Source organism: Trifolium pratense, linkage group LG2 (assembly GCF_020283565.1).
Source record: "Trifolium pratense cultivar HEN17-A07 linkage group LG2, ARS_RC_1.1, whole genome shotgun sequence".
In the NCBI taxonomy this organism is placed as follows: domain Eukaryota; kingdom Viridiplantae; phylum Streptophyta; class Magnoliopsida; order Fabales; family Fabaceae; genus Trifolium; species Trifolium pratense.
This window is the reverse complement of record NC_060060.1, coordinates 55,826,263-55,879,896: the sequence shown is the minus strand read 5'-3', so window position 1 is coordinate 55,879,896 and position 53,634 is coordinate 55,826,263. Positions and strand designations below refer to the sequence as shown.

The 53,634-nt window shown below is 35.0% G+C and overlaps 5 protein-coding genes and 1 pseudogene across 5 annotated transcripts; 1 reads left to right on the top strand and 5 right to left on the bottom strand.

Annotated features, from left to right (window-relative positions):
* Positions 1-291: 291 nt before the first annotated feature.
* Positions 292-3,127, bottom strand: LOC123906958 (amino acid permease 3-like). Its single transcript, XM_045956990.1, has 6 exons — positions 2,439-3,127; positions 2,113-2,346; positions 1,910-2,003; positions 1,583-1,797; positions 1,297-1,430; positions 292-1,102 (listed from the first exon to the last, which is right to left on the bottom strand). Exons 1-6 carry the CDS (start codon positions 2,545-2,547, stop codon positions 446-448), a joined length of 1,443 nt encoding a protein of 480 aa, XP_045812946.1. The 5' UTR covers positions 2,548-3,127; the 3' UTR covers positions 292-445.
* A 6,279-nt stretch (positions 3,128-9,406) lies between these two features.
* On the bottom strand, positions 9,407-14,338 carry LOC123905598 (chloroplast processing peptidase-like). The gene is made up of 6 exons (XM_045955268.1): positions 12,749-14,338; positions 10,774-10,836; positions 10,620-10,688; positions 10,397-10,483; positions 10,222-10,289; positions 9,407-10,027 (listed from the first exon to the last, which is right to left on the bottom strand). Exons 1-6 carry the CDS (start codon positions 12,974-12,976, stop codon positions 9,961-9,963), a joined length of 582 nt encoding a protein of 193 aa, XP_045811224.1. The 5' UTR covers positions 12,977-14,338; the 3' UTR covers positions 9,407-9,960.
* Positions 14,339-14,505: 167 nt separating this feature from the next.
* LOC123905596 lies at positions 14,506-21,202 on the top strand. The gene is made up of 2 exons (XM_045955266.1): positions 14,506-16,594; positions 21,044-21,202. The coding sequence occupies exon 1, from the start codon at positions 14,506-14,508 to the stop codon at positions 16,558-16,560; it is 2,055 nt and encodes a 684-aa protein (XP_045811222.1). The 3' UTR covers positions 16,561-16,594; positions 21,044-21,202.
* A 1,478-nt stretch (positions 21,203-22,680) lies between these two features.
* On the bottom strand, positions 22,681-26,284 carry LOC123905597 (cyclin-A1-1-like). The gene is made up of 10 exons (XM_045955267.1): positions 25,898-26,284; positions 25,312-25,732; positions 25,081-25,217; positions 24,515-24,607; positions 24,166-24,299; positions 23,969-24,044; positions 23,769-23,879; positions 23,397-23,546; positions 23,168-23,302; positions 22,681-23,061 (listed from the first exon to the last, which is right to left on the bottom strand). Exons 1-10 carry the CDS (start codon positions 26,090-26,092, stop codon positions 22,999-23,001), a joined length of 1,515 nt encoding a protein of 504 aa, XP_045811223.1. The 5' UTR covers positions 26,093-26,284; the 3' UTR covers positions 22,681-22,998.
* A 1,593-nt stretch (positions 26,285-27,877) lies between these two features.
* LOC123909070 (cyclin-A1-4-like) lies at positions 27,878-33,945 on the bottom strand. Its single transcript, XM_045959844.1, has 12 exons — positions 33,776-33,945; positions 33,404-33,649; positions 32,290-32,713; positions 32,023-32,156; positions 30,984-31,076; positions 30,448-30,581; positions 30,219-30,294; positions 30,037-30,113; positions 29,915-29,951; positions 29,679-29,828; positions 29,440-29,580; positions 27,878-28,428 (listed from the first exon to the last, which is right to left on the bottom strand). The coding sequence occupies exons 1-12, from the start codon at positions 33,890-33,892 to the stop codon at positions 28,366-28,368; spliced, it is 1,692 nt and encodes a 563-aa protein (XP_045815800.1). The 5' UTR covers positions 33,893-33,945; the 3' UTR covers positions 27,878-28,365.
* Positions 33,946-44,365: 10,420 nt separating this feature from the next.
* LOC123904994 lies at positions 44,366-46,965 on the bottom strand (annotated as a pseudogene).
* Between the last annotated feature and the right edge of the window lie 6,669 nt (positions 46,966-53,634).

Below are 53,634 nucleotides of genomic sequence, written 5' to 3'. Positions count from 1 at the left end.
GAGTCTATAATTTTGTTTTCATTTATTCCATATTGCATTGGGAATGAAGGAAGGATAAACACAAAGAAAACATTTCAAGTTTACGTTCAAAATTGACCCCTTAAGCAAGTTCAGTTGGCAGAGACGGTGCATGTAATATGCAGGGGTCGAGGTTCTAACTCTGGTACTTTTACTTATTCATGTTAAAAGGTGAAATTATAACCACTAGACTGCTGATTGACAAAAAAAAAAGGTTCATGTTCAAGGTTAAACTTATAATAAACTTTAAATATAATTATACAATTGAACCCATACAATATAAATATTTTCCCTTTTAATAAAATAAAGTCTTAATAGTTGTGTACAATATTTCTCCCTTTACACAAGTTGCAACAGAAATCGCATCTCATAAAGTCCCAAATCATATACTGATCATACACAAAGTTAGTGTAGTAACAATATTGAATCAATAGACAGTTTTGAATGGCTTATAAACTTTAAGATCAAGAATAATCCCAGCAATAGAACCAACTGCAGAAGCTATAGAGATTATAAGACAAGCAACACTAAGCAATTGAAGACAAATCCATTTCGAGCTCCACTTCGGTATTCTCTTTTGAATTATGTACATCTCCACTGGAAAATAAACGGTAAGAGGCCAAAATCCGAGCGCACCAAGAAGTCCAACAATATCATTGAAGAATGGAAGGAGCATCGATACTAAAGTTGTTAATATCACAAAAATCGTCCTCCAAACCAATCTGAATAGGTTGAGTTCGTATGCTCGGAAACCAGGGATTGGAACTTTTATGATTTTATTCACAAAATCACTGTCTGGGAATCTTTTTGACGTGTAATTTTCGACGAAAGCATAAAGGGGTTGGCAGTAAACTTGGTATGCACCAATAAGGTGAATAACTATGGCAGCATTGGCTATGTCAAGTAGCCAAAATGGGTTATAGAATCCAAAACCGGTTAAAAGGTTTCCCGGACTTGAATTTCCAAACGCGGCATATCCAAAACAGCCGCAAAGCATGTAGAAAAATGTTGTCACTACAACACTTATTATTGTAGCCTTCTTCATTGTTTTCGCCTCGGTTGGAGGTGGTGCTTTTACCGTATCCTGTATCATAATATAATATCATTCTTAAAGTTTCGATTTAATCTAACTCAACTTTACAAAACTAATTTGTAAGGAAATAATTATCATTCTTTAAAATTTCTTTCCGTACAATATCTTTTTTCAATATGGTACTTAAAATAGCAAAATAAATACAAGTCTTAAAAAAAATGAAAAATAGCAAAATAAATTAATACCTGAATTTCTATAAGGATCATGGAGTAAGAGTAAGCAAAGGCTATGTCACCAAGAGCTTGCAAACTCCCCCAAATTTTTTGAGGTTTTGTCACATCATCTACCCCAGTCATGGTTCCATCAATCTTTTTGTGTTCTATTAAATTATTAAAATTACAAATTTGAGTTTAATTTTTGTCCAAATATAGGTAATAAAAGCAAAGAAAATATTCTAATAAACATGTGAGTAGAATTATTAGTGACAGAAAAAGGCGCCCAGACGGGCAGTCGCGGTCGAAGCATATATACCTATAACTTTTCCAATACCAAGGCCTAGACCAATTGTGGAGTATGTAAAGGACATAACAGCAGCTAAAATAGATAGCCACCATAGTTGATCAAAATCTGGAATTTGAGAGAATACAATTTGCACTAAACCAAATGAAATCATATAAATATTGCTGTTCATGTGACATGGATCTTTTCCTCCACTCCTGTGGAAACAATTTGACCTTTCAATTGCCCTGTTTCATACATAATTAACCAAACCCAATTAGACCATGTATGAAGCAGGTGTCAGTGTCGTATCTGTGTCTGTGCTTCATAGATAATCATAAAGATCACAATAAAACTTACATCATGCTTATGGCAGATGCTATAGTGTATCCAATTGCAACTCCAACAAGATTGAGATACTGAACTAGCCCACATAATTGAACTTGAATACCACCTTAACAAACATATATAATAAACACAAAAACAAGATTAAAAATTTCAAACTCTAATAAGATTCTAATAAGATGTTTGGCTAGGTGGGTGAATTTGAATATAGAATTTACCAAGATTTGAATGAACAGCATCCATATAAGTATAGTTTCTCTTGCCATTGATAGGGTCGCCGTTACGATAACATTCACAAAGAAGAATGGAGGTGTAGTAAGTAACCCAGGCAAAGAGAATCATGACAATAGGACCAGCAATCCATCCAAGTTGAGCAATAGCCCAAGCAAGAGACAACACTCCAGAACCAATCACAGCTGTTATTACATGTGCACTTGCCGTCCATGCAGTTCCTACGATTTTAAGCAACGTATTAGAATTTGGATTGAGTCTAACTCAACTGAGAACACAGAAAGATAAAAAAAAAATATTATTAATTAATTACCGGTTCTTTTGACACGACCATCATCGTCGAAATGCTTAGAATCTCTTTGTTGATCAATTGAGACATCAAATGTTTGGTTATGATTCTTGCTACCATTCCTCTCAACCATTTTTTGTTATGATGACAAAAGACTAATTAACCAAAGTTAATTAGCCAATATTTATAAAAATTTCTAATAACTAATGTGAGAAAAAAATTTGATTGTTGAATTTAGTGAAGACCAAAGAGATGGAGTATAAAGATGGTTAACTATGACATATTATGAGGCAGAAATTAATTAACATGTAATAAGAAAGTTTAATCTATGATACAAAGTGTTCCACCACACATGACACAACATGAAAAAACACAAACAAACAAAAAAAGTCAACAAAAACTATAGAGTTAGGAAGTACAGGTGAAAATGGTGATGATGGAAGTCAACTAAGGAAGGTGTTGTGTGTGTGTGTGTGTTGATGTTTTGGAGACTCTTGTGCTTATTATATTTGATGAGTTGAATAAACGTGCAATTAGTTTATGCAATGAAAGAAAATGGTGTAGGGTGTTATATATAATACTAAAGGAGAAAGAGAAACAATTATTTTTTTGTATTTGGATTCTCTTGTGTAGCATCTTCTTCTATTGACAGGTGATTTATGAGTGCAGCAATTAATTGTATAAGTGGTGGTAGAGAATAGAGAAAGAATGGTGTAAGAAATAAGATTTGAACTTTTTTATTTAGAAAACAACTTGAAGCTAATTAATAAGTTAATTAATAAAGATATTATAATTAAAGATAAAAGAAAAGCATGAATAGATTTGAAAAAAAATTAAAAATGAAATTTTCATGGGCCCGTTTGGATTAACTTATTTTTGAGCTTATGCAAACAACTTATGCAAATGTTTATGTATTATTATAAGTTTGTCAAGGTAATTTATGATAAAATAGTTTAGAAAAATACAATTTTCACTAGTGTAAACTTATAAAATAGCATAAAACCTAAGTTATATTGCATAAGCTCAAAAATAAGCTAATTCAAACGAACCCTAGTTTGTAGGAACATCATAATATATAAATATATATATATATAGAAGTTGGAGTTCGAATCTCGAACACTTCACTTGAGCTAGAATTCCTAGCAACTAGACGTGTCAGACACTTAATGTAGGTGTTTCTTTCGATCAAAATTTAAGCATTGGTTTATCATATTATGAGTGTTTAACTCTTTCAACTAACTTACTTATTTTTAAATTCTGTCTCATAATAAATAAGCGCATAAGTTAAAATTCTAATGCATATATTTTTATACTCACACATATAATTTTTTTTGTTTGAACAAGCCAAAATGATATATATATATATATATATATATATATATATATATATATATATATATATATATATATATATATATATATATATATATATATATATATATATATATATATATATATATATATAAACAAAAAGTCTTCTCAACACAAGACGTGACAAGAACGACCAGATAATGTTACACTAGAGTATAAAAATACAAGAACCAAAAGAAACTATACAAGGCCCAGACATATGATGCACTGAGTTTGCTGAGCCTCTGAACAATCTGTGATTTCTTTCGGTCCATACAACCCACACAACAACAAGCCATATAAGCTACATGAAAGAACGTAGTGCTCGAAGACCCCCTGCTGAACCTGTAAACTGAACAAAGTAATCAGAAAGAGTCTGAGCAGTCACCAGAGAAGAGCCAATCCAGGAGCTGACAAGAGACCAAAGGGCAGCAAAAGTGCTGCAGGAAAGGAAAAAGTGCTGAGCGGACTTAACCCCTCCGCAGCGAGAAACACAATGATGGGCCGCCTCAGATAAGATCCCTCGAGTAACCAGGTTTGCTTTGGTAGGTAACCTGTCCCGCAAGAGTCGCCAAGCACAGATAGAAACCTTCAAAGGAACCTGACGGTGCCAAATAAGACCTGACGCAACATCCAAAGTAACTGCATCGTCAAAATCTGATATGCTCCACGAACAATATAACCATCATCCAGGTCAGACTGCCACTGCCACCTATCGGAAACATGATCCTGCAAAGAGAGGGTAAAAAGTAAAGCCTGACATTCCCCCAACATCTCCTCCTCCGACGCCCTCAACTGACGCCTCCACACCCACGCCTCCCCTTCAACCCCCCATCCATGCATAAACATCTCAGCCACCGTGGCCGATTTGTTTTCTGCCAGATCAAACAGTCGCCCAAACCGCTCCCGCAAAGAGGTCCCATCCACCCAGGGTAGGGATGGCAACGGGCGCCCATGGGTGCGGGTTTGACACTTACCAAACCCACACCCGAAATCATCACCCAAACCCAAACCCAAACCCAAAGGCTGTTCGGGTGGCAAAACAACACCCACGCCCACACCCATTGGGTTCGGGTTTTTTTCACCCAAATCCAAACCCGCAACAAATTTGAAAATAATTTGCAAATTTAAGAAATTAAATTCCAACATAGACTTTGAATTAAATTACAACTAAAATTAAGGTCTTCCAAGGAAATTCAAACATAGACTTTCAAGAAATTACAATATAGACTTTCAAGAAATTAAATTATAACTAAAATTTAAGGTCTTCCAAGGAAATTGAGGGAGATTATGGGGGTAATTAGGTAATTATAAAATATTTCGGGTGGGTATATGGGTTTCGGGTGTGGGTTTGACTGATACCAAACCCACACCCATATTATCGGGTGTCACCCGAACCCAAACCCAAACCCAGTCAAATCGGGTTTCGCCCGTTGACTTGGGTTTGGGTTCGGGTGGGTCTCTCGGGTTTGAGTTTTTTTGCCATCCCTAACCCAGGGATCAATACAAAAGAAAGTATCGGACCCATCCCCCACCTTTCTCGAAACATACTCTCTGAACCACCCTCCCGCTGCCTCACCTCCACCATCCCGAATACGCGCCAACTCCCTCCACCATGTCGACCCACGCGCTCCACCCTTACACAGTCTGCCTCTCTCAACCCCGTAACGACCTGCCAACACTCGGAACCACAAACCCTCTCTATCCACTAGCATCCTCCAGTACCACTTGCCTAACAGGGCTAAGTTAAACTCCTTCAACTGTCTAACCCCCAAACCTTCGTACTCCTTACGTAAAAAAATAGTTTTCCAGTTAATCCAAGATATTTTCCTAGAATCCTCACTCCTCCCCCAAAAAAATTTAATCAAAATAGATTCGATAGAAGAAATAGTACCTGAGGGAGCTTTAAAGAAAAAAATAGCATAGACAGGCAGAGAGGTCAGAACGAATTTAAGCAGAACTACACGATCACCAAAAGAAAGAAAGAGCATATAATGTTAAATATTGTTATAAATTATGAAACTATACAAAATAAAATACAAATTTCGGATAAATTACTAAAGTCGATTAAAAGAAACTATTTTATATTCTAAAATAATAAAATTTTCAAAGAAAGGAAAATTATTTTTTTAAAATGATGACTTTAAGTTTTTTGACTCAAAATAGTTGCTCAAAGTTAATTGTTATCACAATTAATATTTATTTATGTTAAAATGGACTAAAGTGTATATTTTAACATAAGAGAGTTTAAAAAAACTATTTATAGTATTCTAAACAATATTAGAAAAAAAATTACACACTTAAAGTGGATAAGTGGAGTGCACGGGGTTCGAATCCCGGTCCCTACTTATAAAATGCGATGTTCTTTGCAAATTGAGTTAAGCTCATGGGAACACATGTCACTTTTTTTTAAGGATAAAAAACAAAATTTTATAATTTTATAGAGAAAAAAAAATTTAACCAATTGACATTAAATCTATCAAAAAAGTGGTAATATTCCTTTATCTCCAATAACACCATTCTTGGCCATGCAGGAACCGAATCTTTCTACGGTCAAAAAAACAAAATGCATCAAAGAACGTTCTAATTGTTCGACGCTCTATTTTTATACAATTTTGAATTTTAAACTCTAAAGATCATATATATGAATATAAAAATGTGTGGTTTATTTTGAAATGCAGAGGATTGGGATAAATCCTCTTGTGGAATAGGAATTAGTTCTATCAATCAATTTGGTCTTGGATAATAACACGTAAGGTGGGAAACTACATTCAGAAGAATAATAATAATTTTTTTGACAATAGAATAATAATGCTAATAATAATATAAAGTTTGTCAACTATCACTTTAATAATAATAATAATAATAATAATAATAATAATAATAATAATAATAATAATAATAATAATAATAATAATAATAATAATACAATTTTTATATGAAATTTTTTTTTTGAAACACAATTTTTATATGATTAAAAAATTGAATTTGCGACACTTCTTCCAATTCTTCTCCTACATTATATGTCTAATGGATTTGATCACTTAAACACTTCTAGAATTGAAGTAAAGATGAAAATGACTTCGATATTTGTGTGAGTGGAGGAGTAGTAAAATACGAACCTAAGAGCATCCACAATGAAACACTCCAATTTTGAGTATTTAAATGGGTTTCACATGGACACATCACTAATTTATTATTTTTTTAATAATAGTATCTAATAGGTACTCAACCCCTCCAATGGAGCACTTCTTAAAAAGTTCTAAAATGGGTCACATCAATAACCTCACATCATTACAATAACTTATTATTTAATTATCTATTTTATAATATAAATTGATTGAATGATAAAATTACAAAATTAGTATGTACTATTTTTTTTTTATAATTTGAAAAAATAATTAAAATTCGAAATTTAATTTAAAATAATATTGCCAAATTTTAAGAATTACACAATTAAAAAATAATTTAAAATAACATTACATAATTTTAAGAATTACACAATTAAAAAATAATTTAAAATAACATTACGTAATTTCAAAAATTGTGCTTTTGTGATGTACCAAAAAAAATTGTGTTTTTTAATAAATACTCATTAATTCAAATTGAATATATAAAATAAAGTGGGTCCCATGAGAAGAATATTTTAATGAAAAATAAGATGGGTCCAAGAGGAGAGAGAGAGAGAGAGTTCTTATTTTAGAAGTGGTACCTAATAGGTACTCAAATTGGTGGTACTCCAATGGTAATACTTAATAAGTATCATAAGTACCTAATAGGTACTACACCATTGGAGATGGTCTAAGCACAGTGCGATATTTTGAAGAATAACTAATTTATGTAAAAAAAATAAAAAAAATTTACATTTTAGTACCATACACTTGGGCATACTTTGATAGAATACATATATTCCCGTAAAAATAAATTATAAGTTAGCTGATAGCTGAAAAGTTAGTAAAATCAAATTAAAGTTTTCGGTAAATTTAGTTTTTGTAATCATAAAATGACATAAAAGTATATGGTTATTTTATGTGAGTAGGTAGTTATTTCTGTGAGTGAGTAGTTTTTTATTAGAAAAATAAAAAATAAAATTAATAAGATTAAAATTGGAATAATTAAAAGGTGAAAAACTATAAGTTATAAGCTCAAACGCTACTTCAAATAATATCTGGAAAAAAACTATAAGCTAGTAAATAAAAAATTGTTACCAAACACCTTTAATTTTATGAAACAAGCTTATAAGCTACTATAATAAACTATAAACTAGCTTATTTGTGTTACCAAACACATCCATAATATCAATATTGGTGTTTTTTTTTTTGTCAAATAGCCTAGTGACTAGAAAATCCACCTTAAAGGTGAATAAGTGGAGTGTCCCGGGTTTGAACCCAGACTCCTGCACATACAGTGTGATGTCTCTACCAACTAAACTAAGCTCACGATATTGGTGTTGTTTTATTTGAATTAATAAGTTTTTTTATTTATTAAGTTGTTATAATGTTTAAATGAATTTTTTGGGCCGAGTGGGGGTGTAAATCCTAGAGATTTACTTTTGTCACCCTACCGGTTACTCATGCGTCCTACGACTTTTCATTTTTACCCTTCCACTACTTAAGTAGCGGACGTTATAAAGGTAATAAGGTGTTATAAAGGTAATAAGGTATTTTGGTAAATTTGCAGGGTGCGCGCCAGAATGAGTAAGGTGGCAAAATGAGATCTCTAAATCCTAAATCATATGCTCCAAACCAAAGATGGTCATTATCCAGAGAATTTCTTTTTCCATATACGCATTGAACTTACCAAAATACTCATGTCCGCTACTTAGGCAGCGGATACACTCTAAAAATATCCTACCATATTTTTTTTTAATAACGTCTATTACTTAGGTAGTAGATGACATTTACAAAATTTCTCATTTTTATAATGTTCGTCACTTAAGTAGTAGAAGAGTAAAAATAACAACGTACAGGGCGTGCGAGAAGAATGTAAGACGCAAAAAAAATAGTCATCATGCGGTTTTCTTCTATATCGATCCAGCCCATCTAACACAAACTAATATCCACATTGTACGTGTTAATTAATGAGGTTTTTTAGTAGTTACTAGCCTAGTATAACTCGGTCCGATATTCGCTATTCATCGTCTATTTATGAGTGAGATAAAGATGCGTGAAAGATTAGTGAAACTTTTTAGTAGAATCTACTCATTAAAATAGGTTTCACTAATCTATCATGTGTGTCTATTTATCAGAAATAAACGATAAGTAGTGAGTAAATAAATAGAGAAAAAAAAAACCATTTATGATATATTTAATATTTTTTTTGAAGAATATATTTTTGTCAAAGTTAAACCAAGAAATAATCTACTTTTTGTTGTAAAAAAAATAAAAATAAAGTGTACTTGTCAATTAGAGGAACCAAATCAAATCAAAGCAAATGGTCCTTTGGTTTCTTATTTGTCAAGTTTAAGCTTCAAAATAATGGAAGGTAGAGAACAATAAGTAGATATTTCAAAATTTTCCTCCACCCTTTTAAGTAGCCACAGCCACCATCCAAATAGCATATTTAATCTTCCAAAGTTTTTATTAAGAGCCAGTTGATGAAAAGGAGACCACTGACATTGACAAAAACCACAAAATTACACATCCATATATAATATACTTATATGTATAGTATATAATTTGATAAAGTTATGGTTAATTCAACCATTCATCCATATTCTCAAGTAGGCTAGACATAGACTCTAGAGGTAACCTCCCTGATATAAGAAAAAAAACAACACCATCCATTCCTACTTTTCACAATCAACTTATTTTCTATAGCAAAATTCTTACAAGGAAAAAGGAGGGACACATTTGTCTTTCACAACTTTCTTTGACCTTAGGTTAAACAAGATAGATATATCAAATAAAAACAAAGATTCATATTCCCATGATATGCAAATGACATGCTTCAAACTACAATAAACCATTCAAAAAGACATGCTATTTTTTTCGTCTTTACGTCGTTGCATACTCTTACTGAGAGAGGGAAGCCTCAGTAATCACTATGAGTAAGCATGTGAGAATCCATTTACCATGAAGAGTTAGCATATGATATGCTATTCATTACCGAATAGCGAGCTAGAACATGGAAGATGGAACTCTTCATGGAAATCAAAGAAAAAAGAACTCTGGTTTAGTTCCTCCACCACATAGTGTCAATTTACTGGTCTGAGACAGCGCATGGCGTATCGTCCAACTATGTTTTTCATAGGAAGTGGTCCCCTGTTCGTCATTGGATCGATATACGACAAAGAGGAACAAGAGGTCAAATATAATAAATTAATAATATTGATTAAGAGAAAGAGTTTTAATATTGATCAAGAGAAAACATGGCCTAACTGCATTTACATCAAGACTTCAAAATTAATGGAGAATGAAAAATGAAAGTAGAGTAACTTGCTGTAAAAGTTACTTACCATACATGAGAATCATAGCTATTGTTGCGATTATCACCCAACACATAAACATGGCCTTGTGGAACATACTGCAAGGATATAAGCAATGACGAAAGGAAATATCCGAATATTGAATTGAATATATAAACAAATAAGGACATAGAACTTATCAGAACTGAAAATAAACTGGTCTCACAGTTAATTCGGTTGTGTATGTCGGTGGCTCTACCACGAAATCCTCCTCTTGAGCGACACCATTGACATAGAGTCCTCCATGATGAACCTACAAAATGTTAGACAATTGAAATAATAAACAACACCTTCACATATTTTCTTAGCAATGATGGATTTATAAAATTACCATGTAGATACTTAATTTTGGTATATTGTAAATTTCAATTGACATTTAGTATTAGTACCTCAACAGTGTCGCCTTCTTTTGCAACAACTCTTTTAATAAAAATCACATCTGTGTTGTCTTCACAATGCTACATAAAAAAAAGGAATCATGTAACGGTAAGTATGCTACATACATAATATTTCATACCAGTACAGAATACCAGCACAACATACCTGCGTTGGATCCCGAAATGTCACAATATCATGTATAGCAGGATTCCAGATGTAATATGAAGCCTGAGGATATTAACCAGTAAAACATAAAAAGAGATGAAACAAGCAGAAAATATGCATTGATCTTATCTCTGTCTGTCCCATAATTTTTGTGAATTTCATTCTTTCGGAATGCATAAAAATGCATGATAGATGGTATCTTTTTCACTACTTAGAATTTGCGCTAGGCTTAACTCAACCCCAAAAGTTGGTTCAAGGCGCGAGGATTGACTAATCCTTAAAAGGAGTTTGGACTACTTAAGCCATATCACTAGTCTATGCAAGATCTCAACATTTTCCTTAAGAATTGAAACTTCGATTCCATAGGTGCTAGTCAAATAATAATAAGTCCTCGGTGAACAAGCAAGAACCAAATTTTACAGGTGCTAGTCAAATACATCATAAAACCAAGTACTCCTTAGTTACACTTGTGTTATATCTTACCCTATATATAGGACAGAAAACAACTACTAACTAACAGCCTTAGTGGAACCGACTAATGTGACACAAAGTACAAATATTATAACTAAACTAAACCAACAAGCCTATTCTATTTCTCATAAAGCTAGTTTCTTTTTGAATCGGCTAATATATTACAACATTCAACCATTAGTATAAGACATACAAATGGTGAGAAAAGGTACAAAACTGCAAAAAATGCAGTAGAACAACATCACCAAATACAAACATCATTTCAAAGTCAAACAAGGACACACAAAAGTCGCACACTCCAACTCCATGTCCTACCCCAACAAACTAAAACCCGAGCGGAAACATTGCTGAACTGAAGCGGAACAGAACCATCCCTCACAGAAGAACACCCTTGTCAAATCAAGCTCTTCCGGGCAAAAAGTAAACACCAACAACCAAACAAACTCCGCCCAGATCTCAGCAAACTGCTAGTTATAAGGCGTGGTATATTTTTTGGACTATAAAATATAATCCCGTAGAATGATTGCCGATATTAGATATCAACGTATATTGGAAAACCAATTCTCAGTAAATCACAAAGGAAAAACTAGACTATCATACATCAAATTAGGATTATTAGTTAAACAAAAAAAAACTGATCCAAAAACTTGAACTTAAGTCCATCCAAAAACTGGTCAAGGGTTGAACTCAATGTCATAATGCATAATGCCATTTCTGCATGTCATTCAAGAATCAAAGTTTTGACCAAGGTTTTTCCTAGAAAGATGTATGAAAACCTGATCACTATTTTCATATTTATGGCCTGTTTGGATTCGGCTTATTTTTTAGCTTATGAAAATAGCTTATGCAAATAAATTAAGTTTTATGTTAATTCATAAGTTTTCACTAACAAAAATTGTATTTTTATAAGTTGTTTTCTCATAAACGATCTTGAAAAACTTATAATAATGCATACAAGCTTATTTATTTAAATAAGTTGTTTCGCATAAGCTCAAAAATAAGCCAATCCAAACGGGCCCTTAAGCAGTATCATCAAGCTAACAGAAACTAATACATTAATTGTTGAACTCTTCATTCAAATTTTCAAAACTTCTTCAGCGGCAACTTGCAAACAACAGCAGCAACATAAAACAACAGTCAATGTTTTTCGCTACATAATGCTAACAACTACAATGATATCATAAAATCCTATAATGAAATACTTAAAATCCGTTGTATTTGCAATTGGTAAAGTATGTAGGAAAGTGAAAATGTACTTGAATATAAAAAGTCTAGATACAATACAAGAATCAAGATATCAATTAGAAATTTAGAATCTAAGGAAAGATACCTAAAAAGGCAATGAAATATACCTAAAATGCATGGAATATGGAATAAAATTGCATATCATTGGCCTGTAATATATGATTATGGAATATTACTCTTCAATTCATAAGATCTTGCATAATAAAGGCAGATATAATATAACAGAAACAGAAACTTAAGTTATGTGTAGATCATGTACCTTTTCGACAATAATTCGATCGCCAACACGAAGGGTAGGGTACATAGAAGAAGAAGGTATGTAGCATAGCTGAGAAAAGGTAGACCAAAGAAGAAAAACCACCAAAAGCCTAAAGAAGCCTTCAAGACCCGGCCATCGAAGGAATCCCCAACTTTGACATGGCATCCATCGTGATGAAGGATAAGTAAACACAAAATTGTACATAGCAGATGGCCTCAAGAAGCTCATTTCTCAACACTCAATTACTTAACTAAGTGATTGTTAATTGTTTTGATTGTTTGTACCAAAAATTGAAAAAAGTTGCAGAGTGTGAAATGAGTTTTCAGTTTCTTATTTAACAGAATTGTGGAGCTATTTGGCTAAACTTGGTGATTAAGTTTCCTCAAAAACAAAAAGGAAAAGAGAGATCTACTACTACTTCTATGCCTACGCGTTTGAGAGTTTTGACTATTACATAAAGTACAGTAACACTACAGTACCAATGTTTTTGTCTTTTGTTTATGTCAGAATTATTAACCGCAACATATATACACTTTCAACCGGAATAACGAATTACAAAAAAATTCAGTAATATCTATTACCTCTTTGATTAATATTGCAAGACTATTGTACCAATAAAGTTAACTAAGTTGGTAGGATCGTTGCATTATACACATGCATGAGCTGGGGTTCAAACTTTAAAAACACTCCACTTATTCATCTTTAATGTAGAATTTCTTACCACTATAGGCTACTTAACCGGGGAAAAAATATATTGTACTTTATTAAGTGATCTTGATTAATTACTTCTTCTTTTCGCGCCCCCTAGATGTTCTTGTTCGCCCTTAGAACTTTCAAAAATGGTCGCTACTTAAGTAACAAATTCAGGGGGCGCAATGTGAACCTTATAAAATCTAATATTTTTCAATTTTTGTATCTCTCACTCTTTCTTCGTCCCCATTTTATAAGGTTCACATTTTTGCATTCTAGGATGCAAACTAATTTTTTCCCTAGTTTTTGCTATATACACATTTGCATCCTACGTTGCAAGGGGTAGAATTAGAAGGCCAGGGGCGCGTGCAAGACTCGGGGAGCATGAAAAGAAGAGGTCTATGGATTATTAGGGGGAGGTGTTAGTGTTATGGGCTATTAAAAATTGTAAAAGCCCAAGTTAGCTCAACCCAACACCCAAAAACATGATAAAAATGTGTCAACAACACAGAAGATACGAGAAAGAAAGAAATATCTGCAGCAAACGTCAGTGCACACGAAAACATTCTTAATAAAAAATTTTAAAAAACAGTATAGTAGGCTAGTAGCTTAGAAATACTGGTTTTATAAATGACATGACAAAACTGTATCGGAGAGATATAAGACGATAATATTTTTATATTCGAAAATAAAATGGGTATTTTTTTATTTTTTATAGTTGTATTGTGGACAAAAAGTTATCTTGTGATTCAGTGAGGGACAAAAAAATTTTATTTTTATCATGTCCCTTATTGTCTAATTTGTCCAGTCTCATAACCAATTTCAAATAAAACAGAGTACAACAAAAATTGTCCAGTTCCTCTCCATTTTTTTTAGCAGATGAAAACTGAAAAGCAACAAAAGATTGCTCCTCCTCTGATTTCCAAAGACAAACAAATGAACAATGGATTGGCTCCACGTCTCACTTTATCTTATCTGCAAAATTAACTGTAATCTGAACCTATACACATAAATGCTCTCTCTTCCACTCCTTTTTCTTTAGTTAAACACACTCAAAATTAGTAACAATGATTGCACAACACTTCTGCATAGTGTTGCTGTTGTTGCTAGCCTTTCCATTACTATGGGCCACTGAAGATTATTCTTCTTCCACCACCACCAGCGACAGCATCATCTTCACCACACTTGGCAGAGCTTTCTACGCTTTCGATATCTATTCTCTCCCAATTCACAACCCTCACAATGAATTACAACTCACTGACGGCCACTCCGTCAATTTTAACGGCCACTTCATTTCCAATCACGCATCCATCAAACTCCCCACAGACCAAAACCCACCTCCTCTGCAACTCGTTTACGTCACAGAGAGAAACGGTTTTCCAACCATATACTACGACGCCGTTTACACAGAATCAGAAAAAGATATCACTAACAGAATTCAACTTCCTCTGTTACAAACAGAGTCTGAGTCTCAAGTTTCGATCAAAGATAAACCAACTTTAACTACCGATGGTGAATATTTAATCTACGTGTCAACACACGAGAATCCTCGCGTGCCACGTGTAAGCTGGACGGCCGTTTATTCAACTCATCTGAAAACAGGTAAAACTAAAAGACTCACTCCTTACGGCGTCGCTGATTTCAGCCCCGCCGTATCTCCGTCTGGAAAATGGACTGCTGTCGCTTCCTACGGCGGACAAGGTTGGTCCGGCGAAGTAGAGGATCTCACTACAGATATCTATGTTTTCCTTACTAAAGACGGAACTCAACGATACAAGGTGGTTGAGCACGGTGGCTGGCCATCTTGGATCGACGATCGGACTATTTACTTTCACCGGAGAGGTAATGATGGTTGGTGGAGTATTTACAGAGTGATTCTTAGCGCTGATTCTATTTCTTCTGACTCGGTTATCATCGAACGAGTCACACCACCGGGTTTACATGCTTTCACACCCGCAACCTCGCCAGGAAATAATAAATTCATCGCCGTTGCGACGAGAAGAGCTGATTCTAGTTTCCGTCACATTGAATTGTTTGATCTGGTTAACAACGAGTTCAAGGAGTTAACTCGTTTGGTCTCGCCTAACGTTCATCATCTCAACCCGTTTATATCACCCGATTCAACTCGGGTCGGGTATCATAAGTGTAGGGGAAAGGAAAGTAGTAATAGTAGTCCCCAGTTCTTGCTAGAGAATGTTCAGAGCCCCGTTCCAAATTTAACTCTCTTCCAGTTCACCGGTTCGTTTCCGGTTTTTTCACCATCCGGAGACCAAATTGCTTATGTTGAGATGCCTGGGGTTTATGTTATGAACCGGGACGGTTCAAACCGGCGTAAGGTTTCTGATTCAATGGCATTCTCGACTGCCTGGGACCGGGTTCGACCCGGTGTAATCTACACTGCAGTTGGAGAAACATTTGCTTCGGAGAGCACGCAGGTTGATATCATATCAATTGATGTTGATCGGAACATTGTTAAAAAGTTGACTCATGACGGAAAGAACAATGCATTTCCGTCACAATCGCCTGACGGAAAACGGATTGTGTTCCGTTCAGGTCGAACGGGGCATAAGAATCTTTACATAATGGATTCAGTTGGCGGAGAGAAAAGCGGACTTAGAAGGTTAACAGAGGGTCCATGGACGGATACAATGTGCAACTGGTCCCCTAATGGAGAATGGATCGCTTTTGCATCGGATCGTCATGACCCGGGGAGTGGAAGCTTCGAGATTTACCTGATCCACCCGAATGGAACTGGCTTGAGGAAACTGATTCAAAGTGGATCGGGTGGTAGAACGAACCACCCGTATTTTAGTCCTGATGGAAAGAGCATTGTGTTTACGTCAGACTATGCTGGTATATCAGCTGAACCGATTTCAAACCCGCATGCTTACCAACCTTACGGTGAAATATTTACCGTTAGGTTGGATGGTTCAGGTTTGACAAGATTGACACATAATTCATATGAAGATGGAACTCCTGCTTGGTCTCCCAAATATATCAAGCCAGTAAATGTTGAGAGGCCTAAGGGTGGACCTTATTGTTCTTTTGATGATCTTCATTGGCTCGACAACATACCAAATTACATTGTCGGTACAGGGCTACATGCACAGTGTGGTATGTAAAATGATGATGCCATAAACAACTTAAGTATGTGTTATAGTGTTTGATGGAATGACCCATGAGCTGCTCAATCAATGTTTATTTCTCCTAATTTCTAGGCAATAAAGTTTAAACTAGTTATTGGGATCAGAATAATTAAAGTCTCTAAGTATCAGTTACATAGTAAATGTTTTGCCTTTTTATTTTTCCTTATGGCTGTTTAAGTACCAAGCTTTGCTGCTCAATAATACAATAAGCTTTTTTGCAGTCAGATTACATCTTAGTTCTTGCTTATACAATCACTATATTTCACTAAATAACCAACAAATTGGTAACAGAGCAATCTTCTTACGGGATCTGTGAAATGGATGCCGGAACAAATTTTTCGCAGGTTGCTCCACCTATTTTTGATGGAGAAAGCTATGACCTTTGGGCTGTGAGGATGGAATCCTACCTAGAGGCTTTAGATCTTTGGGAAGCTGTAGAAGAAGATTACGATGTTCCGCCACTAGGAGAAAATCCAAGCATGGCTCAGATTAGAAATCACAAACAGAGAAAAACCAAGAAGGCAAAAGCAAAAGCATGTCTATTTGCTGGTGTTTCAAAAACTGTATTTACTAGAATCATGACTCTCAAATCAGCGAAAGCTATTTGGGATTATCTGAAAGAAGAATATGCAGGAGACCAGAGGATACGAAGCATGCAGGTGATAAATTTAAGAAGAGAATTTGAGCAACAAAGAATGAAAGAATCTGAGACAATCAAAGAGTACTCGGATAAATTACTCAACATTGCCAACAAGGTTAGGTTGCTGGGTGCTGAGTTTCCTGATTCAAGAATTGTAGAAAAAATTCTTGTGACAATACCTGAAAGATATGAAGCATCTATAGCCACCTTGGAGAACACAAAAGATCTATGCGATATTACACTGGCAGAAGTATTACATGCACTGAAGGCACAAGAGCAAAGAAGGCTTATGAGGCAAGAGGAATCTATGGAGGGTGCATTTCAAGTCAAGTTGCAAATCAACAAAAAAGGAAAAGGTCGCAACAACTCTGAAGGTTTTTCAAACAGCAAAAACAATGATCAAAACAGTGACACTCAGTTGTATCCATCCTGCCCTCATTGCAAAAAAACTAATCATCCAGAAAAAAAGTGTTGGTGGAGACCAGATGTAAGGTGTCACAAGTGTGGTCGGTTAGGGCACGTGGAAAAAATATGCAAATCTCAACAACAACAACAAGAAGTCAAGGTTGCTGAGGATGAATCACAAGATGAGCAGTTGTTCACTGCATCATGTTTTGCTTCCAATTACTCCACGGAAAGTTGGCTAATTGATAGTGGTTGTACAAATCACATGACTTATGATCGTGAGCTATTCAGAGAGCTTGATGAAAATGTTCTCTCTAAAGTCAAGATTGGAAATGGAGCATACATTGAAGTAAAAGGCAAAGGAACTGTGGCCATTGAAGGTCACACAGGTTTGAAACTTATCTCTGATGTTTTGTTTGTTCCTGAAATAAATCAAAATTTGTTGAGCGTTCCACAGTTGCTGGAAAAAGGTTATAAGGTGTTTTTTGAAGATAAAAATTGCATGATTAAAGATTCAGAAGGTAGAGAGGTATTCAAAATTCAAATGAAAGGCAAAAGTTTTGCCTTAGATTTCATGAACAAGGAGCAGGCTGCAATGCACAAGGAGGTTAGCAGTACAATGCTTTGGCACAAGAGATTGGGCCACTTCCATCATGCTGCTCTAATTTTTATGAAGAAGAACAACTTGGTGAATGACTTGCCAAAATTAGAAGTTATGCCTCCTGAATGTATCGCTTGCCAATATGGGAAACAAAAAAGGCTTCCTTTTCAACAAAACAATACTTGGAGGGCCACACAAAAGCTGCAATTGGTACACACAGATGTGGGAGGACCTATGAAAACACCATCATTGAATGGCAGTAAGTATTACATTGCATTCATTGATGATTATTCAAGGATGTGTTGGATTTATTTTATGAAGTTTAAATCTGAAGTTGCTGGTATTTTCATGAAATTTAAAGCTTGGGTTGAAACTCAAAGTGGAAGCAAGATGCAGGTGATCAGGTCGGATAATGGAACTGAATATACCTCTGAAAAATTTAATAAATTTTGTGAAGATGCAGGCATTGAACATCAATTAACAGCACCGTACACTCCACAACAGAATGGTGTTGTAGAGAGGAAAAACCGAACAATTATGGAGATGGCAAGGTGTATGCTTCATGACAAAGGGCTGCCAAAGGAATTTTGGGCAGAGGCAGCAAATACTGCAGTTTTTCTTTTGAACAGACTGCCAACAAAAGCCGTCCAGAAAAAGACTCCATTTGAAGCTTGGCATGGCAGCAAACCAAAGCTAATTAATCTGAAGACATTTGGCTGCCTTTGTTTCTCTTATATACATCAAGTTAAGAGAGACAAGTTGGATAAGAAAGCAGAACCAGGAATTTTTGTGGGCTATAGCTTAATTGCTAAGGCCTATAGAATATATTTGCCACATCAAAACAAAATAATTGTCAGCAGAGATGTAAAATTCATGGAGTTAGATAGCTGGAGCTGGGAAAATGACAAGATTGAATTCCAAGAGGTGAATGAAGATGTCGATGATGAACCTGTTAGAGGAGAAAGATCACTTTCTGACATTTATCAGAGGTGTAATGTTGCGATCATGGAACCTGCTGGATATGAAGAAGCTGCAACAGATAAAAAATGGATGGATGCGATGAAGGAGGAGCTCAAGATGATTGAAAAAAATCAGACATGGAAATTGGTGGACAGACCTAACCATAAGAAAGCTATTGGAGTCAAATGGGTTTATAGGACCAAGCTTAATTCTGATGGTTCCCTAAACAAGTATAAGGCAAGACTTGTTGTTAAGGGATACGCCCAAATCTTTGGGGTAGATTTTTCTGAAACATTTGCTCCAGTAGCTAGATTGGATACCATAAGGTTGTTGCTAGCTCTAGCTGCACAAAATGGTTGGGTTATACATCAAATGGATGTCAAGTCAGCTTTTCTGAATGGATACTTAGAAGAAGAAATATTTGTTGAACAACCAGAGGGTTTTGTTGTTGAAGGACAGGAGGAGAAGGTATATAGATTAAATAAGGCTTTGTATGGGCTAAAACAAGCACCAAGATCATGGTATAGCAGAATAGATAGACACTTGATGAACTTAGGCTTTGCAAAAAGTCCAAGTGAATTTACCTTATATGTTAAAAAGGTTGATAATGAAATACTTGTTGTATCACTCTATGTTGATGATCTGTTCGTTACAGGAAGTCATGAGGAACTTATTTGCAAGTTCAAGGAGGAAATGAAAGGTGCTTTTGAGATGACGGACCTTGGAAAAATGACATTTTTCCTTGGAATGCAGGTGCAACAAAAGCAAAATAAAATATTTGTGTGCCAACAAAAATATGCAAAAGAAGTTCTCAGGAAGTTCAATATGGAAGAATGTAAACCAGCTACAACTCCAATGAATCAAAAAGAGAAGTTTTGCAAAGAAGATGAAGCTGAAAAGGTTGATGAGAGATTGTACAGAAGCATAATAGGCTGTTTGATGTATTTGACAGCAACTAGGCCTGATATCATGTATGCTGTAAGTTTATTATCAAGGTACATGCATTGTGCTAGTGAAATTCATTTTCAAGCAGCTAAAAGAATTCTTAGATATGTCAAGGGCACACTTGATTACGGAATAAGGTTCAGTCAAGTAAAAAGTTTCTGCCTTCTTGGTTATTCTGACAGTGATTGGGCTGGATGTGTTGATGATATGAGGAGCACATCAGGTTATTGTTTTACAATAGGTTCTGGAGTTTTTTCATGGTGTTCAAAAAAACAAGAAGTTATAGCTCAATCGACAGCAGAGGCAGAATATATAGCTGCTGCTGCTGCTGTGAATCAAGCTATTTGGATCAGAAAGCTCATGACAGACTTGCACATGAATCAAACAGAAAGCACAAAGATATTTGTGGATAACCAAGCTGCAATTTCAATTGCTAATGATCCAGTGTTCCATGGTAGAACCAAACACTTCAAGATCAAGTTTTTCTATCTAAGAGAAGTTCAAAAGGATGGAGAAGTTCAGCTTGTCTATTGTAAAACAGAACATCAGAATGCAGACATCTTAACAAAGGCACTTTCAAAAACCAGATTTGAGTTCATGAGGAAAAGGCTTGGAATATGCAGCTCTAGTGCCAAGGAGGAGTGTTTGATGGAATGACCCATGAGCTGCTCAATCAATGTTTATTTCTCCTAATTTCTAGGCAATAAAGTTTAAACTAGTTATTGGGATCAGAATAATTAAAGTCTCTAAGTATCAGTTACATAGTAAATGTTTTGCCTTTTTATTTTTCCTTATGGCTGTTTAAGTACCAAGCTTTGCTGCTCAATAATACAATAAGCTTTTTTGCAGTCAGATTACATCTTAGTTCTTGCTTATACAATCACTATATTTCACTAAATAACCAACATATAGTAAATAATTGAGGGTGGGATGTTAAAGTTGTAGGTTGAGGGTTTTTTGTTGTTAATTTGATGTTGGCCTTGCATTCTGCCTTTGGATTGTGCATACTTTTTTGGTGGATATGTAATTTGAAGCAGCAATATGAAATGAAAAATCATTTACTAGTACATTATAAACACACGATATTTAATTGGGTTTAATTCTTGAGCTATTTTTAAAACCTTGAGTTTTTTTTTTTAAACGGACAAAGTTTGTAATTTGGTATGTTAGTCATAGTATTTTTTACCTTCGTTAGGATTTGAACTCTGGACCATTAACTTCTTTAATCCTAAGTTCAAACCAATTGAGTTATCCATCTTACCTCATTTAAAACCTTGAGTGTAATGTTGAAATGTCGAATTCTGTTGAAAACAAACAGAACCAGCAAGTTAAGCAAAACAAAATTTATAATTTCCTAATGGTTGCAAGTATCTGGTACAAGTCTATACTCTTCAGCAACCTACAGTTCGAAATAGATAGTTAGCACCAAAGAGGTTTCATAATGAACTCAACATTGAGAAATGTTGTTCCCTTCTTTTTCCAACATTTTTTATCAGTTTCCTTCTTTATACATGGCTTAATTTGGTTATTGTGATCAAATAGCAGGTAAGAATTATCAATGGTTACAGTTTGTTTGTGGTTAAGTGCTAGAACTTGAAGGAACCATTTTAGATGCAGAGATTATGATTACCTTAAAAAATCTACTTTGTCCCTAAAAAATGTACTTAGGTTCAGTAAACAATTTGACATGATAGCTATTGAAGAAATGCTTAAACAATTTGTATTTTATCCTACGGTTTGATCGAAACAAGATCGGGTAGCCAAAATTTTTAACAAGAAAACATAGCCCAGTCAGAAGTTTAATTTCTTTCGTTTTGTTTTTGGTGAAATAATTTCTTTCATGACCGTGGAAAATGTATCCAATCAGCTGAAGTTGGTGATAAAAGCATATAGATAACTTGGTTGATCTTCGTGTGATTTTGCAGCTGTATTGTACAATTCATACCATATGATCGTTAAACTTTTTATAAGCAAGGAAGTAGTTTTGATCTAGCAGGGTGCACACCTCATGCCTCGATGTATAAATTTATTCCAGAGGCTGTATGTTATGGAGCTAAATTGGATGTTCTTGATTGATTAAATTATCTGATACAAAGTGCTTCAGAAATGTATTTATCAAGCAACTATGCAGATATGGCCAAAATTGATCGTAATTCACATGAATTCACTCATCAAAAGCAGACAAACATCCAATTCCAAAGATCAACTCTTCAGCCATAACACAACCACAAGATAGCATAGTACAAAACTGTAAAATAAACACGTTCATTACAACAAACGAAAGGTACTTAATTCATTATTCACAAAACCATAGAATTCATTACAACAGATTTCCCTGCTCATCATGGTGCACCACGGAGTGAGTGGTCTTGGTTTTGGCAAAATTTCCGTGATAAGTATGTGAGCATTTTTTGTTGTTAATGTGATATTGGCCTTTTGCATTCTGCCTTTGGATTGTTTAGACTTGTTTGATGGAAATCATTTACATTATAAACATGCGATAATTAACTGGATTTAGTTATTGAGCTGTTTTTAAAACCTTGAATTGAATGAAAAGGTTAGAAAGATTGCATCAACTAGCACAATGATGATCATACACTAAAACCTTGTCATGCTAAACTCGCTTCTAAATTTGTTTTCATTTTCCATTACATCTATCTAGCTAGCCATTATTGGGAAACAAATTTAGAAACCGGTTACATCTATCTAGCCACTAAAGCTGCACAGAAGCAGTAGCTAATGATACAAGTTGATTCTTGAAGCGTAAACTTTGTCGACATCAATTAAAGCAGATACAAGAAGCCCTTTGTGTCGACCGAACGCTTTCCAACTGGAAATTGGACATTCAACATTTCAACTCTGCTCAATTCTGGAAAAATTCTTGAGGTATTGAAGGAGGACAGTACTTCTTGGCCACATATTTATACTGTAAAACAAACAAATTATCAGAAGACTGTTACCAATTACCAAAACAGATTATACAATCTTGGTAGTATGACATGTGTGCTTAAAAGGTAAGAGGAATATGTTACCTTGTGCTGATTGTATTTCTCCTTAATTGCAGGCAAATTGGAATTAGGGCTGTTGCAACAAAGGCGGTGAAGATCCTTTACACAAACACACAAATCAGCAGGCTGGTATTGAGTGTAATGCTGCAATGTTGGATTCTGCGGCAAAAATCAGAACCAGCAAGTTAAGCAAAGCAAAGTTTATAATTCCATAATGAAACTGGTATAAAATATTCTATCATTAGCATCATACCCATGGTTTCATTGAAGGGAAAAGCATATATTTTGCCAGGAAAATTGAAGAAGCTGCTATAAGTGATGGAGCATAACAAAGCATACTGTACTCCAATAGAGATAATTCCGCGATATAGTTTGTCAAGCACTCTAGTTGTAGTGAAGGGACCTGAGAAATGCAAATGAAACCACAAATACTTTAGAAATTGAATCCTAATAATTAGAATCATCTACCATACAAAATAGAAATCAATGCTATAATTATCAAATCTGTGTTCTTACTAGCTACTCCAATTACTTCTTAGTTTATATATATAATGTGTTTCTTACAGGTTTGTGCGGAAAAAAAGTGTCGAAAATTAAGTGCCTTATAAATCTACGCAGAAGTTACCTCATCAACTCCTTGAGCTGCACGTACAAATCTTCTCAAGAAGCATTTAATTGTTGGAGCAGTCATTTCGAATTTCAGAAAATTCAAGACAGTAGATTCCATCTGCAAAACCTGCAAAGGAATGATTTGCTTCAGATATGCAAACTTCAATTACAACAAACAAAACAGGTTAACTCTGACCAAAGATTTTCAACACAAACCTCTTCCTTGAAGTATGTGTTATCAGTTATATAACAAAATTCCTCCACTTGAGGTGCACAAATCTCCTCATATTTACTGCCAACAACAATCAAAAATCAATTCTTATTCTTATTGCTTCCTAATCATGACTATATGATATAGCTAGACTAGATATAAAACATTTATCATAAAAACACAAATTTGTATGCTTCCTTACGAGGCAATCATCATAGAAGCAACTCCAAGTAGTTGCAATTGTTGTCTGTTCATCGGATTACCAGAAAGATATCGATCGATGTAGTTTACTGTCAAATACAATGTATCTGGTACAAGTCTATACTCTTCAGCAACCTGCATTTCGAAATAGATAGTTAGCACACACAAAGAGGTTCCATACTAAACTCTACATTGAGACATGTTCCCAAAAAGAATGTATCACTTGTGTGTTTCCATTGGCAAATTGCAATGTACTCCCAATCCAAATATATTAATTTTGAACAACACAAGGATTTTAAATGTAGGAATTGTAAAGTCCATATGATTAATTGACTAACTAGAAACATTACCTCGACTAGCCAGTCAATCAATATAGCACGCATGCTGGGATTTATGTCCTTCTGAATTTTCTCCATGAAGTCTGTGGAAGGTCTTTTCTTTGCCTGATATTACAGAAATTGGAAAAGATCAGAATATACTTAACAATCAATAATTAATATTTTGGTAGTAGAATTTGTTACATTTCTATTTCTAGTCTATTATATAAACTAAGTAATGTAACCAAGTGATTGCCTTTAAGTGATTAATTAATGATTTTCAATGAAGGTCAAATCGATCAGGAGTACCCGAATTTGAGCTTTGGCTAGAAGAATCTTTTGTCATACTTTACTTATTTACCGACCAAACTCTCGGCCCTTTCCCACGAGAAGCTGGTCCTTAAGACCATTTTAGTTTAACTAATCAGTGTAAATAAAATCAACAAAACACAATAGACATATAGTTTTGCACTTTGAAGCTGCTTACACTTTGACAAAATATGATTTTACTTACATTATAACTTATAACTTGTGTATAGCATATATCAGAACAGTTATTAAACTCAAAATCAAGACCTTTGTGGCAAATGAAGTTATACCTCAGATGCACGCAAATGTTTGTAGATATCACAAGCAAAAGATGCACAAAACTGAGGATCCACATGATCATTATCAATATTAACAATTTTCTCCCCCTTTTCCAACTCAACTAGAATGTCTCTACTACAAATATTACCTGCAAACAAACCAATCAATAGTATCATTTCAAAATCCACTAATAAAACCAAAAGGGTAACCAAATAAAAACCAAAACAGCAACAAAATTCAACCTGTTGGGTAATTAGAATCAGAAATGTTAAGACTACAAAAAGTCTTCCTCTCAATAGAATCAACAGCTGGAACATCACTATTATCCACATATTCAATATCAGGACTCTTAAAAGAATCACAAGACGACATTGTCTCGTCCATAGAGACCGACATTCCATCCGATTTACCAGGCGACGATAAATCCATACTACTCGAAACAGGAACATTGAAAGTAGTACTAACCAATGGAACAAAAACTTCATTCTTAACTCCATTTCTTTCAGAAAATGAAGAACTAGTGGTACTAGTTGTAATGGCCTTAGGAAAAACAACAGTAGCCGATTTAACATTTGACAAAGTAGGTTTTTTGTTGCCGGAAATAGCTGAGCTCGAAGAATTACACAATGAAGATTCTTTCTTTGTCTTTGCAACTTTAGTTACCTGAAAATAACAACAACCCAAAAGAAAGAAAAAAAAATCATTTTTGTGATAAAATTGAAATGGGTTTCATTTTTTTGCAAGAAAATTGAAATGGGTGTCATTATTTTGTGATGAAATTGAAAAAATAATGAATCTTTAAAGAAAATGAAAAGTTGAAAAAAATACCAAAGATGATGAATTGCGGGGACCATTTTGATTTGTGAGGTTGGTAAGAGGAGGACGTTTCTTGGCAGAAGCTAGAACTTTTCCGGCGTTGTTCTCTGAAGCGGTGACTGTTACCGGAGGTTGTCGTTTCGCCATGGACGACGTTGTTGAAGACGAAAAAGATGAACGACGATTATTAGTATTATGACTAGACATTTTCAAAAATTGAACTTGTTTTAGGTCAAAGAAAGAATCAAGAACAGAGATTTGAACTCTGCAATATGGTTTCAGAATCAGAGCGTTACTTTGAAATTGAAACTTTTTGAGTGAAAAGAGAGAAAGAAGAAAGAAAAAGAGAGTGAGAGTGTGTATTGTGTGAGTGCAATAAATTTTGATTATTTATGAAGGAATTGTGCTTTTGAGGCGGGGAAAAGGGAAGGTTTAAAATGAGAGAGAATCTGGGCCGTTGATTAAGGTTTTCGGTATTGGTTAGGAGCGGAGTGGGGCCCATTTAAGAGTAGTACCCTGCAGTTGAGGGATTTGGAAGAAAGGAGCTATGGATTTTGAATTTGAATTTGAAAACAAACGGTCACTGAATATGTTGTCGTTTACTGTGTGAGGAAGAGAAGAAGGGAATCCCAATTCCCAACCATATTTTTTGCCTAGTTGTCTATTTTCTAATTTCTAATTTAAATTTAAATTTTCTGCAGAATTCAAATTTGTGTATGGAGATGCGAGAGGGATTAACTTAAATTAAAAAATTAAATTAGTATTAAGACTATTAAGACTTTAGTAGTATTTCAGGGAAGAAAATATTTGTATTTTTTTTTTACATGAAAAATGTTGTTATATTTTGTCATTATATAAACAGCTGGGGTGCATTGAATAATTGAATAGCTTAGAGTTTAGTGTGTGAGTCACATTCCAAAAATGTTTTGTTTTGTCATTGCAGAAATTAGTCTTCGTGATTTAGGGGATTATGTTTGAAATTTTGTTAGTTATGTGATTTTAGTTCAGTTAGTAGATATATCGCATATATTATTTAGTAGTCGGGGTTCGAACTTTGAATATTCAATTTATTCATTTTTAAGATGAAATTTATACTCATTAGACTACTGGACAAAAAACAATTATAATATTTAAGTGGATTTATATGTTTTTGTCAACAAAAACAAAAAGTAGATTTATATGTGTCAACTCAATTTTATGATACTTCAAATTAGCAATATCAAAATACATTATTCAAATTAGCGCGCCACAACGCACGGTCAACCGCACGACCGTGTGTGTATGCAGGAGTATACTACTAAAATTAATTCAAAAAATAAATGAGTTGAATATTTTCTTCAATTAGTAATACAATGTATGAAAAATAATAGTAAATCATGTTGGAGGATAATATTTTTTATTATTTTGAAAAAGTAAATTAAATTAACATAAACACTACCACAATACTTTTTACAATTTAAATAATTTATTTAGTTATTAAATTGGTCATAGTACAAATTGGTCTAGAATGAAAAAAATAAAAATGTCATATGCAAGATCAAGACAAATCATCCCCGTAATGGAGAAAAAAAAAACACCCTATGATGGGAAATGGGGAGGGAAATATTTTTCAAGCCACTGTGCCCCTTAAATATCTAAAAAGAAAAAAAAGTGTCATGTATTGTGCACGACTAGTTATTATAATATCGACATTTTTATCAAATAGAAACTCGCATACTTGCACCGATGCGCCGATGCGCATGTATTTTGCAAGTAAAACATAAAAATGAAAACCAACATTATGTAAAGTCTTCTGGAAGACAAATGCATAATTGTGACCAGACTAAGACTTCACTAAAGATGGTCTTGCCATTTGGGTTCATTGACATTTGTCAGAGATTAATTATCAATAACATGACAAAAACAAAAAAAGGAACACTTGCATATTTCATAGGATAATAACTAACTCGCATGAATCAGGAGAGAAAATGAAGGATAAAAGAAGGTTCAATGGAAAGAAATAAAAAATAGAATGATTATGATTTGGTTTAGACAGAATTTCAACTGATAAATTTAGTATTTATTCAACAAGATCTGCTAGAAGGAGTTCCTATACATAGACTAAAGAATGAATGTGTGTCTAAATGGACATGGTACAGTACCTTGAAAATCAAAATGATTGCCACAAAATTGGCATAGGCAAAATTTTACAACCAACATTAAATCCATTTGCTCCCAATGATCCAGAACTTCCACAGCAGACACCTCAAGTATTTTTATTTATTTTTATTTTGACTACAAGACACCCCAAGTATTGAATATAGTAGTAACACTTTTTGATACATTTTAAACACACTGTGACCCCCCTTATTCTCAAAAAAAGTCAATTTAGTTGTCTGGGGAATATATCACTTTTTGGAAAATATGTCTATCACAAAGATTGTGTTCAAAAATCTCCAACTAAGTGTTTTTGCTAGCCTTTCTTGTAATAGTATATAGGTTCAGTTGTGAAATACTTCTACTGGTATTGATGGAGAACAATACTTCTTCGCCACAAACTTGAACTGAATCCATATATTAACATGAAACGATATTAAATCAATTAGTAACATGTAAGTGGTGATAAAGATGAACAGGCATAACATGATAACAGAAGTGTTTAATAATAAACAAGAACATTAATCCCAAACACAAGCGGCCAGTTTGTTGAAAACTAAAAAAATGCTAAGACATCCATGCAGACATATGCAATAAGAGCCAGATGTTCAAGCCATATGCAGCCATAAATAGATGGCATAGATGACTGAAATTCTAATAGAAACCCAAGAAACAAAATCCAGTTTTTATGTGAACGGTACTAGTAATTGCTGACTATAAATTATAACCAAGTAGAATAATATAGTTTCTAAATGAGCAACCCCTTTACACCTTTCAATCTAATCCCCGATACTCATACCCCACTGATTTGCATGCATTGCAACCTTAATTACGTGAAGTTAGTTTCTGGCTTTACAAATCCCACAAAATCCAAACCTTTTTCTGTTTACTGAACAGTTCCCGCCCTCAACTATCATGTGTATTGAATTATGATTTTTTTTATCTTGAATCATATCTATACTCTATAGATAGATATTCCTAGATGGTTTTTCTAATTACTACACTATCCTCCATTTGATTTACCTTCTAACCAGTGAGAAAATATTTTAAATAGAATGCAAATGATTAGTGCAATAAAATAAATTTCTATCAATTCTTAATATGATTATCACTTAATCAATGGTTAACAAGACTGCTCGGAACAAGCAAAGTCTTACGTTATCTAGTATCTTCTTTTTTGCGCAGAAGGGGGGGTAAGCACACAATGAAATGGGTGGAGAGTCACATTTCTTTATAAAGCCCATTTAGCCCTTAATTGTTTAAAATAAATTATTAGAATCCGCGTTGAAGGAACTCCAAAACTGATGAACAAAATGCAGAAAAATGCCAAGAACTAAAGATTGTGATTATAGACTGATTTTAAGTCACCCAATTTTAATACACCCATACAGAAGAGAGCAAGAACAAGGTATTCTCACCTTATGCTGACTGTATTTTTCTTTGATAGCAATAAAGGAAGGTGAATTCTGATAGCCATTGCAGTACAACAGATGCAATCCCTTAACACATTCACGCAATTCTGATGCTTGATAACCTGTGTAATGCCTCAGCATAGAGTTCTATACCCAAACATATGCATATTTGCACACAACATCAGTATATGTGTCTATGAAAAGAAAAATATTCCTCGGTAAAATAGGTTTCTTGCAATACGTACCCAAGGTTTCTTCCTAGGAAGTAGTATATATTTAGCCAAGAAAGCGGCTGAAGCAGCTATTAACGACGGTGTATACTTAAGCATGTCATACTCTAGAAGCGATAACTCTGCTAGATAGTCGGCCAAATACTCCAACTGCATCAATGGAACCTGAAAACAATACAAGGTAAACATAAAAAATTGTCATTATTATCCTAATAAGAGAAATAAAAAATAATCTCAATTGAAATACATACCTCACATGTGTGTTGGGCAACAACAACAACAAAGCGTCTGCATTGGTATGTTCACAAGTCAATACTATGTCAATTTACTCCAACTTGCACTTATCAATAACATGAAGAAAATCACTCATTACCTCAAAAAACATCTAGTTGTAGGAGCCGTCATTTCAAACTTCAAGAAATTCAGCACAGAGGACTCCATGTCCAACAACTGCAATAATATCACAAATCTATTGTTTTAGGAGACTAAAACCATAAAAAGGTATCCAAAACTGCAGTCATGAGTCAATCAATAGATGAGTAACAAAACCCAAACCTCCTCCTTAGAATACGTATTATCAGTTATATAACAGAACTCTTCCGCCTTGGGGGGACAGATCTCCTCGTATTTACTGCCAAATTCAAACAATTTATAACCTCTTATGAAATACATATACAAATGCAGGACAAACACAAGAAAACGGGTAATTGAAACAAGCATTGTCCAATGAAACAAATTAAGTAGATATTACTTAACAAACAATAATTAATAGATAAGAACCTACGCAGCAATCATCATGCAGGTAACACCAAGCAGTTGTAACCGCTGTCTGATCATTGCTTTGCCTGAAAGATAGCGATCAAGGTAGTTAACTGCCAAAAATAGTGTATCAGGTAGAAGTCTGTACTCTTCGGCAACCTACAATAGAGAGAGAGAAATTAGGTGAAAAACATTTCAAAAGAAACTCAACGAAGGATACGGCTCTTCTCTGGTTCCATCATGAGGAAAAAAGACAAAAAAAGCAAGTTCAATGAATCCTATACAAATATCAATGTATCCACTGCCATTGCTGTGGTATCTTTACCTCTCCTAGCATGAGAATTTAAATCTCTCAATAACTGACACAACAAAGTAATTAGAATAATAGTCAAAATAAATTTTCTAATGAAACCTAAAGTTCCACTTATAAGGATATGAGTATATGATGAGACATATAATAAAAATTACAAATAAAGTTCTCAAAAAGTAGCACATTGAGAAGAACAAATCCCCTGGAATAAGTTTATCACCCTGGCAGTACCGTTACCCACCATAGTTTACCTCCACAAGCCAATCAATAAGCATTGCCCGCATGCCAGCATGTATGTCTTTCTGTATCTTCTCCATGAAGTTCTTAGATGGCATTTTACTTTTCTGAAAACCAAAGCAAAGGGTGAAAAAGAAGTAGAGAGAAGATAAAAAGAAATATGAGAGAAAGGTTATATACATGTTTAAGTTCTAAACCACAGGCATAACTGCAGAAATGATCCGGTAGATAAACCTATATTTGGAACTTCCAGAAGCTATATATCATGCCAATTTAGTCATTTATCTTTTTACCTTGTGTCAAAATAGAAGACACTAGCCCTTTAAGAGGGACTAAATGTCTAAATCAAATTAATAAGTTTCTTAAGTCTTAACATGATTTAATTGTTAATTTTATAAACTATTTTGCACTCATCATATGTCAAAGCCAAATTCGAAGAGATAAACAATTGTGAAAGGCAAAACAAAAGAGGAAAATACAAACGATGCATTCAACTTGAATATCACCCTAATTATATAATTAATATTCTTCTTGACATGAATATGACTCTTGCAATTATTACTCCAAATCCAAATCTTTCTGATAAACATTTAGACATGAAATAGACAAACTTAGTTGGCAAAGCAATTCAATTTAATGTTCAAATATAGATTGAACCGATAAATTAGATGTTTTTAAAATAAAACATTCTACAATTGTACACCGAATAAATTTGCATGTGCTACTTCAAGAAGTTCGGGTCATCAGATCACTGACATTTACTCTATTACTTTACAATAAATGGGTCCAATTCAACATTCCAATGTATCACATGTTTGACCCTCATTGCCTACTGTGTGTTTAAATTGGTGGTATAAAGTGGAATAGAGTATATAAACACAAACATACTCTCAAAGACGAATAGTGCATTTAGTTAATTTAAGGTAACAAACACAAACAATAAATTTCTAAACCTATAAAAGCACCATATGAACCAGGAACTTACACTGCTAGCTATCACCTTGACAATTACAACAGATGACTAAAACATTAAAATAAATGAAGATGACAAACCTCAGATGCACGCAAAGTTTCATAGATTTCATGGGCAATGGATGCACAAAACTGTGGGTCTTTGATATTGCAGTCAATGTCTACAATCTCATTTGCTCTTGACTTCAGTATGGTGTCAACATCCTGTATTCTCCCTAAAATCATATAAGGGCAACAGAATGATTGATCCACATTACAAATTATAATTATTGAAAAAAGTATTAACTAAATTAGCCAAAGCATAAGAAGAAAGGTCAAGTATAAGATTAAGCTTTTAATAAAACAAACCTGCCATTTTGGAAGAGTCTGAAATATTGAGAATGCTGCATGTTTTATTCTCAATTGATTTGGCCGATATAATATCATCATTGCGAATATATTCTAACTCCGGAGTCATCAAAGAATTGTTGGTTGACATGCTCTCATCCAGTGGAGTAGAACCACTAAATGAATTACTTGGAGAAATGTCCATCCATTTCGGATCACAGACCTTGTTCTTAAAATCAGGACAAACAGCACCATCATTGCTTGGCGCAACGAAAGCTTCAACTCCAGTCTTAGTTTGACTAGCTTTGGTAGAACATGCTTCTTTGGAACGCAATAATCCACTTGACTTTAACGAGGGTTGCAAAACGTTCCCAGGCATAACATTTTTCTGCGAACTGGCAACGGAATCCTTCTTTGTCTTTGTAGTTTTGGACGTGCATGGAACCTTCGAGGTACATAAGTCAAACACATATGAACACACCCCAAATCAATGCATACACAATTTATTATATATACATACACTTTCCCACTAAAAACCAAACTCTTATTGTTTTATATAGTTTAACTTTATGTGCAAAAGTTCCACATGTGGTGGGACCTAATGTTTTTGATAAAATAATCCTCAAAAAGGTGAACCTCATTACCTCACTATATGCTAAACTAAACCATGCATGTTATTATGTCATTCTCATGCGTCGTCAACACAACTTCATGATATATTTCCGTTACTCCCTCTAGTCCTTATTATAAGGAAAAATTGTTTTCTACGTTGATTGAAAGATGGATGTATCAAGTCTAAATCATGGATCAGATACATCGATCATTCAATAAATCTAAAAGGTAAATTTTTTCTTATAATAAGGAGTATTATGAGTATTGATTATGCAACAGAATTCATTAGTCAAACCCGATTCTATCATAATTATAATAGTCATTGATTATTCCTATGCGAATTCACCAAAATTGTTCCATATTAATAAAAAGGACCAAACTAATTAATCAAATAACCAATGTTGCCTGAACACCAATCACAACAGGAACAAACCAAACACAAACTCGAATCAAACAATAAGCGACGAAAAACAAATCGGAAAGCTTAATAGAATAGTAAAATAGTGAATGATTATAACATTACCATGGGCTTGGATGAAGCACCAACGGAGGAGGATTTACCGATAGAGGCATTTCTGCTATTGGTTACGTCGGCAAGAGCAGGACGTTTCTTCGTCAAGCGAGTTTTGACGGCATTGATGACATTTTTGCTTGAAACTGGATTATCTGAAACGGATGATTTCTTCTTCTCGGAGGATGATGCATCAGAAGAAGGAAAACGTCGGCTACGAGTGAACATTTTGTGATTGGAAGTGAAAATGAAAAAACCCTAATCGCAGTGAAAAAACGGGGAATTGAATCAGTTAATTACTTTCGTTAGTGAAAATAAGTATAAAAAAAAAAAAGCGATTAAGGTTGTTGGATTTGGTGTGAAGAGATTGAATCGGGAATTTACCTGAGAGTGTGCTGGATGGTAAATCGATGATTGAAGAAAAATGAGGCGATTGGTTTTCAGAAGATGATGATCACTGTGAGTTTTGTTATAACGCAGCGCAGGCACAAAAACACGCATAGAAGAGAAACGAGTTTGAGTTGGGATATTCGTATGTATGCGAGAGCGCGAAATGGGGCAATTATCACCGTCGGATGTTAGTCAATTACATATCTCGACCGTCCGTGCTTTGCATGACTTGTAAACGTATCAACATCTATTAGGTTTGTCTCCCCGCAGTTCTCCTCGTGTTTTTTGTCTTGCACTGATCTGAGCTGTACATTAATTATACTATGATGATGTCAATCGTTAACATTTAATGAAAATCAAATGTTGAAATCAAACAGTAATGGGTGGGAGGAGATCCTCTCTCGTGACATTTCCTTTCGGTGAAATGTCATCCCTATATAATAGGAGTTGTGATATACACCGGATAATTCCAATTGTTAAAAAAAAAGCATTGAGGGTTGGGATATATACACCGGATACAATCCAGTAAAAGTTCCATGGAAGAGGAACCTATCCCGTAATGGGTGGAGACGACTCAAACCTTATGAACTATTCATCCATAATATCTATTGATAACCTCCACATTAGAATAAGAGCGTTGTTAACTGGACAAGCTGGAATTGTTGTCTGGTATGCACGTCGTATCCCACCAAAGCTAACTTATAGCTTTCATGCAGATGAAGGCAAAAATAAAATAAAAAGTTGGTGGACCGTACTATTATACGGTGTCCGACAACTTAAATGTTGTCCAAATAAAATTTCCCTTAAAATAAATCAATGTCTGATATTTGAGCAGACCATAAATCATATGATTGGAGATGATTCAATTCTCATGTAGTGCGACTCACTTCCAATTTTTTTCTTGCTTTTCACCAAGTACTAGTAAATCCTTTTTTCTTATGAAGAAAAAAATAGATGGGTCATGGTACACCCAAGCAAGGTCACTTGTACAATATAATTGATTGTTTAATGTGTAATTTACAAATAAGAGAGATCTTTCACCATCCATCGTGACTGAAAATTTTAGATGAATTGAGTTTCAATGGTGATAGTTAAAGATGACAATGGGTCCATACGATTTGGATTCTAACATCATTGTAGATTTGTAGTTATCATTCGACCCTTTTAAAAAGTATAAAAGTAATATTATATATACTACATTCAAAAAAAATTATTATATTATATATACTACTACATTTATCTACTATATAAGAAAAGAAAGTACCTATGAAATTCCTAATTTACCCCTTTTTCATTTTTTGACACATAATCAATTCAGGGTTATTTTGTGTCTTTATTAAAAAACGTTAGTAGAAAAATGCTAAAAAATTTCTTAGTAGAAATCGAACCCTTAACCTTTTACTTACAATTCTTATTAGATTTACCACTAAGCCATATGAATTAATTTGTTATATTTTTGGAACCAACATATAATCAACATGAGTTAAGTTAAAAGAAGAAAGGGGAAGTGTTTATTTATTTTTTCTTTTTTATAATAAGAGAGTAAAATTCATGTACAAATAAAAGGAGAGATTCAATGAAATTCTTTATTTCAACGTCATAAGTGCATTATACCAAATAAGACAACAAATGTATGGTTTTTTTTTTACAATATAGAGGTACATGGTGTTGTTTCCATTTATTTATGATATTTTATTTAAGTTCAACCCTTTCTTTAGTGTAATTTTATCATTTATTGTTTATGTTTCGTTATTTTAGATTCACTTAACTTGATTTATGGACTTCAATCCAATATTTAATTAAGTTAATTTTCAATTTGTAGTTCAACTCAATAAATTTAATTAATTTAATACAAGAATATGGTGGGAGAAAAACTGAAAAACTCCAGTAAAAAAATGGTGAGACAAAAATAATAAAAATTGTCAGTTACCTCAAGAGAATTATTCTCTACAGTTGCGCGTGAATAATACATTTAGTTTAAAAAAAAAAACAGTAAAAATTAAATACAAAGTTGAAAATAGTTGAAAAATAAATGACATTTTTTAGAAGTTTTTTTTTTAAAGATTTTTTGTTTTTGATATAAGGACTAATATTTTTTTTAACAAACCAAAATGAGATATATTAACATAGAAAACCTCCCCAACACAAGACGTACCGAGGTAGACTACAAAAGTTTATAAAGAGTCAGAGAAACAAAACCATAAACAAATCACACAAGAAAGATATAATAAGAAAGATATGACTTTCATTCTTATGAGATTTTTCTATGCGGAAGAAAATTATTGGAGAAAAAAAAGGACTAAAATATTATGTTGCCTATTTTTTTAAAATAATTTTACGGGTTATATTCAAATTAATACGGGAACCTAATTTTTTTGGATATATCTACGGGTCTTGTATTTTTACTCATATATTAGTAAAGTTGTTTACTTTTTTATATAATTTTACAAGTTATAGTCATATATTAATATGGGGACATAATCTTTCGTGTGAATTCTACGGGACCTATGTTTTTCTTTTTTTTTTAGACTAACAACAAACAATATTCATTTATTCAAGTAAGTAGAGTACGTGTGAATCTGCACTGAATCTGAATCGGAGCAAATCTGCAAATCTGAACAAAACAAACATTGTACTACAACGGAATTAAACCGGACACCGTACCAAGACGCGAACTCAAGACTAAAAAACTCTGCACTAAGACGGGATTAAAACAACATCAGACAAGAACAACAAAAGAAAACTCAAATGAAACATAAGAATGTGTGAAAAATCACTTATTTAAATAAAAAAATATATATAAAACAATAAAAAAGGGGTGATTTTAGATCAAAATTGATCCAAAATCACCCCTCATTGAAAGATGAACAAGAATAAAAAGCAAAAAGTAGGGTTTACTATGTTGTTGTTGTGGGGCGGCTATGAAAAAGCAAAAAGTGGCATATGTTTTTCCTCTTATTAATAAGATTTCATATTCTTTAATAATTTATGTAGGACTATATATATTTATATTTGAACGCCGCCGCCACTGCAACACAGGAAACCATCTCACCTCTTGCCACTACAAATCAACTCAATTGGTCTTGGTGAAAACGTGTGGAACCTCTGAAAACGCCGCCGTCTAACCGAACCCATGGCCGGATCCACGCCGCCGCCGTCGATCTGCCCGTGGCGATTCCTTGAGACCATTGATTCTCCTCCAAAATCCGTACCTGAATCTCCAACTCAACCTTCTTATCAGAAGAAGTCGTTTGCTCAAGCCCTCTCAAATTCTGTTGTTGTTCCAGAAAATCCGTTTCCTAAAACCTCCATTAAAGGGGATGCTGTTTCAATTAAGATTACTGAGAAAGAGTATCAGCTTGGAATTGATGAATTCAAGAATAACCTTCATGGTAGGTTGATACTTCCTAAAGGTTCCAAACCATGTTCGACTGAAGCCTTGAGAACAACGTTGGCCAAACTCTGGAAACCCTTAGGTGCTTGGAATTTAACACCACTGGGCAGAGGATACTTCAATCTAAGCTTTGCTTCCCAAGATGATTTGCGCAGTGTATGGACTGTAGGTACGTGGAACCTTAATCCTGGTGTTTTTAGACTTTCTAAATGGGTTAAAGATTTTAATCCTAATCTTCAAAATCAAACTCATACTCAAACGTGGATTCGTATCTATGATCTTCCTTTAGAATATTGGCGCCCTCGAATCTTATTTGAAATTGCCTCTGTTGTTGGTACACCTATCTCTCTTGATCAAAACACCAAATTGAAAACATATGGTCATTATGCAAGAGTCCTTGTTGATGTTGATTTGGCAGGGAATTTTTTGAATACCTTAATGGTGGAGAGGGAAGGATTTGCTTTTTATGTTGGAATTGATTATGAGGCACTCCCGGCATTCTGCACTTGCTGTAAAACTATTGGTCACCTTCACAATCAGTGTAAAAGTAAAAAACAAGATGAACAACATTCGACACTGAAACACACTAATCAACATAAGCCATCCAAAGATGTTTCCAGGTCTTCTAAAGACAAAAGGAATGAAGGGTTGGTATATGTTGAACCTGTTACTAATCATCAAGCTGAGCCAAGTGGTTGCAAGAAGGATGATGTTGTTGAACACCATTCAAGGGTGCCTGATTCGGACCCAAAAGAACATGAACATGAAATCTCTTATGAGCAGGATTTCTCTAAAAGCATTATAGAGGTAGACGAAGGAGAAGGCAAAAACTCTGAGGATACTCTTGTTGATGACATACAACAACATTTGTCTCCTAACCGTGGTGTTCTTAACACCTTGAAGGATACTCCTAATGTCATTATTATACCAACTAAGGCTAGTGCAGATTTAAGTGAGAATGTTCAACAAGATATTAACATAGTTAAACAACTCTGGGGGGATGAAAAAGAAGATGGCATTGAAGACAATGAAAGAGGTTACACTCTTGTGACTCATAGAAAAGGTAGAAAACCCAAGCTTCAAGTAGCCAAGCCAGTTGATCATAACACTCATGATAAGGGTGTCCATAAATCTAATTCTCAATGAAGTTTTTCTATTGGAATATTAGAGGTCTTGGCAATGTTGATACAAGACTTTACCTTAAAAAGTTGTGTGTTTCACATAAACCAGATTTTGTGTTCATTGCTGAGCCTAAGATTCAGTTTGAGAAGATTCATCCTTCTGTTTGGAATAACTTAAATTTAAAATCTATCGGTTTTAATGTCAGTAATAAGCCTTCCCTCTGGTGCCTTTGTTCCAACAATTGCTCTCCGACTTTGGTTGCTTCAACATCTCAATTCTGTGCTTTTCAAGTTCACATTGGTTCCAACGTTGTCTACATTGCAGCGGTCTATGCCTCCACCTCCTATATTATTAGGAGGAATATGTGGAAGGATCTTAATAATTTGTTGCTTTCTAATCCTGGTGCTTGGGTTATCTTAGGTGATTTTAATGCTATTTTAGGATCCCATGAAAAAAGAGGTGGGAGCGCTCCTTGTCGCATCTCTTGTGAAGATTTCTCTGCTTGGACTGACTCTAGTTCTTTATCTCACATCCCCACCAGGGGTGTTGCCTACACTTGGTCCAATGGCAGACTTGGCTCGGCTCATACCGAGGAAAGGCTTGATAGAGCCTTAGCTAATGCTGACACTTTTCTTAATTGGAGCTCAATTGCATGTTGCACTCTCCCTAGAGATCAATCAGATCACTACCCTCTATTATTGGTCTTACAAAACCGAAACAGTAATTTTCCGTCCTCTTTTAAATATTTCACAATGTGGGCTGATCATCCTGACTGCTCAAGACTAGTTAATGAAGTTTGGTCTAATCCGGTCAATGGTTGTCCTATGTATATTCTTGCCCAAAAGCTTAAATCTCTTAAAGCTGCTTTCAAGTCTTGGAATATTCACACTTTTGGTAATGTCAAAGCTAGAGTGGATTCTTGTATGAAGGAAGTTGAGGCTATCCAACAACAAATCTCCTTGGAAGGCTACTCTGATGATTTGCATAATATCGAAATTGGGGCTCAATCTAATTTGCAACAGGCCTTACAATTTGAGGAATCTTTTTGGAAGCAAAAGTCCTCTATTAATTGGTTTACTTATGGTGATAGAAACACTGCTTTTTTCCATAGGATGGCTAAGATTAAGTATGCTTCAAAGCAAATGTCTATTCTGAGATCAGGTGATATGGTGATCGATGATCCGTTGGAAATTGAAAATCATGTTATTAATTATTATACTAACTTATATGCTATTTCTAACAACTGTGTGGATAATGGTTTGATTGCTAAAGTTATTCCCAAAATTGTCACTGATGAGGATAATATGATGCTTACTAAAATTCCCACTATGGAGGAGGTCAAAACAGCTGTGTTTTCGATGAATGGTTCTGGAGCTCCAGGTCCTGATGGATTTGGTGGATCTTTTTATCAATCATTTTGGAACATTATTGCTACAGATGTATATAATTCAGTTGTACAATTCTTTCATTCCAATTGGATTATGCCTGGGCTTAACTCCAATTTAGTTTGTCTTGTTCCAAAGTTTAAAGAGGCAGACAGGATCGAAGACTACAGGCCTATAGCTCTTGCCAATTTTCAATTTAAAATTATCACCAAGGTGTTATCTGATAGATTATCAAGAATTGCTCCTAAAATCATTTCTCCACAACAAAGAGGCTTTATTCAAGGCAGGCACATTACTGATTGCATCTTTTCTGCTTCAGAAGCAATTAATTTGTTGGGGAAGAAAACTTATGGTGGTAATATGGCTCTTAAATTTGATATAAAAAAGGCATTTGATACCTTAGATTGGAATTTCTTGACTAATTGTTTATCTGCATTTGGTTTTAGTTCAACTTTCGGTGCTTGGGTGAACACTATTCTTAAATCTGCTAATCTTTCCTTTTTGGTTAATGGCAAATCAGTTGGTTATTTCAAATGCAAGAGAGGGGTTCGTCAAGGAGACCCTCTCTCCCCTATTCTTTTTTGCTTAGCTGAAGATGTGCTGAGCAGGTCCATCTCTTCTTTAGTCGACGCTGGTAGAATTACTCCTATGGCAGGTCCTAGAGGTTGCATTCCTCCTACTCATACCTTGTATGCAGATGATATAATGGTGTTTTGTAAAGGCAACAAGAGCTCCCTTCAAACTCTTATGTTGTTGTTCCATTGTTATGGTGAGGCTTCGGGTCAACAATTGAGTATATCCAAATGCAAATTTTTCGTAGGATCAATTCATAGTAGCAAAGTCGCCGCCATCTCTAATATCCTCGGTTTTAGTCCGGGCCAAATTCCTTTCACTTATTTGGGTGTTCCTTTATTTCAAGGTAAGCCTAAGGTGCATCATTTACAACCCATTGCTGACAGAATTAAGTCTAAGCTCTCTAGTTGGAAAGGTTCTCTTTTATCCATCATGGGGAGAGTGCAACTTGTGAAATCTATTATAAATAGCATGCTCCTTTATAGCTTTCAAGTTTATCCTTGGCCAATTTCCTTATTAAAGCAGCTTGATATTTGGATAAAGAATTTTGTGTGGTCTGGTGATATTAACAATAGAAAAATGGTTACTGTTGCTTGGAAAACTATATGTACTCCTTTTGATGAAGGAGGATTAGGTCTGAGACCTTTGAAGCTTATTAACAAAGCTGCAATGTTAAGATTATGCTGGAATTGTGTTTCTTCTGATGCTGATTGGGCTCAAATTGTGAGAGCTAGATGTATTCGTAATGGTCATCCTATTCGTTATCATATATCTTCCTCTATTTGGAGTGGTGTGAAGAATCACATTACATCTGTTAGGGAGCATAGCTTCTGGCTTCTTGGAGATGGCTCTCGGATAAACTTTTGGACTGACAAATGGCTTCAAGACTCGTCCATAGCCGATATTATTCAGATTCCTCCCAATGTCAGCCATTTACTTTCATCTAAAGTAAGTGAATACTTGCATGAGCTTAACTGGTCTATTCCACAATTCATTTCTCTTATTCATCCTAATCTGATTGAGGATATCAAAAAGTTGGTGTTACCTATTATTCCCTTCCCTGACAAACTCATTTGGTCTGGAACAAATGATGGTGAACTAACCTTCAAAGATGCTTTTGCCTATTTCACTGATACCACTCATTCAGTTTCTTGGGGAAAACTAATTTGGAAATCTTTCATTCCTCCTTCCAAGTCTTTCTTGTTTTGGAGACTGCTCCATAATAAGCTTCCAACAGATGAAAACTTACAAAAGAGAGGTTGCTTTATGGTTTCTAAATGTAGTTTATGTGGTCTGGCAGTCGAAACTTCGCCTCATTTGTTTCTTCATTGTTCTTTTGCTGCTAGACTTTGGTCCTGGCTGTCCTCTAAGCTTCATAGACATATCAATCTGACCTCTTTTATTGGCCTACTTCAAATTGTTCATTCTTCTTCCAGTACTCAAATTAGAGACATTGCTTTAGCCTCCATTATTTTCTCTCTAAATGCTATATGGTTTGCTCGCAATCAGGTCCGTTTTCATAACGTAATTGTTCCCTTCCATCAATCTTGCTCTTCTATTTCTGCTTCAGTTCAAATGGCCGGAAACATGTCTAAGGGTATTATGTCCAACTGTATTACTGACTTTCAAGCTTTAAAAGAGTTTAATATTGTGAGTCATGCTGGTCCCGCTCCGAAGATACAAGAGGTTATTTGGTCTTTTCCTCCGACTGGTTGGATAAAGGCAAACACTGATGGTGCAGCGAGAGGTTCTCCGGGGTATGCCTCAGCTGGTGGTATTTTTCGTGACTCAAGTGGAGGAATCAAAGGTTGCTTTAGCTTGTATCTGGGTATTCAATCTTCTCTCCTTGCTGAAGCAATTGCAGCTATGCATGCTATTGAAATTGCTCATCAAAATCATTGGCATAATTTTTGGCTGGAATGCGACTCTAAACTAGTAGTGGATGCCTTCAATAATCATCATATAATTCCTTGGAAGCTTAGAAATCGTTGGTATAATTGTATCTATTTTTGCTCCCTTATGAACTTTAGAATTTCTCATATTTTTAGGGAAGGAAATTGTTGTGCTGATAAGCTTGCAAATTTTAGTTTAACGTCTCGGGAAGATCACTGGTGGGATAATGTTCCTAGTTTTATTGGTGATGACTTTTTTCGCAATAGGACAGCTTTGCCTTCTTATAGATTCAATTGATTGTTTTTCTTGGGTTTTGGCCTAGTCCCCCCAATGTTCAATTGCTTTGTTTCAATAAATTTTTATGTGTGGTGCTGCAAATGATTGGTGGTGCTTGGGGTGCCAACATAGTTGGGATGTCAAGTTTCTACAACTGATGCCTTTGCACTACACTAGCCTTTATCTAAAAAAAAAATATATATATATATTTATATTCATCAATTAATAAGATAACCTTTTTTTTTTATTTGTACGAGACTTATAATTTTAATCATATATTAATAAAGTTGTTTATTTTTTTATAATTTTACAGGTTATACTAGATCAAATATTAATACAAGGACCTAATTATTTTGTTCATTTTTACGAGCCATATTTTTTTTAATATATTAATAAGGTTGCTCATTCTTGACATATATTTATACTCATACATTAACAGAATGATATAATCTTTTGTGTGATTTCTGCGGTGCCTGTGTTTTTTTTTTTAACAAACTAAAATGAATTTTATTATTAATAATGAGTCCTGATTGACACAAGGTGTGCCAAACAAAACAACAACAGTTTATATCATACACGTACGCAGGGCCTATGTTTTTACTCTTATTAATAAAATTTACAGTTTTTAACAATTTTTTTGTGAACTTAAATTTATACTCATATATTAATATACGATAACCTGATCTTCTATGTGGTTTATGCGGGACCTATGTTTTTTACTCATATTAATACGATTAATACGTTTGTCTGTTCTTTTATAACATATACGGAACCTATAAAATACTCATATATTAATATGGAAACTTTTTTTTGTGATTTATACGGGGCTTATACTTTTATTTATATATTAATTAAGTTGCCTATTTTGTTTTACAATTTTACGGGTTATACTCATATTTAATACGGTGACCTAATTATTTTGATGATTTTTGTGAGACCTATATTTTCACTAACATATTAACAAGGTTACCTATTTTTAATAATTTTAAAAGGATATATTTATACTCATATATTTAATACAGAGACCTAATTTTTTGGTGGTTTTTACAAGGCCTGTGTTTTTACTAATATATTAATAAGGTAACCTATTTTTCCATAATTTCTACATTATCATTTATAATTATATTCAAATATTAATACGGAGACATAAGGTTTTTTTGTGATAGTTTTACCATTGTTCTTTTTCTATTTTTTTACCAAATATTATATCTTTCTATTTTTTTAATCTTTTAATCTACTTCCCAATAAATTACTATTTTATGTTATCAAGTGAAGTTTTCAATTTTTTACTATTTTTTTTAGACCTATATTTATAATTATATATTAATACGAGATCCTAATCTTTTGTGTGATTTCTGGGGACCTATGTGTTTTTTTTTGGTACATGGGGACCTATGTGTTTTACTCATATTAATAAGTTTGTCCATTCTTTTATAACATCTGCGGGACCTATATTTAAACTCATATATTAATATGGAAACTTTTTTGTTTGTGTGGTTTCTACGGGACTTATACTTTTAATTATATATTAATTAAGTTGTTTGAAACAAAAATAAAATAAAAATTAAGTTGTCTATTTTTTTTACAATTTTTCTGGTTATACTCATATTTAATACGATGACCTAATTATTTTGATGACTGTGGCGAGACCTATCCTATATTTTCACTAACATTTTAATATGATTGCCTATTTTTTAATAATTTTTACGGGACTATATTTATACTCATATATTGATACATGGACATAAGTTTTTTTTGTGATTTTTCAACACCTATGTTTTTACTAATATATTAATAAGGTAGCCTATTTTTTTTCTTCATAATTTCTACATTATCTATATTTATATTCCTAAATTAACTAGAACATCGACCCATGCGGTGCACGGGTCTGATTAGCTGTAAGATATATAATGATTAAATAAGATAAGATAGTTCCAATAATGTAAGGTATATGAAAAAAGTTGAGTAACATTAAACGATAGTTCAACAATAATTTTGGATAAATATTCATACAAAGAAAATTACGTTATATTACGGAAAACTTCCTTATACACCACATTCAAAGTCTTAGTCGTATCTTCACCGTCGTCATCGATGATCAATATTTTTAATCCTTTTCTAGACGTAACTCTTGAAATTGCAAGATACAACGGACCATGTGAAAACACTGACGACGGAAGATATATCCCAACATGCTTTAAAGATTGTCTCTGACTCTTATTAATAGTTCTCAAAATAAATCATTATAGGAAATTGTCTCCGTTGAAATTTAAAAGGAATTCTCACGTCAGATGGTGTGAGAGAAAATCTAGGTATGAAAACCTGATCACCAATATTACTTCCTGAAATAATTTTTCCTTCAAGAGCGCGTTTTTCCAATCTCATAATAATAAGTCTTGTTCCATTGCATAATCCTAATTTTTGATTCAAATTCCTTAATAGCATAACTGGAACTCCAACTTTAAGTCTCAACTTGTGATTTGACAGTCCCGACGTAGAAATCGTGTTCAAAAATTCAGAAGTATGAATATCAATCCACTTTTTGACCGTCTACATTTTGTGTGAGCGGAGTATCATAACTAAAATATGTTTTTTCTTCACCAGGAATTAAATCCAACATATAATCATTTATTGCGTCGATTATTGAATTTTTAGGAGCTAGTATAGCTCTATTTTTGAAATACGTTATATCGTTCATGTTTTGTAAAAGTTGGGGATATGTGCTTTCAACGATAGCAGCAAGAGGATCACCTGAATTTGGAACCAATAAATCTGATGGAATGTCAAGTTCTAAATCATCGTCGTTGTCATCTTCAATTTCTCCATCGTCAACACTCAAAACCCACTTAATTAGAAAACAATCTTCTTTGATCCGGAAAGGTTAGGATACATTGTTCTTTTTCTATTTTTTTACCAAATATTATATCTTTCTATTTTTTTAATCTTTTAATCTACTTCCCAATAAATTACTATTTTATGTTATCAAGTGAAGTTTTCAATTTTTTACTATTTTTTTTAGACCTATATTTATAATTATATATTAATACGAGATCCTAATCTTTTGTGTGATTTCTGGGGACCTATGTGTTTTTTTTTTGTACATGGGGACCTATGTGTTTTACTCATATTAATAAGTTTGTCCATTCTTTTATAACATCTGCGGGACCTATATTTAAACTCATATATTAATATGGAAACTTTTTTGTTTGTGTGGTTTCTACGGGACTTATACTTTTAATTATATATTAATTAAGTTGTTTGAAACAAAAATAAAATAAAAATTAAGTTGTCTATTTTTTTTACAATTTTTCTGGTTATACTCATATTTAATACGATGACCTAATTATTTTGATGACTGTGGCGAGACCTATCCTATATTTTCACTAACATTTTAATATGATTGCCTATTTTTTAATAATTTTTACGGGACTATATTTATACTCATATATTAATACATGGACATAAGTTTTTTTTGTGATTTTTCAACACCTATGTTTTTACTAATATATTAATAAGGTAGCCTATTTTTTTTCTTCATAATTTCTACATTATCTATATTTATATTCCTAAATTAATACGGAGACCTAAAGTTTTTTTGTGATGGTTTTACCATTGTTCTTTTTCTATTTTTTTTACCAAATATTATATCCTTTTCATCTTACCAAGTGAGAAGCGGCAACGCCGCGACTCCCGTGCGCCGCACGGGTGTCCTGCTAGTTATATTAGTAAAGTGGAAGTATTTGGATACTCTTTAATTACTTCTCTCCCCTTATCTCTTTCATACTTTAGACTGGAAAATTATATTGTGGTATGTTTTAAATGACATGCATGACATATCACATCACTGTTTTTAGTTCAAAAGGTTGAGAAAATGATCAAAACTGGCGGATTTTAAAGTGGGACTAATTTTGTTAGCGGATGAAAACAGAGGATGAAAAATGTGATCAAGTTAAAATTTTATGATAGATGACATTAGCCCCACTTGTTGAAATTTATGGATTTGTCCCTAGGCCTAAGAGACTAATTTATCCAAAAGAATTTTAAGATTAGTAAAGTAATTAGATAGTGACCAATCACCATGTTTGATTGAGTGTAGATCCTTGAGCAACTATGAAAAACGCAAGTGATTATCTTCTGTATAGCGATCTTACAAATCGAGCCACAACTCAAAAGTGTTATCAAATTAAATTGTACTATGAGCAATATGTGGTAATAGGGTTCTTGTTATCCATGATAGTACTATGTTATTGTAGCGATCCCATAGCGCAAAATTTTGATTAGAAGAGGTGGTCGAGGTAGCGAATGATTGGCGAAGGAGATCTTATTTCTGGAATAAAACACTCTTTTCATGCATTTACTCCAATGTAATAATTGTTATCATTCAATGGATGTGTTATGAGGATCGATCCTGGATTTTCTTCACGATGAAGATAATGGAGACTTTGAGGGTTGGATTTTGGGAAATTTGATAGTATGAGATGTTGCAGTTGTTGTTGTTGTTGTTTGTAGATGATTCGGAAAGAATTATCGTATTCTTCCATTGTTGATTTGGAGAAATTTGGTCGTTTGAGATGTTGAAATTGTTGTTTTTTGCTGGTGATTTAGAAGAACTAACATATTCTTCCATAACTGATTGGAGTTATCGTGGTCGTTTAAATGAAGAATCAAGCGACCGAAGGACAATTACAAATTCTTATTAAATTGAATTAATATTAATACGTCCATCTCTCCATTCAGATATACCTTGATCATACACCCCTCGATGCATCTCTCCCTCACCATACATTTTTAATGTGACAAGTTATAGCACAATTAATCAAAGTCCTTCTATCCATATAACATCTTAGCGTGTGTTTGGTTCTGCGGCGGAGAGAATTGATTTTGGCAGAATTGATTCTGTAAAATTGATTCTGGCCAAAATTGATTTTAAGCTGAAGTGGTTTATGTTTGGATATATTCATGAAAAAGTGAGTTGAACAAAAAATTTGAGTGTAAAAATCAATTCTAGAATCAGAAGCTACGATTTCTAGCTTCAAGTAGAATCAATTCTGGAGGTAGAATCAATTCTACTTTTGAGAAACCAAACAAGTCAGAATCAATTCTACACGTCCAGAATCAATTCTGGATGCTCCAGAATTGAAACCAAACATACACTTAAACGATTGTGAACTATTGTGCCCAAACCTTACCCCACATATATATCTTTGGTGGCATTTAGCATGCACAAATCTTAAATTTGTGCACCATGCACAAATTTGTGCACCATATAGGTCAATTTGTTTTTGACCATTAGATTAACTAAAGAGCATATTTTTAACATGGTCTGTCAGTATCAAATTTAACACCCACATCACCTTCACTTTTCTTCATTTTGTCCTCTCTTCTTCTTTTTCTTCTTCTTCGTGTTCATCACCATCAATTTTCTTCATCTTCTTCTTGTAGAGCTTTATCATCTTCATAGAAAAATTTCAGAAAATCAAAAATCTAAATCTAAATCTAAAAATTTTCATTCCTTAAACAAAACCCAAAAAACTAAAAAAAATCTAAACATAGAAAACAAAAAATGAATGAAATTTTGGATCTTTATGAAGCAAATTCTTGAAAATTAAACCCAGAAACACAATTTATAAATATTGAAATGTGGAAAAAAAAACTAGTTTCTCCCTCCTCACCGTCACTAGTTTCTGAGGAAAAAAAACTACACCCATTCCTAAAAACTGTGTTGCTGTGGGATTTTTGCTAGCAAAAGAAATGAATCAGTCCAATATTCCAGATCTGAAATTTTCAAGCTTCCAAAAAAATTATACCAAAAAATCGATTATAAATTTAAGCTCCACTCTTTTGGTAGATTTTATCCAGCAAAAAAATCTTTGAATTCCAGATCTAAAAACTCCATTGTTGCGGCGCACGAGCTCCAGGTGGTGATTTTCGAGCACAGACACCGTGTAAAAACTCCATTGTTGCGGCGCACGAGCTCCAATGTGTCGGGAAATATAGTGTGACCTGAGTTTACACATTTAAATCCATAATTTTAGAATCCAACTGCTGAAAATTTGGAAAGAAAACAAAGTTTGGAAGAAGATATAAAGGAATGAATAAAGTTGTATATTGCATTACTTTTGAGAGTTTACAAGAGGTGTATATATACACAAGTATAGTAACCTAATTGGAGTAAATTAAGGAACAAATATCTCCAACAACTGAGGTGATTGACTCTATAGACTTTATACAAATCCAAAATAATAATGATAATAATTAAATACTAATTATGATTGATATCCTCCCGCAAGTTGGGCGACCTGGAAGAAAGATGCAACTTGGATAGTAGAAACTCGAACCGAGGGCGAAGCAGAGGCTTGGTGAGAATGTCAGCAAGCTGGTCGTTGGTAGAGACGAAGGAAACACGAAAACGGCCACGTTGAACGTTTTCACGGACAAAGTGATAAGCTAAGGCTATGTGCTTCATTCTGGAGTGGAAGACAGGATTAGCACTCAGATGTGTAGCACCAAGATTGTCGCAGTAGATGACAGGACCAGCTGTAGGAGTGTGACCAAGTTCAGTGAACAAAGAGAGTACCCAAAGGAGTTCACTGGCCGTGTCGGCCAAGGCTTTATACTCAGCTTCAGTGGATGATCGAGCAACCGAGCGTTGCTTGCGGGAACTCCAAGAGATGGGGGTGTCGCCAAGATAGAGCAGGTAACCAGTGGTAGAGATATAATCATCTTTGTCACCCGCCCAGTCCGCATCTGAGTACGCATGAAAGGTCAGGGGAGCAGTCGCGGAGATGAAAATGCCTTTGTCGCAAGAGCCGGCCAGATAGCGAAGTAGGCGCTTGAGAGCCAACCAGTGCATGGTGCTCGGGTTCTGCATGAACTGAGCAAGTTTGTTGGTCGCGAAGGCAATGTCTGGTCGAGTAAGACTCAAGTATTGGAGACTTCCAACTAGTGCTCGGTATTCAGTCGGGGAGGGCAAGGGATCACCAGAGTTTTTGAGCAGCGGAGGAGTTGCAGTTATTGGAGTGGACGCTGGTTTAGCTTCTGTCATGCCCGACTTTTGAAGGAGATCAGTGATGTATTTCCGTTGTGAAAGAAACATGCCCGCAGCGGAAGGAATGACTTCAACACCCAGGAAATAATTGAGATAGCCAAGATCTTTCAATGAGAAACGGGCAGCAAGTGTAGCAATGAGACGAGACAATTCTGTCGAGGAGCTCCCCGTAACAATGATGTCGTCGACATAGACGAGCAAGTATAGTGTCGCGCGTGGTGTCCGCTGAATGAACAAAGAAGCATCGGCGGTGGAGTTGACGAAGCCAATGGAGAGCAGGAATACACGAAGTTCCATATACCAAGCGCGAGGAGCTTGCTTTAACCCGTAGAGCGCCTTCTTTAGGCGACAAACATGATCAGGAAAGCTTTTGTTAACAAAGCCAGGTGGTTGAGCCATGTAGACCTCCTCGTTGAGCGTCCCTTGAAGAAAGGCATTGTTAACATCAAGCTGGCGGACGGACCATCCTTGTCGATCTGCCAAGGCGAGGATGATCCGAATTGTCACTGGTTTGACGACGGGGCTAAAAGTTTCTGTGTAGTCACAACCAGGGCGTTGATGGAAACCTTTAGCGACCAATCGAGCCTTGTACCTATCAATGGACCCATCTGGATTTCTCTTGATGCGAAAGACCCACTTACAACCAACCAAATTCTGAGCAGAGGAACGACCAACGAGTTCCCAGGTGTTGTTGCGATGTAGGGCATCAAATTCAGCCAACATGGCGGAACGCCAGTCCGGATCACGAAGGGCTTGGGTAATAGTACCAGGTTCCATCGGGGATGAGGGACGGACATGGAGGTTGAGTTTGTGGATGGGTTTGACGATGTTGTTTTTGGACCGGGTGATGATCCCACTGCCATGAGGTTCAGTGGTCGTTGTGGGGGGAGAGGTCGTTTGTGGTTGTGGGAGCAATGTTGGCTGTATGGAGGAAGGGGGGTCATTACTGGTCATTTCATTGCTCGTTGTATTTGAGGACGAGGATTGGGATGTGGTCGGGGAGGAAATGCCAGACGGGAAGGGAGGCTCAACAAGTGAGGTATCCGGGGATGTGGGGTTGGTGCTCGCAGTAGGTGGAGCGATGGTCGGCAAGACGGGCAGTTGGAGTGGACCAGTCTGTGAGGTCGTGGACGTGGTCGGTTGGGCCACCAGTGAACGGAAAGGGAATTCAGTTTCGACGAACTTAACATGGCGAGAGGTGTAAATCCGTCCAGTTGAAGGATCGAGGCATAGATATGCATGTTGATCAGCTGAGTAACCTACAAAAACACACATAGTAGACTTTGGAGCAAGTTTATGGTTAGCATAAGGTTTAATCCAGGGAAAACACAAACATCCAAAACATTTTAATTTATGATAATCCGGACTAATGCGGAGGAGTTGAGAGTAAGGTGATTGGTGCCCGAGGATTGGGGTAGGGAGACGGTTAATGAGGTAGGCTGCAGTGGTCATGGCGTGAGGCCAGTAGGTGAAAGGAAGGCCAGCGTGGTGAAGGAGGGAGAGACCGGTTTCGGCAATGTGCCGATTCCGCCGTTCAGAGATGCCATTGTGTTCGGGTGTATGAGGGGGAGTGGTGTGGTGACTTATGCCATGAGTACTTAGAAAGGAACGAAGACCAATGTATTCGCCACCATTGTCAGTGTATAGGACTTTTATTTTGTGTTGGTAGAAGTTTTCAACTAGTGTTTTAAATTTGGGAAAAATAGATTGCACATCAGATTTTAGTTTCATGGGATATAGCCATATATAGCGAGTATAATGATCAACAAACAAACAATAGTAACGAAGACCATCAATAGATAAAACAGGGGAAGTCCATACATCAGAAAAAATTATTTCTAATGGATAAGTAGATGTAAGAGTAGATTCATGAAAAGGAAGTTTATGACTTTTATTAATTTGGCATGAATTACAATCTGATTGCGGAAATTTATTTGAACCCAAAGAAAAATGCTGCTGAATAAATTTAAAGATGGAAGTTGAAGGGTGTCCAAGCTTGTGATGCCAGGAAGCAGAGGATTCCACTTGGACGGTGTGGGCGGAAGGTGAGGTCGTGGGCAACAGATAAAGTCCATTCACACATGAGCCTTTATGGGTTGTTTGGCGTGTCTGCAAGTCCATGACATAAAAAGAGTTTGGTAAGAAAACAACGGCAGAGTTAGTTTGTTTGGTGAGTTGAGAGACATAAATGATTTGTTGTTTCATGGAGGGAACATAAAGAGCATTAGACAAGGATAAATCATTAATTAAAAGTGTTCCAGAGTGAGAGATGTTTAAACCTGAACCATTCCCCATGAAGAGGGAGTCGGGGCCAGTGTATGGATGGTGAAGTGCCAAATTTGTAAGGTCGTTGGTCACATGATGTGTTGCTCCACTGTCGAACAGAAAACCAGGCGAGGATGTGCCAGCAGTAGCGGTGTGGGTCTGGGCCTGGCCAGTGGTGCTCGGAGAAGAACGAGGAGGTGCGGGGACACTGGGGTGTTGGGTCCGAAAGAGTTGGCAGTTAGCGAGGACGTGTCTCTTGGTGTTGCACCATTGACATCGACCAAGGAATGGTTTGCGATCACCTGGGCGTTGGTTGGTCGGTGCAGGTGCTTGACTTGGTCGAGGCTTGTTGTTGGTCGACCGTGCTTGAGCGTGCAGCGCAGTAACAGGAGCAGGTGATTGGCGTTGAGCAGCAGCAAGAGAGAGTTCCTGGATGAGGAGCTTTTCGAGGAGATCATCAAAGGTGATTGAAGTGTCCCTTGCGTTGACCCCATCAATGACTGCTCGGTAACCGTCATCAAGGCCGCGCAAAACATGGTCGGTCATGTCCTCGACGGAGACAGCAGATCCGAGAGAGGCGAGGAGATCAGCAGTTTGCTTCAGAGAGTGCATGTAGGTCGTGATGGATTGAGTACCTTTCGAGGCCATCCGAAGACGTTCCTTGAGTTGTTTAAGGTGACTGCGGGAGGCTTTGGCATAGGTGTTCTTGAGAAGCTCCCAAAGGTCGTGCGAGGTCTTCGTCTGGGACACCAAGGAGGCCACCTCGTCGGAAAGAGTGGTGAGGATGGCACCATAGATGAGACGATCCTGGCGGCGCCATGTTTGAAAAGCAGGGTTTGGTGATGTTACCGGAGGCGTTGCGGTGGTGGTGATCGTTGCTGTCGGCGCAGGGAACGATCCATCAGTGTATTTGAGTAGATCAAAACCATCAAGGAAGGCTTCTACCTGGAGTTTCCAATTGAGGTAATTGGTAGGGAGAAGCTTGGTGACACCGCTGAGGGTGATACACGCAAAGGGTTTGGAGGGTTCATAGGGGTTAGCTATGGAGCGAGAGCCATCGGAAGTCATGGGAGGCAAAGGGTTACGGCAAACGGAGAAAAAACGGCGTTTTCTGGTTTAACAGGGTAGGGCTGGAACGTTACCAACTGATACCATATAAAGGAATGAATAAAGTTGTATATTGCATTACTTTTGAGAGTTTACAAGAGGTGTATATATACACAAGTATAGTAACCTAATTGGAGTAAATTAAGGAACAAATATCTCCAACAACTGAGGTGATTGACTCTATAGACTTTATACAAATCCAAAATAATAATGATAATAATTAAATACTAATTATGATTGATAGAAGAAGGGTATGTGATAAGGTGTAGGAGGTGTATGATAAGATTTAATGGAAATGCAAAATCCAACCTCCCATCTTGCTTTTGAAACTTTGTGCATGGTGCACAAATTTTACATTTTGTGCACCCTAAATGCCACCTATATCTTTAGGGCATTTGTTGAAAAGAAGTAAGTGTGGCCAAGAGAAGGGCATACATACATATAGTTACGAAACTTAAAACTTAAGAAGAGTGAAGATAAGTTTATAAAGTTAATTCGAATAATTGTATTGTATTGTGACTGTGAGTAACAAAAAGGTAAGATAAAGTGAGATGAACGTTTTATAAATAACGACAAGTGCAAGTGTAAATAGATAATTTTTCCGTCCATCCTCCCTCATGTCACCTAATTAAAACACACTTCTTAGTTACTAAAGAGTCCAAATTTCCATACCACGTCACTGTAGAGAGGCCTAGAATATATTGAAAGACCCAAAGAGAATTTTTCTATATTTAAGCGATGGTTTCTCTCCCAACCCCATGTTTATTTTATACCTGAATTTCCAATTTTA

What these genes read in the sequence shown, in the direction of transcription:
- LOC123906958 (XM_045956990.1), bottom strand. Translation starts at nt 2,547, where the DNA reads ATGGTTGAGAGGAATGGTAGCAAGAATCATAACCAAACATTTGATGTC. An exon ending in TGCTGTTCATTCAAATCTTG is followed by an intron (nt 2,004 to 2,112) that starts GTAAATTCTATA and finishes ATGTTTGTTAAG; the next exon opens with GTGGTATTCAAGTTCAATTA. An exon ending in TGGTATTGGAAAAGTTATAG is followed by an intron (nt 1,431 to 1,582) that starts GTATATATGCTT and finishes ATAATTTAATAG; the next exon opens with AACACAAAAAGATTGATGGA.
- LOC123905598 (XM_045955268.1), bottom strand. Translation starts at nt 12,976, where the DNA reads ATGAGCTTCTTGAGGCCATCTGCTATGTACAATTTTGTGTTTACTTAT. An exon ending in CATTTCGGGATCCAACGCAG is followed by an intron (nt 10,689 to 10,773) that starts GTATGTTGTGCT and finishes TTTTTTATGTAG; the next exon opens with CATTGTGAAGACAACACAGA. An exon ending in CATACACAACCGAATTAACT is followed by an intron (nt 10,290 to 10,396) that starts GTGAGACCAGTT and finishes ATATCCTTGCAG; the next exon opens with TATGTTCCACAAGGCCATGT.
- LOC123905596 (XM_045955266.1), top strand. Translation starts at nt 14,506, where the DNA reads ATGATTGCACAACACTTCTGCATAGTGTTGCTGTTGTTGCTAGCCTTT.
- LOC123905597 (XM_045955267.1), bottom strand. Translation starts at nt 26,092, where the DNA reads ATGTCTAGTCATAATACTAATAATCGTCGTTCATCTTTTTCGTCTTCA. An exon ending in TGATTCTAATTACCCAACAG is followed by an intron (nt 25,218 to 25,311) that starts GTTGAATTTTGT and finishes GTTTGTTTGCAG; the next exon opens with GTAATATTTGTAGTAGAGAC. An exon ending in GCTTCTATGATGATTGCCTC is followed by an intron (nt 24,045 to 24,165) that starts GTAAGGAAGCAT and finishes TGTTGTTGGCAG; the next exon opens with TAAATATGAGGAGATTTGTG.
- LOC123909070 (XM_045959844.1), bottom strand. Translation starts at nt 33,892, where the DNA reads ATGCGTGTTTTTGTGCCTGCGCTGCGTTATAACAAAACTCACAGTGAT. An exon ending in ACAACTAGATGTTTTTTGAG is followed by an intron (nt 29,952 to 30,036) that starts GTAATGAGTGAT and finishes ATACCAATGCAG; the next exon opens with ACGCTTTGTTGTTGTTGTTG. An exon ending in TTGCCCAACACACATGTGAG is followed by an intron (nt 29,829 to 29,914) that starts GTATGTATTTCA and finishes TATTGTTTTCAG; the next exon opens with GTTCCATTGATGCAGTTGGA.